At 41.2% G+C, this 60956-nt stretch overlaps 1 protein-coding gene across 1 annotated transcript; it reads right to left on the bottom strand.

Moving 5' to 3' along the window:
- Nucleotides 1-5617: 5617 nt before the first annotated feature.
- On the bottom strand, nt 5618-43427 carry LOC146978109 (voltage-dependent calcium channel gamma-7 subunit-like). Its single transcript, XM_085790832.1, has 6 exons — nt 43263-43427; nt 26489-26684; nt 23174-23260; nt 20375-20515; nt 10379-10524; nt 5618-6208 (listed from the first exon to the last, which is right to left on the bottom strand). The coding sequence occupies exons 2-6, from the start codon at nt 26682-26684 to the stop codon at nt 5618-5620; spliced, it is 1161 nt and encodes a 386-aa protein (XP_085646958.1). The 5' UTR covers nt 43263-43427.
- Nucleotides 43428-60956: the final 17529 nt, after the last annotated feature.

The raw sequence follows: 60956 nt of genomic DNA, 5'->3' as shown, positions 1-60956 counted from the left end.
ACATATGTCTGGCCCATATACCCGCACATCTGAAGTGTGGCTGCTATCCTCCGGTATCAAGTGGTAGCCAGAAGATTTTCTGAGTGTGCAGATGTGGAAATAACATCTTTGCAAACATGCTGTATATGGGCCAGATATACAAAGTCAGAAAAAACAAGCATATGGCCAGATTTATTTAGGTCTTAGCTCCTAATATAGCTCTTTTAAATGAGCAAATAAACCAACCAAACAAAGAAGTGGCTGGAACCAGGCAAGCTTTATTGGTTTTAAACTTAACACACTGCTGCAGATAAAAATCTCACTCCTGGAAAACGGCATGTTTTCAGGAATGATGAAATCAGACTGTTTGTTTAAACTCACGTGTGTTATATGGTCGGTTTTTGACATTTATTGAGTCGGTTGAATGTCGTTTGACTCAAAACAAATATGACCATGTAAACTTTTGAATCTTCTCTACTTTTTCATAATGTAAACACATCTTGGGTAGACTGCATACAGCGTGTACAGTTGTGAATATTTACACCCATAGTCACAGTTTGAAGAAATGTCTGCATTAAACAAAAGGAAGTAAACATTTCAAAATGTGGTTCGCTGCAGCAGAGCTCTACTTCTCTGCTGTCAAGTCTGCAAAAAAGATAAAAAGGAAATAAAACAAAAACCTCCTCAGAAGTCAGCTACATAAATATATTTTTGTGTATGTCTGTTTGTGTGTCTGCGTTGGTTGTGTGTGTTTGTGTGTCTGCGTTGGTTGTGTGTGTGCTCACTAAACAGCATGAATGCTCAGCTTTGGCAAGTAAAATAAACATCTCAAAACATCAGCAGAAGCTCTCATACTCAGCTGCTAAATGATTTTTCTATTTCATTTTCACACAGCAAATATCCATAAAAGATGCTAACGCTGCAGTTTAATTTGCTACACAGTTTTTTTTGTTTGTTTTTTTTGTGAACAGTACCACAGGTTGTAAGCATTTCTCCCCCCTTAGGTCTAAAAAATGGCTACAAACAATGCCCTGTAGCGGGCACCATTGTTAATATGCTAAAAAACAAAAAAACAAAACAAAACAAGCAATCTTTAAGTTTGTCACTTGAAGTCACTGTGCGACATGAGAACTTCAACGGGGGGTCAAACTGAAAACCCAGTCTTGTTGTCACAGTTTTGTCCTTGGTATGCATGAAATAAATGTAACTGATGTGCACAAAAGCAAGTGGATACACTGTGGGCTTCCTTTCCTTTTAGTAAAGTTGGAACCACAAACTCTGCTACATGATTTTCCGACACCGTATATGCAGAAACATGGCTGATGATTGTGAATGTTTGCTTGATGGTGAGGAACAAAGATTAATGGGCTGGATTGTAACTGTTTCTTATTCATAAGCAGTGACCCTAAACGACTAAACTATAAAACCTTTGCTCATTGTTCTTGTGCTCACCTGAACTTTGCTAATTCTGTGCTCTGCTTGTCAAAATACTTTGCTTCATCCTCGTCTACTGATGCCAGCTTGGATCACTACTCAGTCTGCTGGTCTGCATTTGCATTTTGGGCTTCTGGTATAACAGTTTTTCCTTTTACATTAAAACCTGATCCATTAAGATCGGGTGGTGTTAGAAGTACTTCCCTGCACCTGAACAAACCATTTGGAATGAACCTGAATGCGAGCCAGGTCTTAGCAGACATTAAGTACAACCCAGCAGTGGCCTCTGATGCTCCTTCACAGGTGTTTATAACTTTGGAAATTGAAAGTATTTTGTTGCAATGATCATGGGGGGAAACAGTAGAAAAACTCAATTCATGTTACATCCTGCCATATATCAGTCTCTTTGCAGATGATGCCGCACTGTATTTTGGCAAATGTTGCACTAGATTCAACTTCTGTCACTTCTGTATGTTTGTATATGTGCTACACCAGTGGACTAAGTTTTTCACAAAGGGCTACATTACTGCTACATTCCTATTGGACCTCACTAATGCACTTAATGCACTGGTTTAATGAGTTGTACTCATGGTCTTCACAAACAACTGGGAAGTGTGGACAGTCCATGGTTTTGGAGTAATGGTTTGGTGTAATGTTAAGGATCTACATAGTGCAAATATGCAGATAAAGTAAAAATAAAGCATGATGGATACTAAACAGAACCTGATGTTGTTATTGAAACTCTGACCAGTTTGGATCTGGATTGAAACACTTTCTTGTCATCGTTTTAAAGAATTAATATTTGAAAGAACTAAAATGTCTGCATGCAAAAAAGATTGTGGAAAAATGCAGTCGTGGCATCGTACTTCAATGAGCTGATGGCATTAATAATAGATTAAAACAGGAGGTAAATTGGAATGCAAAGCCATCTGTTACAGTGCACCTGGGTTTTCAGTTTGCTCCCCGTGCGCGCTCGTGTTCATCAAAGTGCCAAGTCTTTACTCTTTATCTATAAAGTTTCTATTCCTTCATATAAATCCAGGAAGAGTTGGATTCCATTTCAATTCTATCAATTCAGGAAGCACATAGGAATATATAACAGAACAAAAATAAACTTTTCTTTTTTTTTTTAAATTCTGAGTTAACCTTCAAACGACCTTCTCCCACCATTGGGTTTCATTCATTATCTGAATTGAGTGGATTCAAATGGAACCCAACAAGAATCTGGCTTTAAGAGGTCTGGTTTATCACATCTTCATATATTATTATGTACACCGCTAAATAAAGGTTAAATTCTCAGTTCCAGGGCGACGGCGCCAAAAGTCCAAAGGCATCCATTTCGATTGTACCACAGGCGATTACCGGGGGAAACTGACAGTCTCTCCATCTGTGCTTGACGCTTTTAAAAAGTCTCTCATTCAAGTCCTTGGTGTCATTTCACCAAAAATGTTGAACATTCATTCCCCAGATCTTCCCTCTCAAAATACAAACAGCTTAGAAAATTCGATGGCTAAAACACCTAAAACGTACTGTGATATTTACAACCCGCCATGGACGAACAGGATTCAGTTTGAACAACTTTTCTTTCTGCCAGGATGTCAGAGAGAGGGAAGGATAGTTTCTATACAGTTGGAGTATAAATCTCTATATGCATATACAGTTTACCTGTGGGTGTGTACATAATAGTTGTTGTGGTGTTAGGTCATGGTACATGGGCAAAAGTTGTAAGCAATACCGATAATTAATAACAATAATAATATAGATATTCTTTATTTTGTGGTATTTCTTATTTTTTCTTTTTCAAATGCAGATTTCCATGAACAAGGTTGGGAAACAATGCAACATACCAGTGTTGAGTGCAAAAAAAAACATATAATAAGTGTTGATTAATAAGAATTATTCTTGTGTTGAGTTAATACTTGCCGTATATGTACCGTTTTGATTCAGGCTGAGCAATAAGATCTTTGTCTTTTCTTGTAGGTTAATTAGGAGGTCAGCTTTTATTGGCTTTTGCACATTCACTCCTATAGTGGTGGTAAGCTACAGTGGGCAGACTGACAGAAGCGTCTGTGAGTAAGATGTCTTGAGGACATTATGAACCACCAATCCTCTAGTTCATGGACGACCCACTCTACCTCCTGAGCCACTGTCGATAAACAAAAGTTCATGATACCTCCATGTTGTGTGGAGTGTTAATGCACTTTATGAACAATGAAGCCTGAACACAATCAACAGAAAAAAGCTATGAATACATAAGAAAATCCCACCACGGTTACACGATTTTAGCATCAGCACCACTAAAGCTCTAAACTGTAGTTTGATTTCATGTCTTCAAAAGCCTCCTTCCTCTCACAGAAGTATGAACAAAATGAGGCTGCAAAAGTAGATTGGTGTTTTGTGTTCACTACAACCTCTGTAGTCTCATTTAGACACATGCTAGCAACTGTCCTTATTTATGAAAATGTTAAAACTTCTATAAAAACACCACTGGGATATTTTCTGATTTAGTTTTTAGAATAAATGAACCTTATTACTATTCAGATGTTGATATGGCATAATGATGATGGTGGCGTCACCTTCCCAACCTTGTCCATAGAATCATAAAAAACATGATAATGATGATTTTCTTTTCTTAAAAATCTTATCCTTGTTTGATGACAGGATAATACAATAATAATCCGATATATTATTTGGTTTTTTTTTTCCACGTTTTTTTGTTTTCGTTTGTCTTTTTGTGAATGGACTGATATGATTCAGCTTCCTGTTTCCTGTGCTGCTTCACACTGTTGCCTGTGTATCACGGCCCTGATGATGAATGTACCCGTCAGAAAACCTACAAACGTCTTGTTGCTACTAATTATCATATCTCTTTGCTCCTCCTTTGTTCCCTCCCAGCGCGTTAAAAGTTTTTGTCGAGTGTCTGTCTTTGTCTCGGGCGGGTGAGTCATCCCTCCGCCCACCTGCCTCTCCTCTCCTCTGCTCTCCTCCTCTCTCCTCTTTTTTTTCCCTCCATCTCCGTAAATCTCCTTCCTGCTGCATCTCCCTCCTCCCACACGCTCAGAAGGTACAAGATTTGTGGGTAACACTTTACTTGAATAGGTATTCATAAGATTGATATAAAACTGTCATAACCATGACATAACAGCTGTCATAAACATCAATGAATACTTATGACAGCTGTCGTTAAGTTTCATTCGGTAAGTTATGTCACTTTTGATGCAAAGTTGACATTGTTTGAGATGTCCTTGTTATCAGTGGTTCTCAACTGGTGGGTCGGGACCCAAAAGTGGGTCACGGACCCGTTCTGGATGGGTCGCGGACAGCTGGTCAAAAAAGTGAATAATATTTAATGCACATCTGATGTTGGACATGTCTTTTATTTTGAAAAATAACTTATATTGAAAGGCACGCGTCACGTGAACACATGCAGTTGTAATGGTTCTCCTCAGTTTCTTATTATTTGCTCTGAATGCAAAGATATCAGTTTCTTATTAATGTGGCCTGAATGCAGTGAATCTTGTTTTGTTTTGTGGGTCTTTATTTTGTGCAATTTGATATTTATTCACTTTTGTGAACATGCTCTGAATGCAGAGATGCATTAGAAGTCAAATATATCATTTTGTTGGTCTCCATTTTGTGCTGTTTTATATTTTTTTATTCACTTCGTACATGCAGTTGTCATGGTCCTCCTCAGTTTCATTCATGTGCCCTGAAATGCACTTTGCTCAATAAAGAGCAAAATGAGTTTTTAAAGGCTTTAAAAAAAAATTCTATAAAATTGGGTCGTGACTTAATGACCATGGGAAAATGTTGGTCCCAGAGTGAGACTAGTTGAGAACCCCTGCTTGTTATGAGAACTTGACATCATTTTTAAAGTTTGGCAATTAGGTCTGCTATGACAGTTTATTTTCTTTATGTCAAGTTGTCAGAACAAAAACATCTCAAATAATGTCAACTTTGCATTAAAAGTAACATAATAACTTACCGAATGACACTTAACGACAGCTGTCATAAGTATTCATTGATGTTTATGACAGCTGTTATGCCATGGTTATGACAGTGTTATGTCAATATTATGAATACCTATTCAAGTAAAGTGTTACCGATTTGTGTTTGTGTGTGTGTTTTCTTGTGATGTATAAGAGCTGTGACAGAGCTGATCTAACACCCCTCCCCCCCCTTTCCCCTGCGTATGTACAGTAGCCTAGCATGGCGAGGCGCTCATTCGCATGTGTGTGTGATAGCGGGGAGGAGGAACGGCGGACGGCGGCGCCGCCATGGGCAGGGACTGAGGTGGAGGCCCGCTCGGGTGGGGGTGGGGGTGGGGGTTGTGGTGGGACTGAGGGTGACCGTGACCGTGGGTGTGGGCGTGGGCGTGGGCGTGGGAGCCCCTGGGTAGGGTGGAGGTGGCGGCCGGGTGCAGGGGGTGTGGGTAGGAGGAGGAGGTGGAGGAGGAGGAGGCCGGCTGCAGCTGGTAGCTGGCGGCCGACGACGGCCCCGAGGAGGAGGGGGTCGGCTGGGAGCTGCTGCCCCCCTTGTTGCCCCCCTGCTGCTGCTGCTGCTGCTGCTGCTGCTGGGGGGGCGGGGTCTGGTTGAGCTGGATGGAGATGTCGGAGGAGACGTCGGAGGCGCTGCGGCCGCGCTGAGGCGGAGGCCAGGAGTCCGGGTGGAGGAACTGGCCGCTGTAGTCGCTGCAGTCGGACATGCGGGGGCGGTAGAGGGCGGGGTGGGGCCGGTAGAGCTCCTCCTCGGCGTAGCGCTTCATGAAGAGGTAGACCGACATCACTCCTGCACCCTGGGGTGGAGACACACACAGATCACACTTTTATACACCAGGCAAGGCAAGGCAAGGCAAGGCAATTTTATTTGTATAGCCCGTTTTTACAAACAGTTTGTCTCAAAGGGCTTTACATGGCATCATAACAACATCCTCTGCCCTTAGACCCTCACATCGACTGAGGAAAAACTCCATGGAAACCCTTTTAACAGGGAAAAAACCGAGAAACCTCAGGGTGAGCAACAGAGGAGGGATCCCTCACCCAGGACGGACAGACAAGCAATAGACGTTGTTACAGACAAGAAAACAATCTATAACAGAGAATGTGGGAAACATGGAAATGTTAACAACAGCTGAAGAAGGAACAGGTGAGTGAGGTCACAGCTACGACAAGCCACACCTGGCTGCACACAGATGTTATGCTGATGAGGAAGCTGCAGCAGAGGGAGAGGTAAAAGACACAGGAAGTAACTTCTGCTGTGCATTCAAAATAGTAACTTTATTTCATTTAATCTTATTAATGTGTTGTAAGCTTGTACTGTTTCAGATGCAAGCAAATGTTTCCTCAATGAGTTTTTGTAAATTGAATGTGTATTTCAAATTGAAATGTACGGTAAATTGTAATGTGAAATAAAGTTATGAAAAAAAAAAATCAAAACGGTAACAGAGGACCGTGTTTATGATGGAGTTTGCTGTTCTCATATTGGATTTCTTCCAACTTTCAGGACTTTTCCTCTCCAAAACAAAGTCACAACTGGATTAAACCCAATAGAAAGACAATCCAATGCTCAAAGCACTAAAGATGCACATGTCCAACATAAAAATCCTTTATCCAGTTAAAACGCAACGTTGAAAACCATCAAGTCTTAAAGAATTTAACTGAAAACAGCATCATGATTAAGGCGGGCCCATTATTAATTGGAAGCAACACGATCCACAGGCCAGTGGGTGTTAAAGGGGTTAAAATGAAATATTTCTGGGGCGGTGCGTGGCGCAGTGGTTAAAGCGGCCGCCCCATGTAGAGGCTACAGTCCTCAACGCAGGCATCCCCGGTTCAAATCCCGCATCGGGCGGACCTTTCCTGCATGTCGTTCCCCCTCTCTCTGCCTCCCCCTTTCCTCATCATCTCTACTGTCATCACTATCAAATAAAGGCAAAAAAGCTGAAAAATATACTTAAAAAAAGAAAAGAAATATTTCTCAAGTTTTGAGAAATGCTGGAAACATGTGTGATAATATAATCAATCAATCAATCAAATTTTATTTATATAGCACCTGTAAAAGCAAATAAATGCTGTTCAAAGTGCTTTACATTTTGATTGAAAAAGTATATATACTGTATATAAGAAGTGAAACAAGAAGAATGACATGGAGACTAATGCACGAAGATTAAAAACAACAATAAAATATAGCAATAGTAAAAAAATAGAATAAAATAAAAACCCAATAAAATATGATAAAATATAAAACAAAACAAAAAAAACACAATAAAATGTAATAAAATAGAATAAAATGCAGGATAGAAATATAGGACAAAATATAAAAACACTACATAAGACCACAACTTAAAACTCTAAATTGAAATCCAAGTGTCTGACTTTTTTGTGTCATATTATAATTTGAAAACCAGTGGAGGGCAGTAAAAACCTCTGAGGGTCTTATGTTGCTCTTTAACAATAAGAAGAAATAAAAACCTGTATGAGAATTTACATGAAGGATGAAGAAAAGCAACTCATAACGGTGCGGATCTGGATCCAAACAGCTTCAAACAAATAAATAAGTCGATAAACATTTCTAAACAAGAGGAGTGGAGCGTGAGGTCTGAGCTCCCCATGGGTGCTTTCTGCGTTTTATGACCGAGTTTATGAATTGAACGGATATTTGGCTTCATTCCTCTGGTGCTTTATGACTCACTCCTGTAGCTGCTTTACATTTAACAGACTCGCTTTTATTGTCATGCATCGATTTTATGTTCTCTATGTAAATGAGCGTGTTGACATCGCACTGGGAAGCAGCATCAACCCCCAAACACACACACGCACACACACACAAGGCGTCTTCTTAACATTCAGATTATTAGTTATTGGGCCTATTTTGCTCCTGTTATAGCTCCTGATAGACACTGTCACGTCAGTCATGTCATGAAAGCTGAACATCAGAGTAACGGCACGAATCAAAATGAGAGTTTTCAGCAAATTCCCTGATGCACAGAGCTTTTATGAAACACCAGAATCAGCATCATCCCTCTCTGTGAGAGAGAGGGAGAAAAAAAACTCAATAAATTCATGATAATTTTGCAGAGAGTTGACAAAAAGGCTCAGCGCGCCTCGGCGGAACGAACCATTATCAAAAATGTATTCATGTTTTTCACCCGCGCATCCGCCGAGAATTCACAGCTCATTCACTATTCATCCGCAACATCATCGCTACAACAGCCCTGAAACTTAGAATGCAGATGTGTGTGTGTGTGTGTTTAGGAGAAAGAAGCAGTGTGTTTTAAATGTTTGTGAAAAATCCTGTGTTTTGCAGCAGAGTAGAGAGAGAAGAATAAGAAGAAGGTAAGAGAGTGAAGGAGATAAAAAACCCAGTGTGAAGGAAGACAGGAGGTAGAATAAATGAAAGGATGAGACAGAACAGAGGTGACAAAAGAGAAAGAAGACAAATAAATTATGAAAATCTGTTATTTTATTTTGACAGAGCCACAGCTTTTTAAAATAAAATATATAAGATAAATCATAAAGTAGCCTAGAAGTGTCCATTTTCATCCTGAGGAAGAAAATGAAAAGAAAGAAAGAAAGAAAGAAAGAAAGAGATCAAAAATGGGATGACAGCGGACTGGAGAAGGAAACCTGGAAGAACAAGAAGAAAAAAGAGAGATAGAGAAAGAAATGAGAGAACAATAACGATGAGAGAAGATGAGGAGAAGAGAAAAAACAAGAAAAAGAGAAGAGCAATGTATGAAAAGATGAAGAGAAGGGAACGGAGAAGAAGCTGGCAAGAGAAGAAGAAGACCAGAGGAGGTGGAGGAGAAAAGAGGGAAAGTGGGATTATATATTAGAAGATAAAAGACAAGAAGAGGAGGAAGAGAGGGAAAAGTGGGCTTGATCGAGGCGGAGGAGAGGAGAGGAGAGGAGGAAGACGATGATAAAGTGGGAGAGGAGGGAAAGACAAAAGAGGAGATGAGATGAAAGGGAAGGAGGCGAGAGGAGGAGGAGGAGGAATAGGAGGAGGAGAGCGGAGGAGATAAGAGAAGAGGAGAAGGAGAGAGGGGAGGGGATTAAAGAGCTGCAGATAAAAGAGGAGGAAGAGACCAGATAAAAGTGGAGGACAGAGAGAGAGAGAGAGGGATGATGAGGAGGAGGAAAGTGATGGAGAGGAAGATAGAGGAGGAGCAGGAGAACCCCCTCTCTCCCCCTCCTCCCTCATCCCCCCTTCCTCCCCCAGTGAGGAGGAATATTCAGATGCACATGAAGCTGCTGCTGCTGCTGCTGCTGCCCTCAAGTATTCAAGCTATTAACATTTATGAATATTGATGCAGGCAGGATGACGGCTCCTACGCAGCCACTGTGTAAACGTGTGTGTGTGTGTGTGTGCGTGTGTGTGTGTGTGTGTGTGTGCGTGTGTGTGTGTGTGTGTGTGTGAATAGGTCTGCATTTCAGTTAGCTACAAGCAGTTTGTGTGTTTTCGTGTGTTTTTTCTTAGTGCACATGGTTGAATGTGTTTAGCTAAATGGCTGTTGGTCGACGTCCAAGACAGATTTTTTCAAAGCCAAACATGTGTGTTGTTGTGCACGCATGTGTGTGTGTGTATGTGTGTGTGTGTGTTTGTGTGTGTGTCTGTGCACATTAAATCCTTTATCAGTTACGTAGCATCAGTAAATGTTAAGCATCAGGACGCATTAGTGTCACTGTGCAACTGCTCAGTGTGTATTGTTGTGTTTACTTGGGTGCATCATCTGCAGTGTGTGTGTGTGTGTGTGTGTGTGTGTGTGTGTGTGTGTTGTCCACATGCATATCCATAGTGATCACTTGTATGCATGCTCCTGCTGTCTGTCTGTGTGCATTACAACTCGCTGCTTAAGCACATGCAGGTTCCCCACATGTTCATGCATGGTTACCTACTGTACTGTATGTGTGCTACAGTAGTGTGTGTGTGTGTGTGTGTGTGTGTGTGTGTGTGTGTAGTTCACCTCTTTGAGCAGGAAGGAGGAGGCTGCGAAGGCGAAGGACCAGCCGTAGCGGTAGTGGAAGAACTGCTCCGGTTCTCTGGGTCGGTTCATCACCTCGTCGTTAATACTGGAGATGTACAAGACCAGACCCACCACCAGACTGAGACCTGTGGGCGCGCACACACACACACACACACACACACACACACACACACACACATGCACACACATACATACACACACACAGAGAGAAATCGTACCTGTTAGTCTCCATAAACCATGTCTCATGAATTCAATCACATGATAAATCTGACACCAGCTCCCCCAGCGTCAACATGAATGCTAACGCTTGAGTCTTTCTGCCATGACACTTGGTCGCTATGGAAACCATCCAACCTACTGTGTTTGTAAAACCTCCTTTGGGGTGAGGAGGACTCTTGGATACTAAAAAAACAAACAAACAAAAGAACTATTGGATACTAAAAGATCTTGGTAAGATGATGTTTTACACTAAATCACCAACTCTTTCTGGTGCAACCAGGGGATAAAGAGCAGATACAGATGTTTCTATCAAGAAGTAAAGTGGTTGTGGCTAGATGGAGAACATGATCCGCAGGAAGTGACGTTGAACCTCACCAAAAATCGTCAAGAACTCCCGACTGGTTAAGTTTAATAAATCTGACATGTACAGGCTGACAGGTGTAAAATAGGGGAAAAAAACTAAAAGTAAGTGAATCCATTGGTTAAGTTTAGGCACAGATAAGTAGCCTAAAGTTAGCATGTTGTCTATGACGTCACTTCCTTCAGATCATATATACTCCATCTAGCAACAACCAGGTAAAGCGTCAGGCTGGAGATGAACGCCTGCTAAAGACCAACGAAGACGAAGACACTGAGGCCTCAGTCGACTGACGAGCAGCAGAGTCTAACCCTGTAATACTAATCCCATCTGAATGGGCCTGTACTCTATTTGTATGTTAGTGTGTGTGTGTGTGTGTGTGTGTGTGTGTGTGTGTGTAGCTGTAATAGCTAATGATAACGTGTCCTGGTTGTACTGTAAATAGGCTGAGAAAGTCCCAACAACAGGCTGCGCTGTGGTAAAGAGATAAACAAGGACGCACACACACACACACACACACACACACGGAGTGAATCCTCATTAAGAGTGTGTCAGTGCCTCCTCCCTGTTGACAGACTAACCACTGCAGCTGACCTCCAAAATCCTCCAGCACTGAGGCGGTGACACACTAAAACACAGCAGAGATGTTTGAAAGCACCAATGATATTACAACACACACACACACACACACACACACACACACACACACACACAACAACGACACAAATACATAAACAGTGGCCGGGCCGACACACACACACACACGGACGGACTTCTACAAAACGTGTTGAGCTGGTTTAAGCCTCTGCGTCAGGCTGCAGCAGAAGCTCCATGTCGCTCTGCAAAGCTGATGTTGCTCCTCCTTAGAAATGTAGCAACATGTCTGGGTCACTGAGATACGACCATGGAGACCACAAGGACTTGCTGCGTTCAAAACAACTCGGAAGTCCGAAAAAAACAAACGAGCTCCGAGTTGTCAAAAACAAATGGAACGGAGTCGAACTCGGAAATTACAGGTCGGAAACTCGGGTATCATTTCAGAGCTCAGACTTTCCGACTTGACGTCACAACAACATCAAAACATGGTGGACCTCGTCTTAAACGGTTAGAATTTAGAAATGTATTTGTAGTGTAGTGAAGTTTTAATGCATATTTTTTGAAATTGTTCCGCCGGTCAGTGCAAATGACGAGAGATTTGCACTGACACAGGAAGAGCAGTGAACCGAGACACCGGGAGCTTCCGCTACAAACAAGCTTAAAACATACTCTGAAAATTCTCACAGCTCTTAGTTGACAAGAGGATGGGTAGATAATGAGTGAAATTTGAATTTGGGGTGAACTATCCCTTTATGGAAGAAAAATAGCCCAAAATCTCAAAATTGATCAGTGCATGAAAAAACAGTGTTTTTGCCTGTAGTGTCTTGCCTTAAAGCAGAAGTAAGTGATATATTTGTGTTAATATAAGTCTTAAATAGTTATATCTTCCGACAGCAATCACTTACATAGAGTGTTTGGTCTGAAACACGGGTCTCTCAGTCCCTCTGCTCTGCTCTGAGCCGAGGAGAAAACATTTATCGTATCCTACAGTTTTTATCCAATGAGGAGAGAGAACGGCATGCAGGGCTGTGTGTGCAGCCAAGGGACGCCGTGAATGTGGTGACGTAGGGACGAGGACTGTTATGGTGCGTTCAAGGAAACTCGTATTTTTCCGACCGTGAAGTTGTACCAGTTCGATCTGGTACGAGTTCACCGGTCGGAAGTTACGAGTGGCCGTTATAGTGACTTTCACCGGTAAAACAGGTCGGAGAAACACGAGTGGGTTGCCTGGAACGCTACAAAGTCGTAAGTTGTGACTTGAAGCTGTAATTTACGATTTCAAAAGCCTGCCTGGAACGCAGCATTAGCGAAAACGACCGGACCACTTAGGCTACTTCTGCTTTAAGGTCCACATTGTAGGTGATGTTAAACTATAGGCGAAGAAATTCTAACATGCTAGACCTTCCATTGGGAGGTCGTGGAGCGTCGTGGAGCATCGTAGAGCGTATAGAGGCAAAAATTGCACATTCATGTTCGGGCCCGACACTGGAAATCCGATGGCAATGACAAAATCGTGTGAAGATCGGCCTGAATGTGTGTAGTCTGATCCAGCCTTTAGTTGGTCTGGATGTGACTGTGGTTCCTCTCAGACCAGATCGGCTGTCGGTTCAGGGTCTAGCTGCATCCTTCTCCTAGAAGAAGGACGTGGTTGAATCCAGAATGAGACGATGTGACCACAGAGGAGTTTCACTTTGCGCCCCCCTCCAGCTGTTCCTGCCTCTACCACTCCAGCTCCTGTTGCCTAGCAACCTTTGACCAAAACTTTAAGGCCTGTGGTTTTAACACTCGCTGTCACACTGAGCTGCACTGCAACCCAGTCCTCAGGTTCTCTGTCAGCGCTTGTTTTTTGTTCCGCAGGAGCACAACGAATCTCTCAGGATATATCGGGTCACAGAGGGCCCACCTGTCGGACTCTTGGGTTTCCCAGGATGCATTTCTAGAATATGAATCTTTTTTTTTTACCTCACTGCTGCTGCTGCCGCTGCTGTTGTTGTTCTGTATTCTGAGCTGAATGTAAACACGGTAACTAAACGACTCCCTGGCAATTATCTCCACTCTCGATAGCTGGTGGTGCAGCGGTGACGGCCATGGTTGCTGCTGTTGTTTTCTATGACAATCAGGTAAATCATGTTTTTAAGAACTGTCGCTGTATTGAAGGTATGTAGATATGGACGTTGTGAAGGAGGCTGCAGGAAGAAGGTGGATTTGACAGGTCAGGAACAAGCCTGGTGTTGTAATGGGGGGCAATTATCAATGGATAAACATTCAGCAGCAAACAATGCATTGATTTCTAGGGTATTGCATTTATGACAGGAGCTAGAACATCTTCAAGAAAGTTGCAATGATGCAGCAAATCATGAGGAACAGATCACTGGACAACTACCAACATTTAGGAGTTCAACACCAGATGAAATGATACAGGCTTTAAAGTGGGTTATATACCGTTTTATCACCTAACCCAAGCAGCCCTTCCTCATAGAGATGCACAAATCTACAGTAGTCTTCCAACCTTCAGTGGTCGTATTTCAGCACAGTGCACATGAATTGTGAGGGAAGGTTATGGGTTTCTGAGCCCCATGGTGTTGAACCACCAGTAAACTGAGTGAACATTTCATAAAGCTTTACACTCGAAAAGTTTATTCCAAACATACGGAAATGTCTGCAGACATGATCGACATAAAAACTTGTAGGAAGACGATCTGATTCCTGTTTTATTTTTTTAGAGGCTTCGTCTGAAAACAGATTTTTAGCAGAGCACCATCTGGTCCTGATTGGAAAATACCTGTTCAGCAGTGAGATGGTTTTTGGTGTGACAGCTGTGCAGAATGGGACTAATCAAAGCAGGAGAGGCGTGGTCCTTCAGGAAACTCACTGCAGCAGAGCCAAGGGTTGGTTTTTTTTTCTTTTTCTTTTTTTTGTTTGTTTGAAATGATGGCACAGACATTTTCCTGTGAGCTCAGTGCTTTTGTTTACCTCCAGTTTTGATGTACAGCTGCAGTTTACACAATCTCACTGTTTTATGCGGAAGCTGAAAAATTGTTTTCGATGTAAAATGTGTTTTTGATGTGGCCTGCCTTTATTTGACTTGACAGGAAAATGGCTGGACAACACAAAGAGTGAGAGAAACCTCTGGTTCCTGGTTTCTCTGTTTGTATCAAGTCACATTCAATTATATATCAATTATTTACATTGAACATACATGGAAAAAGGGCAGTGGAAATAATGAAAGGTTGCACACAGAAAAACAACATGAGGAATAAGTGAAATGTAAATTATTTAGGTATAAACAGAAAAATCGGAAAGGTGTAATTCCAGTGTTTGACCATGAGATGGCAGTGTTGTGACTGGATGCTCAGCTCGGTGGCAGCAGCCTCCTAGCCATGTTGTGTATGAACACACACACAACCACACACACACACACAGAAAGAGAGAGAGAGAGAGAGAGAGAGAGAGGGAGAAAAAGAGAGAGAACGAGTGGAGAGAGATGACTGGAGGAAGGACAGACAGGAGGAAACAGCTGGTCCACAGCCACCATGTTATAACCTCGGGGCGCGCTCTGACGGGCAGTTTTCATGACAAAAATATACACAAAGGCCGAGTGAGACGGGCAGTGCAGTTCAGTTCCTGCTGCAAAAAAAAAAAAAAAAAATCATGTGTCATGATTTTGAAGCTGCAGCAACAAATTCCTGTGTTTTCCACCGACTCCCCTGCTGCGGGAGAAATAATTGCCTTTGAAAGACAAACAACGCTTTTTAAAATACAATATTGGAATAAACATCATTGTTGTCATTTATGTAGTTATCTCAGAGGTGAAAATGAAGTCCATCGATTTCTGTGCTCAGTGAACTGTCAGACAGAAATATCTCATTCTGTCTGACGGAGAAGAGGTTTTTATTTTCATCTCAGGAGGCGCTGAGCGATTACTGGTGCTGAAGTTACTTCAAAAGACATGACAGAAAAAAGCCATGTAGGTAAAGGCTACTGTTTGATTCTCTCAGTGTTTCCTTAAAAACAAACAATAAAACAATAATGCTCTCATTCCAATCATTCATATATTGTAAAATCTGTGCAATTTCTAAATAGACTATACAAGCCTTTAAAATGTGAATCATTTAAAAAAAAAACTCCTACCGTTACATTTTTATATCTGAAAAGATCATTTTCCTATTTAATGTTATGTGTTAAGAATGTCCCATAAACACATCTGATTGCATGAAATCCATATTTTGGAACATGTCCTAAATGTTTTGCACTGAACTATATAGGCTATTTTATACATTTAATGAACAATATTGATAATATCATGGCTACATAGGCTACATAATTGCACATTAATAACATAGCACTGACACAAAAATTACATTAATTGAAATATAGTTAATTAACATCTAATTTGATAGTGTGTGTGTTCATGTGTATTTTTAGGCTTTGTAAATGTGCAGATCTGTATGTAGCCTACACGTGTCTCTGTGTGCATGTGCATGTGCATGTGCATGTGTGTGTGCATGTGTTCATCTCCACCTTGGCTCTGACATCCCTATGACATCACGTTTGTCACGACCGTCCAAGTGTCCAGTCAGCACTCCACCATGCTAAGCTAGCATCTGTGAGGTAAAGCTTCCTCATGCAGAAAAAGAGGAGGATGATGTCATCCTGTCTGCTCGGAGACAGAGAGGGAGACTAACACAGCATCCCAAAAAAAAAAAAAAAAAAAAATCCCAACGACTCCTTTCATCAGCCCGAACGCTCGACCCTGCGCTCGAGGTAACGGTCCGGAAACGTCGCCCAGCTGTCTCGCAGCGATACGAGGAGGTGACGCCACCCTGTTGGCGGCGGCGGCGGTGGCGATGACTCTGCTTTCCAACACAACTCTGATACAAATGAGACACTAGGGTTTCACAGCTTTGGCTCAGCGACAGGCGGCAGTTTGTTTATTCATTCACCATGACTGAAGTGAGAAGGTGTCCATGTTTGACCGCCTGCAGGTCTAGCAGCCTACGCTACTGTAGCCTAGCTAGGCCTACTAAGCAGATCAATGGCGCCATGGGTTGGACAGGTTGTGATACCCACTTTAAATTAAATCAAATAATCACTTTCTGTGGTTTTTGAAATGTCAAAAACATCATCAATACCCAATAGCTACCCCTGCAAATGTTATCACTGCTGCAGCAAAACTACTGTAGATTCTCATAGGCTACACATCTCCAATTAAGCTACATGCACTGTTTCTGTTAAAATACATTAAATAGAAACAGCACAGTCATGACATTGTTATCTCCCTGTGAGCACAGAGTTATATCCTCAGGAAAAACTATAGAAGCTACAGCAAATTGGAAAATTAACAATGTGGCCCTGAGGTTTCTTTCCACGACAACTCTGGGAGCTAAGTAAATAGCCTTAGCTAATGTTAAAATTCAATAGCAAAACGCACAGCTCCTTTAAGACATGTTTGGCCTTTCATTTACGTTTCAATTTTAAGAAATACAAAACTTTATCTGTTCTAGTGGTGGTGAAAGTGATAGCCACCTTAAATTAAATTAAAATAAACACTTCCTGTAGTTTTCAAAATGTCAATCATCAAACAAGGACACTTCTGAAGGGTCAACGCTGCAGCAAAACTAGCTTCTCAAGCGCATCAATCAAGCTACATGCTTTGTTTCTGTCAAAATGTAGGAATACGTAGCACAACGGGGACAATAATGATGTTGCTAACAATAGGTTATAGCCTAATTCTCCCTGTAAGCAGAGTTACATCCTCAGGAAAGACATCATAACATCATGGCCTGAAGCTAGCTGGTTAGCATGCTAAGAGTTGCTTTCCAACTCTGGAGAAAACTCTAGACTGATGGGATGGCTGCTGCTGGCGATAGCAAAACGTCGCCCTAAAGCTCCTGTAAGACTTTTTCTGGCCTTTCGTTTACACTCACAACTCTTCAGTTTGAGAGTTATAGTATTTTAACCTTTAAGAAATATAAAACTTTATCTGTTGGTTTAGCCTATATATTATAGTTTCTTTTTTTCCCCTCAGCTACACTGGGACTTGACCGACCGGCTGCTGTTTGTGAGGAGAAAATTATTTGGATGGATGTGCAGCTGAAGAAGAAGAACCTCTCTCTCTCTTTGTTTAATAGACTCCCATGTGAGTAGCGTTTCCACTCAGCACTTGAGGCTCTCAGCTACGTGGCTGGAATAGAGTTTGACTGCGCTGAAGGTTCACGTCCAGTCCGTTTACTGCAGTGAAATTATGGGAGATTTCTTCATATATTTTGGCTTGGTTTCAACCTGCAGAAAAACCAACCTCCTCATTAAAGACTTTATGATTGAAATGTCAAACTATGACAAAGTCTGCACTGTTTAGTTTAAGTTTTACGTCTTTTTTTTAAACCTGCAGTGGAATATATCACCGGTACCCTGCGGCTTCCTCGGCAAAGAGCAATTATTCAGAATTAAATCCCATTCATTGTTCAGCCACCAGCAAGAAGAACAAGGTAAGGTCTGACGAGCTGTCAGGCGGGAAAAGGAGAGAAGAGGTGCAGAGTCTGAGTTTTATCATTAACCTTGAGGAATGTTGACTTTTATCAACTTCTCTTCTGCTCGGCTGCTTTTTAACGCCTTATTTAAGCCGACAGGAGTTTGATCCTCGTACTGTACCTCACTCTAACAGCCTAGCTGTGTCTGTAGTGCTGATGAATCAGAGGCTGTGGTTTTTTCTCAAGGTTTGCACAGAGATGGTCCTTAAAGCAGCAGAGAGGGTTCATCACTGTGACGGACAGGACTCAACCCAGTTTAAGATCCACATTTCTAAACCAGTCCAATTTACCCTATAGAATACACTTACACACAGCCTGAATGCCAGTGTTGCTTGCACTGGTACAGATTTTGCAAGTTATTGTTTGATTTATCTTCCTTATAGATGAAATAATTGTATTACTAATGTTTTTTCTGGGATTTACATGCCTTTATTTGATAGGACAGTAAAGGCAGAGTCTGGGGGGAATGGCATGCGGCAAAGATCGTCTCAGTCGGGAGTTGAGCCAGCGATTACTGCTTCGGACTGTACCACCAACATGGGATGTGCTCCAACCACTCGACCACCGATCACATCAGTTTCTAATTTATTTTTTGACAGAAAATAAACGCTGTATCCACAGCTGCAAAAAGGACAAATTTCTAGTTCCCATGATAAGAGAGACGCTCATCTCATACAGGCAGTGCGGCTGCTCAAACTCGTTACAAACATGTGAAAACCAAGACGTCCCGCAGCCTCCACACTCACTGGACTCATCCAGTATGTTCCCAGCCTTAGGGGGAGAAACATAATTTCTGCCTGACAAAGTGTGACTCTCTATACTGCACTGAAGTGATAAAGAGGATGTTGGACTGGATGGTTGCACAGACCACAGACCACAGTTTGTTAGGTTTAGGTTACGGAAACAAAGGCTGAATAAGTCAAAGAGTCTAATCTCAATCTCATCTCATCTCTCAGTTTAGCACATCCATGAAATCGAGTAACAAGTTATCTGCATAAAACGGGAAATTTACGTTGTTTATTTTCAGTAGAGCTGTTGAACCAGTCTTTCATGAACCATCTTGCTTTGGTTTGCAGGTGTTGCTGTGAAATACATTAACAGATGACAATAATTTGACTTTTTGAACTTATCTTCTCTCCATCTTGATGTGTTTTTGACTTTTAATGTTTACTGGGACTTCTAATGTTGTCAGATATGGACATTCACACTTTGCATTGATTAAATTTCATTTAACTTTAATATTGTGAGATAACTTCAGCTCCTGAGTCTGCAACGTCTTGCAAACTCATCCTTGCAGACACACACACATTTATATGGTAATGTATCACGTGGCTTTGATGTTATTTGATTCTCAAGGACGACACACACAAAGAAGCTGAATCGCACCAAACTGCTGCTGCTGCTGCTGATGTGGAGCGTATAAAAGAAAAATCAGTAGCAACAAGAGTTTAAGGACAATAAGGTGAAAATGGAAGAGCAGAAACTGGAACCTCAGCAGTTCTCACCCCTCTGATGTGACGACTTCCTAAAGCCTCTTTTTTTTTTTTTTATCTGGAAAAGTTGGAACGAGTTTTAAGCCTTCGCCATCGTCACGCCATCAAACTGTTAAGCTTGCAATTTAAAATGCAACGAATCTGACCTGAGAGCAGCCCGGGAGAGTTCACGGCCGGGTCTAATCACTTGATCATAAACTTTTGCAGGATGTCCGGCCAAAAGGCAGAAAAGTATTCTACAGAGGTGGAGCATCTGTCCTGTTAGCTGGCTGCAGCTCATTTGATTTGACTTTTTTTTTTTTTGCATAAATTCACAGCCTGTCTCACATTTAGTTTTGCTATAATGTGTGTGTGTGTGTGTTTTTTTTTCTTCTTTATTCTCAGCGTACCCTCCTTCAGCAGATTTTTTGACAGCTGTGCACCGAGACTCGTCTCCCGGGCTGCTTTGCAATGACTACAAGACACAGGAGAATAATTGGAAAATACGGAAACAAACCGTGACAGGAGGAGCCCGGAGTGTGCGCTTGTTCTACAAGAGTATAAAATTAGTGTTCTGCTAGTTTTTGATTTGTTTGCAAACCTCGTTTTTCGTGCACAACACTGAAGGCCTGTGTGAGCCGAGTGCTGTCACACCTCAGGAAGAACAGATACTGTGCAGCGGAGGTCGTCTTTTACTGTACGACTTTCACTGAGCTGGTAAAAAAGCCCCGCACACTCACAGTACTCACTGTATATCTGTGGTGTGTGTGTAGTGTGTGTGTTTGTATCAGCGCCTCACCTGACAGGATGAAGAATATCCCGGAGACGAAGGCGAGGATGGTGCGCTGCGGCCGGATGTGTCCGATGTTGCTGATGACGAAGGCGGTGAAGACGAAGAGCAGGGAGATCATGGGGAAGGGAGTGGCTGTTCGGACCATTTCTACGTAAAGAACGGGGCGGACGATGAGACAGAGAGACAACAGACATGATTATTAGCTTCAGGAAAATATGGATGAATGTAAACAGGGATATGGAAACTGTTTCAACAATTCAATTGACAGGATTAAAGAGTCGTCTTTGGTCCTTTACCACCAATGATCTGCCATCTTTGCACTAGTGATGTATTTCCATTCCACTCCACGACCTGGAACTGGTTGGAGTTATACAGTTTTCACATGCTTTTTACATTTTTATATTTACTTTGTTGTTTTTTTTGTAATAAGTGTAGCTTTTTTTTTTGGTGGGGGGGGGTTCAGAGTTATTTCTAGTGTTGCAATACTTTCAAGGTTTCCTATCCTTTATTTGAAATACTGATCCATCAGAGGATGCATATACATATGCATATAAGATATGACAAAGAATATATAAAATATACAGTTTATAAAACGGAAAGGTGAGCAGTGACTTTAACCTGAAAAAAAAAAAGCTGAGGAAAAGACGACCGTTTCCTAAAAGCATTAGGTTGAATGTGTTGTTGTCCTCCTGGGTCAAGGAAGGAAGGACGAAGGGAAAGATGGGAGGAAAGAAGGAAGGGAAAAATGAAGGAAAGATAGATGGAGGGAGGGAACAGATTGGGTCAATTGGGTCAAAAAGGAAGGAAGAAATAAGGACGAATGTAAAGAAGGAAGGGGGGGAGGAAGGGAGGAAGGAAGGAAGGAAGGAAAGAAGGAAGGAAGGAAGGAAGGAAGGAAGGAAGGAAGGAAGGAAGGGAAAAATGATTGTGGAAAGAAGAAAGGGAGAAAGGAAAGAAAGAAAGATGGAGGAAGGGAATAGATTGGTTCAAGGAAGGAAGGAAGAGAAAAATGATTGTGGAAAGAAGGAAGGGAGAAAGGAGGGAAAGAGGGAAAGAGGAAAGCAAGGGAGCAGATGAAGGACAACAGGAGGGTTAAATTCCTCTCTGAGACCCTGAAACATCCTGAGCCTGTTTCACCTTTTAAAGGAACCAGTAAGTGTACAGTAGTTAGTTGTGTTACGATAAATAAATCAACAACAGGAATGCAAACGCACCCAGGTGTCGTTCGTCCAACGCTCGGCTGCGTACTCGAACCCAGAGGTGGTGCAGCTCAGCTCACTCCGGGTTGTGTTGTGTCGAGCGCAGCAGCAGCAGCAGAGTGTGTGTGATTTACTCAGTAATCTCTCCCACCGCGCACAACACTGTGTTATGATTTGTGCATCTACCTGAGGACATTTGTCTTGCATGAAATGGACCAAATGTCCCCCCCCCGCCCCCGTCTCCGACATGAGTCTGAGCCTTACTTCAAAGAGACAGAACAAAGTGTGGAGGTGGAGGTGGTGCGGGTAAGTTAGTGTGTCTGTGTGTGTGTGTGTGTGTGTGTGTGTGTGTGTGTGCACTTTGAAGCCAGTGTCAACATCTTAAATCATTAAAACGGCTCAAAGACGAAGAAGCTCCGCGGGGAAATCCAGCGTGTTCGCCTCGTTCATTTACTGTTCGACGGAGAAAAAAACCAAATACACTCCTAAAAGATAAATAAATACAGTTCTGTTGCCACGGCTGCTCCTGGTAACACTGCACATCATTTACCTTTATGTATTTTATTACTGTATTTATTTACATTTCAAAAAGTCAGTATATGTGTTTCTGCATGTGGAGAGTTCATTGACCTGACGACACCCGATCGTGTTTGTCACTTATAGATGACACAGAAGTTGATTTGTTGCTTTTTAAAGAATAATTTGTGCTTTTTTTTGTTCCAGGTTGTTGCTTTAGGCTCCAGCTTAGCTTGTATATTTCAGTAAAATTACAGCGTAGGCTAGCCAATCAAAAGTTTACAATCTGCGAGGAGAAGAAAACCAAAAACTGAAGTGGGAAACTTGCTTTGGTCTGTTTGGACTCTGTTTCCAAAACAAACAAACCCTGGGGTTTTAATGATGCGTGCACAAATGAAATGTGTCCAAAACGAGGTTTCCGAAGATAACCAAGATTTTATTGTTGAAAACTAAACAAAAATCTGACTTTTTTGCAAAAAGAAGCGTCCAATTGGAATATAAAACAATACATTCACGTAAACACAGCAAGTTTGAACATCTCTTACACTGCCTTACACACCTTTACACTCACCTGCACATGTATCAGACAAATAAAATAAACTCAATAAAAAATAATCAAATAATCCCTTACTGTAGGTGGCAAAACATTCATACTATGGATCAAAACCAGTATGAAGATGTTGAAGAGTGAATGTTAAACTTTGGCTCATTATCAACACATTTTAATACAAAAACATTTTAACTTTGTTCAGTACACATTTCATCAAGTGTCTTAATAAGTTACTAACTTGTATTTTCTTGTATTGTTTCATAAAGCCTGCCCAGGGACAAAGACGCCTTATATATCGTCACATGTTCCATATTATCTGTGGCAAAACTAAATAAATATAGTCTGGAAAAAATGAAGCTGGTGGAGGTTAAATTACGTGACAAGTTTGCTCATTCATGATCAGAGGCACGTTTTTTTTCCCAAACGAATTATATAAAATATAATCCTCTTTTTACAAGAGAGAAAATGACTTTATTCTAAAAAGTCGAGGTGAAATATTTCCATTGTCTTGTAAACATGTTTTTGTGTATGTGAACTTACTGAGTATGTTGGCTGTGTTCTCCGTCGTGATCTCTATCTCCGGCTCTGTGAAATATTCTGACGCCACACACCTGCCCTTCTCTGGTCCTGGGAGAGACAGAGAGAGAGAGAGAGAAAAGGTGAAAAGAGTAAGAAAGAAAAAATGGAAGAGATGATTGTTGGAAGCGACTCCGGGTCACAAACAATAAAAAAAAGGGGGGGAATAGATGCATATGGAAATAAAGGAGAGTAAATAAAAAACAGCAATAAACCAAGGTTAAGAAAGAAAGAGAGCGACAGGGGAGACAAACAGAAAGATTCAGAGAAAGGACGAATGATAAGAGAGGTGAAAGAGGTGAGAGAGAAGGTGGAGGAAGAAGAAAAACAGGAAAGCAGAGAAATGGAAGAGTGGAAAGTGAATTAGAGGAAGAGACGGACGGAGGGCAGGAGGTTGAGGAGGAAACAAGGAGCTGAATACAGACACAAACATTAACCCCACACACACAAAACTAAAACATCTATATATGCATGAAAGTATCTCAACTGGACGACGGTGCGTTCAGGGACAGACAAACATGTCCGTCTCTCTCTCCATCCTCTGGACGTCGGACATTCAAATTCGAGCAGTGACCCGAGGACCGAACCCTCAAAGCTTTTTTTTTTTAAAAAAAAAAACACCCCGAGCTGTGTTTCCTGCAGCCGTTGTGTCAGTTTATACCTCAGGCTACAACTCTAGTGGTGTCACATAGGCTACCTCAGGGGATCGGGGTTCGATTCCCGGTGAATTCAAACGCCCTTGAACATCCAAAGGTTCAACACTGCAAAAACTCAAAATCTTACCAAGAATATTTGTCTTATTTCTCGTCAAAATGTTTCATTTCTAGTCAAAACTAATCTAATTCTACTGAAAATAAAACTCATCACATTAAAACGTAGCTTGTTTTTAGACAAATTTGCTTCTTCTAAGCATATTTTCACTTAAAATAAGTAGAAAATCTGATAGTGGAGCAAGTTTTTCTTTCTTATTACAAGCACAAAAAACTTGCTTTCACTGGCAGATTTTTCTACTTATTTCAATTGAAAATTAGTTTAAAACAAGTGAAAATTATCCGAAAACAAGTTAATTTTTATGTGATGAGTCTTATTTTAAGTAAAAAGAGATTAGTTTTGACTAGAAATGAGACATTTTGACAAGAAATAAGACAAATATTCTTGGAAAGATTTTGAGTTTCTGCAGTGAAGGAACTGAAAACAGCTCATGCAAGAACTTGACCTGAGGTTTGAGAAACTTTTTTTTTTTTAAACTCCCGGCCGGCACCAAAAGTGAAGATGGAAAAAGTGCCCGGAGGTGAAGCTCCCTCCTCCTCACCCTCGACCCCTCCTGCCCCCCCCACAGAGACGGAGGCGGCGGGAAGGAGAAAGGGAGGAGGAGGAAGAGGAGGAGGAGGAGGAGGAGGAGGAGGAGGGAGGTTACGTCACAGAGAGCCGAGAGTGGATGACATTACACTGCAGCATGAAGGACAGTTTTCAGAGAAGCCTGCATGTGTGTGATTTTACTATATGTAGTAACGCTGCTGCACTGTGTGTCTCTGCAGAGGCTGGTTGACACACACACACACACACACACACACACACAAACATACACACACATAGACACAGACACACAAAGTCGCTCCAAATGCCACCAGCGTTTCCCTCCTCTGACCTTTTGTACCGGGCGTCCGACAACAGGGAAACACAAATATGGCCGCCTCCCCAGAGCAACACCATCATGACCCGAAACACACAGAGGCAGCTACTGCAATAAGGACAGTTATTTGTATCCGTGGTGTCCACCCCAGTGTGTGTGTGTGTGTGTGTGTGTGTGTGTGTTTGTGTGTGTGCATGAATGAACAGTTGTTGGAGAACCGGGATCTTACGAGGCAAAATCCAGCAGGATGTGACTCACTCCTCATGATTCATAAACTCTTATTTGAAAAAATCATGTTAATTAAATCATATTAATCCAACATTAGATGTGATGGTGAGTTTTTTTCTTTTTCTTTTTTGTCTCTCTGGGCTTCCGTAGTGCCCTGAGAGAATCAAACATGGAGCAGCGGCTCAGCATAGCTAACGGCTGTTTAGCACTTTCTTGCAACAGAGAAGAGACGAGTGAAACGATTTTGTGTTGATTAATAAATCGCTGCTTTACAGACGACAGACGACGCGTCTCCTCCGTGGTGGTGGACATGTAATGATGAAGCGCCTCGTCGTCTCTCGCGCTCTCAGTTGTTTAATGGACAGCAAGTTAATGCAAGTGGACATATTTGTACTTCATGATGGCTCGCAGCGAGTCCATGTCCAGGACAGAGACGTTAACAAACCGGACACAGCTGATGTAACAGCCTCTGTTTATTTCACATGTTGCAGCTGGTGGAGCGAGCAGCGAGAGAGGATGGCACTAATTTGGACTTTAAATAAAGTGTCAGATCTGAAGTTTCATATGTGCAATTTCTCTTTTTTTTTTTCTTCTGTGCAGCTAAATGCATGTGCTGAATTCTTATCTCCACAACAACCACAGTTTGACAAGACATGCACTTAAAGGGATAGTTCGATAGGCAAATTGGCCCATTGCCATAATCCCTATAGTCATAGCAGTAGGTTTGTTACCTTCAATTGTCGGTGCAAGCCATTTTTAGAACGGCGGAGCAGAGCCGCAAGCTGCTCAGAGTTACACTACGGAGGCTCATGGGATTTCTTGGTTTCCCTCATCAAACTCATCAAATACACAATCCAACAACTCCACAACGCTCTGGTGGACAAGTTGTGACCTGCACATTCACCACACTATGAGATAATAACAGACAGAGTTGTTTTTAGAGGTAAAGTTCACGTCGGGGGCAGTTTTTTCAGCAAGCAGTCTCTGCATTTACCTCGGAAACGACTCCGTCTCGTAACGTTCTGTTATTATCTCATAGCGTGGTGAATGTGCAGGTCAAAACTTGTCCACCATTGATTTGTTTGATGAGGGAAACCAAGAAATACCATCAGCCTCCGTAGCGTAGCTCTGAGCAGCTCGCCGCTCTGCTCCGCCATTCTAAAAATAGCTTGCACCGACAATTAAAGGTAACGAACCTACTGCTATGACTATAACTGTAGCTTGACTTAAAAGACGTTCAATCACCCTCAAATACAAATAAAACTCACACCTTGTCTCTGAGGCTTTTTATAAAATCCTTTTCACAACATAAATTTACATCAAATTTTGATAAATCAACACCAAATGACTCTAAATGTCACTAAAGGTGAAGCTTCATGATAACATCATGATGACATCACCATGACAGCGAGACCGACCTGCGACGAAGCAGACCCGCCACAGGCCCGAGTGCAGCGCCATCTTGACCTCGGTGGTCTGGTTCTGCTGCAGGACGATCCCCTCCTCCATCAGCAGCCAGTAGTCCGTCGACACGGCGACGCCCACCAGCAGCAAACCGCAGGCCCCGAACACCGACGAGAGCAGCGTCAGGGCCCTGGTGCTGAACGAACTCATCTGTGGAGAGGAGGAGGAGGAGAAGAAGATGAAGAAGAGGACAAGTAAACACTTCAATAATTTCTGTTTAAATGAATAAACCAAAGAGGTGCACTGCAAAAAATCAAATATCTTACCAAGAATATTTGTCTTATTTTTAGTCAAAATGTCTCATTTCTAGTCAAAAGAAATCTCATTCTACTTAAAATAAGACTCCTCACATAAAAAGAAGCTTCTTTTTATGTGAGGAGTCTTATTATATACACTTTTTTACTTCTTTCAAGCATATTTTCACTTGAAATAAGTAGAAAAATCTGATAGTGGAGCAGGTTTTTCTTCCTTATTACAAGCACAAAAAACTTGCTTTCACTGGCAGATTTTTCTACTTATTTCAAGTGAAAATATGCTTGAAAGAAGTAAAAAAAAAAAAGGGTCTAAAAACAAGCTTCTTTTTATGTGAGGAGTCTTATTTTAAGTAGAATGAGATTTCTTTTGACTAGAAATTAGACATTTTGACAAGAAATAAGACAAATATTCTTGGAAAGATTTTGAGTTTTTGCAGTGTGGGAGCAGAGGACAGCTTCAGTTCATTATTTAAAGATTAGAGAGGCGAATAAATTAGAAAACAAGAAATATTTAAAAAAAAAATGAAAACAGAAAGGTGACCCCAGGATAGAAGAATTGATTTAATTTTTCATTTTAAAATTTTTTTTAAAGTACACACGCACAGAGCATGGAGGTATGGAAACGAGGGAGGGGAATCGGTGAGTTTAATCTCTCTTGACTTTCATTGACTGCAGCCGTTAAATATGGATGTGAAATTGGACAGTGGAGAGAAGATGGAGGGAGACGAGAGGCCAGAGGAGAGGAAGAGAGGAGGAGAGGAGAGAGCAGAGCAGAAACAACCTTGGCTGAATTGAACCGTTTTCATTTTCAGTTCAGAATCAGCAGCAGCAACACAAACACACCAGCTCTCAGGTGCGAGGAGCCTCCAACGGCTTCTTCACACTCATATTTCACTGTGTTTCATCTTCACATGTCGAAGGACAATGACTGCAGTCAGAAGCTTTGAAGAAACTCAGACCACTCGAGAAAGAGTTGAAGAAGAAGAAGAAGAAGATGTAGAAATGGCCTCGAGTCAAACACAAACATGCAGCTTTAAATCTGTGAGGTCAAGACGTAAAAACTTCAAATAAAACCAGATAAGCTGAGTGACAACACACAAATACTTGGCCAATTGTTCACTTTATGTGAATCTGAAAGTTTTTACTTCACGCTTTATAATGGAGGAAAATACATGAGAGTGAAGACATCGACAAAAACCAACAAAAAAACACACTGTACAACAATAAACACAGCACAAAGTGTTTTGTGTCTTTAAAAAAAGTCATGCATTTAATCTGGCTTCAGGCATTTATCAATAATCAATCCTATAATTTGTCTGGGTTTTTTTTTTTTTGCCAAAAGCAGCGAGAATGTATGAAAATGACAAAAGCCTACTGTTTATAAACTATATATAGTTACATCAGAGAAACAGAGAAAACAAACTGTAACAAGAAAAAAAAATCAAAGTGAATGATTTTGAATTTGTGAGAAAAACATTGAAAATCAAAAGCTGGACTGTTTGTCTCTGGAAAAAGTCCAACAACAGATTTTTGTTTTTAAAGGTTAAATTATGAATGAAACAAGACATGTTTTCTATCCAATGTGCACTTGGCAATAAAAAGAATATTAAAAAACAAAACAAAAAGATGCTCACTCAAAAAAAAAGAAAGAAAAAAAGATGAATGAAATATGATTTAGTATCTGTGTATTGTAAATAATAATAATCATCATAATATTGATCTTGATTTGGCCGATCGTCTGTGGTGATGAGCTCATCAGGTAACATGCAGTGCAGGTTAACACTCACTAGGTGGCAGAGATGCTGCCTCAGCTACAGTAAGCAACACACACACACGCACACACACAAACACACAATCACACATTCATCCATCCAGTCAAAATGGAGGTCACAGTCACCATTGTGTGGTTGGTGTTGGAGAAGCATCGTGTTGATGTTCACACACACACACACACACACACACACACACACTGGGGCTTAAGAGCAAGACCAACATCTGGGTCCAAAATCTCCTCTCAGATCATGATCTCTACGTTTTGTCGACTTCTACTGAACCACATGAACTTCACGTCTTCTGCAGCCACAGAGAAAAACCTGCACTGAAATCTGAGCTTGATCCCTGCTAGTATACACTTCAAAATAACTAATGATCATTTATAAAATGCATTTTCTATTTGTCTGACAGTAATCCAGATGTGCAGAGACACTGACGAGTGAAGTATTGACGAGCTCTGACACATGACACAGCAGAAAGTGTCAAAATAAAACACAAGACATTGATTTTCAAAGCTGGGCTCTCTGAGCTGAGATATTTAGGTTTGAGGGAAATAGCAGGTCAACATAAAGACATAATGATATCATAAGAAGACCATTTCGAATTAACTTTATTGTAAGTTGTAATAGCCAAGTGACAGTCTTTTCTTGTGGTTTTAGAGGTTTCACTGTCTCTATTTCTGTCAAAGATGACCTTATACTCTATCTTAATGTGTTTAACTTCCAATTTTTAAATCAAATCATTAGCTAATCCTTGCTTTTTGTACATACTATGATCATTTTGCATGAAATATAGTTATAGAAAGCCACTTGAATTTCATTATTATTATCATAGCGGTCAGAAACATAAAAACACAATGTTGTACCGTTGCAAAAGTGTTTCTTTATCCTCTAACCTCCAGGCAGACACACTTTTTTTATTGTCTTACATCATCTAACTTGCTGCCAGTTTGTTGCAACAAGAAAACAGTGAAGTGATTAATTTGATTTTGTTAAAACTTCCAGACGGAGCACAGAGGGCGACTTGTTGACTTGAAGTGAACTCAGTGGGGAGAAGTGATGATGAACCTGGACAAACTCCAGAGGCCCAGTGGCTTCAGGTCGTTATATATGAGTTCACTGTGCATTCACGATGAATACGCAAAGAAAGGAAGGAAGGTTTCTCTAAAAAGAGGGATATTTAGAGTATCCCTGATCATAAATGACATTCAAAACAGGATGTTGAAGGCGGTTCAGTGCCTCTTAAAATGTTGTTTACGAGGCCGAGAAGGAACGAGTCAAGATAAGTGAGCGGTGCAGAACAGAACGAACTCGGCCCGACAAGATCAGAGCTGAGCAGAGATAAGCAGCAGAGAGGAGGAGGAGGAGGAGGAGGAGTGACCTCATCACTGAGGCTCGTTCAGCAGCGTCGGAGAGGATTCGCTCACTCAGACATGAGTCACCTGTTACAAATATTTGATACGGTAAAACACTCGCTCACCTCGACTGAACCGCCACTCGCTGCTGCCGGGTGAACCAATCAGATAATCCCCCTGCAGAGACGGTGGCAGGCAGGCATGCAGGTGTGTGGCACAGTGTGGAAGAGTGTGTGTGTGCAAACTGGGTGGATAGATGAACAAAACACACAAAAATACACGCATAAATAGTGTAGGCCTTTTTGTGCATGCACACACACACATACTGAGCTTCATTTCAGCTTTAAGTTCATTGAAACAGTTGATCTTGCTCCTATGACCGACCACAACAATTCTTAAATCCTTGAGCTTGTGCATAAATTTTTGAAATCCCATAACAGAAAATTACACTTTTATTGTTTTTTTGAGCCACACATGCATTTTAAAACTCCCTATTTTCCACTTTAATTTATTATTCCACTATATTTATGGTGTTAAAAATCAAAAACCATCTCAATGTAGTTTTACATCTCCTTTCTAGGGATTTTCTGTGTAGCTCAGGTCGTTATCAGCCGATCAGAAGAGAGACCAAATCCTGCAAGTGTTTGATGGTGCGTCCAAGTTGTGGGCGGGGCTTGGTTGACTGCTTTGTTGTGACATCACAAAGTGACAGGCAGTCCTGAGGGCTGGTTTTAAAGGCTCAGTTTCTGAATACAGGCTGTGTGCATTTCTCTGTGGACTGAGGCTTTGATACTTTCACAGTATTAATATAGAACCTAGAGCTGCTTTATAATCACACTACACATGGACATCTACCTTTATACTGTATGGAGCTTTAACACAAATGTTTACCTTTATACTGTATGGAGCTTTAATGCAAACATCTACCTCTACTGTCTACCCTGTACAGCAGGGTTTGACTTTATACTACTGTATGTCAAGACTGCAGCAGTGCACGGAGTCAGAGTGTTATCACATGTAAAAGTTTACAAAGACTTCCTTCTGTCTCCTGAGTCAAACACAGAGACGTCACTACACTAAAAAACGGCGTCCAGCGCTTTAGTAAAAATCAGTGTCTCAGAAAGTCACATCGCCTGAATGAGACGAAGGTGATTTGTGCTTGGCTCGTGTAAATAAGCATCAGTCTTAGTGATGGAAATGTCAGGCCACACAACACGAGCGGCAGTCAGATGCTCGGCACTGCTGAGTCAAAACACACAAAATCCATCCACTTAGAGCAGAGCGGAGGGAGCCGAGGACCTGCAGGGTGCAGATAACTGTCTCACCCCGGCTTCATTCATGCAGTTTTTACGTTTTGTCGACTAAAAAAAACATACATAATGTGAAGATTTTCCAGACTTGAGGCAGCGAGCTGGGGATGAAGCCGGTTGTTTTGGTTTTGTTTGGTTTGGTAATTTCGTGAGATCTGAGAGTTTGCTCATGTAGCTGCTGTAGCTCTTTGAAAAGCACAAACTGTACCGTCCTAAAGGCAAAGAGCAGTATTTACAGAAGGAGCAAAAAAATAAAAAAATAAAAAAGGAAAGGGTTTAAAACTTTCAAGCTGACTGGAGCTGGAACTGTGCAGCACACACAGGCTGTAAGGGTTTCATTATAATGCCTTCTTTTCCCCCTGAACCTCAAACAAATCAATGCTACCTAATCCACATAATACCGGCATAAGCGCAGTTTGCTTATGGATTTTCAAGGAACACAAGAAAAACAAAACTCAAAATCTGGTTCATCTGCGTCTTTACTGATTCTTACTTTAATATTCTTAATCAAATCTGCCATATATCTGCATTTAGCAAAGCTTTAGCAATGCTAGGATACATTAGATATAGAACCTGCATCAGAATTAGCTGGTTTAGCTGTGACTGAAATTTAATTGGTTTTAATACACATTTCGAGCAAATTATTGACTTTTGTGTTAATGCTTTCTGTTTCATTGTGTTGTGCATAAGGTTATACATTTAAAAATGCTTTTATTTTAAAAATGTGTGCACTGAAATCACACAGGCAGCAAAAAGGGAAAGATTTAAGAGTTATTGAGTATTATATGCTGATGTCTTCATCCTCAAAAAGTGATTTGAACACAGCTTTTCTATGTGTTTAAAGGTGCAGCGTGTCAGATTTAATGACACCTAATGGTGAGGATGGAGATTGCAACTAAATAAATAATCATTCACTTCCACATATGGAAGTGGACTCTATGTTTTATTCTACTGCATTTCTGCAAATTGATTCAGCTAAATTTTGCTTTAAAATAATATTTTTTAAATTTACTTCCACTGCCATATTGGCGGACGCTATCGGTTTCTTTCAGAGACCTTCTAACGTTTCTTTTCAGCATTTATGGTCTGATTTAGTGTTTTGTCACTTTGCTGTTGCCTCGGTATTTTCTACATGTGAGGAACTTTGTTAACTGTAAACAAAGTCGACGGATGTTTGGGCTTCTGGTTTATCTGCACTGAACTCTGCACACAGATTTTTTTTTTCTTTAACTGTGACTTTAAAACTGCAGAGAGACCAAAGCCTGGAGAAAATGTGGGTTTACAGGACAAGAACTGTAGTGATGGGTCAGTGCACCAAGTATTTCAGATAGCTCTCTCCCTCTCTCACACACACACAGACACAGACACGTGCACACACACACAAATGAAACCAGGCCTGTGTTTGCTGAGATAGCTGACAACAAATGGGCTGGGATCAGGTTGTCTTTGTAGTTTAAGCCCTGAGAATATAACCACAATTCCCAGGTTGCACCAGCCACTAACTAACTCTGTGTGTGTGCATGGGGGGAAAACCCAGGAGCAGAGGCGCTGTAATGAATTCCAGATGAATGGAGCAGCCGTGCTTCGGAGCAAACAGTCAGAGGTAATGATACGGGGAGGAAGGAGTGAGAGAAGGTGAAAGAAAGAAGAAAGGAAAAGGAGAAAGGAGGAATGGAGTAAAGGGAGAGAAGGTTGGATGCTTATGAGGAAGAAGGAAAGGGGTGAGGGAAGGAGAAAGTGAAGGAGCAGAAGGAATGAAGGGGAAACTGAATGAAATGAAGATAAAGAAAGTTATAGAAAAGGGGGGAAGAGAAGCTACATAAGAAGAAGACGATGGGAAGGTCAACAGAAGGAGAATAGAGAATGAAAAGGTGAATGGAGGTTATAATACAGAGGGTTAGAGGAATGAAGACATGATTACGGACTGATTAAAGCGAACTCTGAGGGAGATAATTACTTCATTTCAGTGCTGACAGATTGAAATGGAAGTTTCTTTCCAGCAAATCAAAAAGAAACGTGTTCCCATCAGTGACTGTTGTGCAAATATCTCACCATAATAAAAAAAAACTGATGCAGCTAACTTTCTGTCTGATGCAGCATGTTTTAGTTTGGTACTGTAGATCGTCTTTTTTCAGGAGGCGCAAAAGGTAAATGGAGCAAGCAGGTGTTGCTAAAGATATATATTTCTTTACTTAGTCGTCTCCATACATACAGGATGGATGCATCGTGTAATGTTTATTTAACAGTGTGTAACCGTGTGAACGCAGGAACTTTTGTCTCTGGTCCAGCAGTGAGCAGCAGACCGAGGAGCTGTCCACCGCCGTGGTGCTGAAATCCTCACTACAGTCGACTGCACTGATTCCCCTCCTCCCTCCCTCTCTTCGCTCATTCGCTTCTTTTCTCTTTCTTTCTCTCCAGACTCGATTTTGTCTCTGTTATAAATCAGAAAGCCTTTTACTGAGGATTTTGCTCTTAATAGCAACAAAAATGATGAAACCGCAATGGAGAGAGAATGGGTAAAAAAGAAAGGACTTTACCACAGTTAATACGACCGATTTCTCTTTCCCTGCTTTAGTCATGTCATTGTTTTTTTATCTATAATGACCTTTATGTGTAATGTAAGCTTATTTGTTTCAAGTTATTAAATGTAATAGTGATGAATGTGCTAATTTATAACCAGTAGAAGTGGTATGACACTGGATAACACACTTCTTATGACAATTTATAAGGTATGTTGTTATTAATAGTGGAAAATAAACACATCTTAGGATTGGGAACAGATGTAAAACATGTTATGAATGAAAATTCATGTTACGAGCTTTCACATACCCTCTCTCTTTGGTTCCTAGATTCAGACACTGCTTTTTGAACCAACGCCACTTAGAGAAGAAATGGAGGTTGGTAATTTAACATTGAATAAACACAGGTTTATTTCCACTACAGCTCTCAGTCTCAACCACATGACTACAGAGATTTATTTCTGTGATATTTTCTCTCTTTCAGAAAGAAAGTGAGTTTCCAATAAGGAGGGAGGCTGCAGAGAGCTCAGAGCTCAGAGGTCAAAGGTCAGCTGCTTCTCTTGCTCAGGGGCACTTCAAGAGTCTCTGATTTCATTCGTTCTTGTCATGCCGTTGTATCGCATCTGAGTATTTGTCTCTTTTTTTTTCTTTTTATATCTCCGTTAGCCGACTATGTAAAGTCATTCAGTTTGCCATTTTATAGTCACAGACCTGAGGCGCTGTGAGCCAGTCAGCTGTGGCCCCTCAGCACAGGCTCCAAAAGTAGAAAAAAAAAAGAAAAAGAACATTGCAGTGGGTTTCACTTTATCCACGGGCGAACTTCTTCATTACAAAGCAGCGGCAGCAGCAGGCGCCGCTCTGTACTCCCCAGCACGATTTAAATTTTTGCTCCGATTCATTATTAATTCTGTTTAATTTTATTGGAGGCTTAGAAGCATCCTCAATGAAGTCCAACTTAATGAATGAGTGTGCCTTGCTAATTAAGGCATTAAAGCAGGGTTGTCAGTGTAGGAGTGATAATAACTTCCCTTAATCAGGAGCTTTGTACATATGAATTAATTTCCCGGAAATAGGCAATTTACTTAATAAAGAGCCCATTGTGCCGTAGAGTCCGTAGTAGAGATGGTTTTTATCTACTTATCAACAAGCCTCTTTACCGGTGATTATTGTGTTGTGTTTGTGTTGGTAATTGTGCGTCTACAGTCTAACTTAATGAGTAAAGTCTCAGTTTGAGGCACAAAAGAAGATAAACCTGTAATCAGATGAAAATGGACTGATAATGAGGCTTTAATAAGAGATACAAAGAAGTAGGACTCATTAAAAAGTGGTGAGTGAGTCACCGTAAGAGACGGATCGATGATGTTAAAGACAAAACTTTCATGTCTTAAAGGCCGAGGAAACTTCCTAATTCAGCTTCAGTGATGAGTTCCTGCAATAAAATCCTGCAAAAAAAAATTCAAAACACTCACTGTCACATTTAAACTGTGAACCACCAATCAGGATTTTTAGCTACTGAATGAGAATCTGATGAGTGTCAGTGGATTGTTTGGTCACTGTCAGTCACCTCTGATCAAAACACACCCACACAGTCCAGATGAAGCAAATTAACTTCTGAGCTTTTGAAGGTTCAAAACTTCAAAACACTGTTTTTATTTTAATTCTAATTTCACTAAAGCTAACAGAAAGATGAAGAAGAAACCACATAGACCGAGGTCATGTCTGAAGTTCTGGGAATTTTGATGGTTTTACATCATGAGGAGATTTTTGAAACATACTGTAAACATTGACATGTATGGTTTTTAAAGCCTGTATTTGAATATCATAGGCTACAGCTTCCCAAAACAACAAATAAGCCAATACTAAAAAAAAATAGGGGATAAAATAACAATAAATGACTAAATAAAGATGAAACTATTAAAATAAGAAAAACATCTTTAGGTTAGTCATATTTTTCCTGGATTGCTGTAGTTGCATCAATCCATATTCAACTAATAATGTCAATATTACCAAAATACTAAACCAGACAAGCATCATGACTTTAACGGATGTACTGTAAATACTCTCTTTGGAAAAAGCAATACTTCTTTAAAACCACAAAGCCGAAGTGACATTGATATGAATCACATCTCTGTCTCTGAGCTCTTCAGGACTCTGAGACGCTATTTGAGGACTGACGACGCTCCTGGCTCCAAAAATTAAGAAATGGAGAAGAAACAAAAGAGAAAAAAAAAAAAAGGGAATCAGCTGGAGCCGAGATGAAAGACGCTGCAGCATCGACGGGGTCAGTGTGGAGCAACTGCTGAGCATCGCCAAACTACATGTCCCATGGTGCCGGGCGGGACTCCACAGATGGCGTTCCCAGGTTAGCTTCGTTATAGCCTATATACCGTCGGAGGAGGAGGTAGTGGAGGGGGAGAGGGGTGGAGGAGGGGAGTGGGGTGGAGGGGGGGAGTGGGGTGGAGGGGCTGTTTTCTGTTGAGAAGGCAATATGTCCCTCTGTCAGCAGTGAGAGGCTCGAGCCAACTGGCAGGAGAAGAGATGGATATTTAAGGATGGGAAGAGTGCAAGACAAGACGGGGAGAGGGAGGGAGAGGTGAAGGAAGGAAGGAAGGAAGGAAGGACTGAGGGTGGAGGAGTGGAGGGGGAGTGGGGGGTGAGAGGAAGAGGAAGAAGGAGGAAGTAAGTGCTCATCAAAGAGAAGAACATTTGCTAACTAAAGTACGGTGGCCCTGAGGTGCAAATCACAACAGCAAATCAGAAAACACAACACAAAAAGAGAAAACACAAAAAGAGAAAATACAACGGCAAAAGTGAAAACACACAACGAAAGAGAAAACACAACACAAAAAGAGAAAAAGCAATGGCAAATCAGAAAACACAACGACAAATAGTAATTTGTCATTGTATTTTCTCTTTTTGCCGTCGTGTTTTTTCTTTTTGCCGTTGTGTTTTCTCTTTTTGTGTTGTGTTTACTCTTTTTCTGTTGTGCTTTCTCTTTCCGTTGTGCTTTCTCTTTTCCGTTGTGTTTTCTCTTTGCCATTGTGTTTTCTCTTTTGTTGTTATGTTTTCTGATTTGTTGTTGTGATTTGAACCTCGGGGCCACCGTACTAAAATGCCAAAAACAAACAAACAAACAAACAAACAAAAAAAACTGCTTCAAAATTTCTAGGAACGACTCTGAAACTTGGTTCACGTCTCCGGTGACGTGAACGCGGTGAAGACTCTCATTTCTCAAAGCGGTACTTAAGACGATGAAAGCTTTGGGAAACAAACCCCTCGTCTTGTAGTCTGTAGAACGACTGCTGGACTGATAAAGATAATTAGCTTATGCGGCGGGTAAGAAAACACACACACACACACACACACACACAGAGAAGATGAAGCAGGGCCTGAGAGAGACTGTTAATGTGGCGAGGAGGAGAGGTAGATAAAGAAGAGGGGGAGAGATAACGGAGAGATACGGTGAGAAAGAGAGAGAGAGAAAGAGAATAACGAGGGAGAAGGAAAGACGGCAGGAAAAGACCTTGGCCCAAAAAACTGAGGAAAGTCCTTGTTACCACACACACACACACACACACACAGTCTTTACGTCACACCCACACATATGCACCAGGGCTGGCAGGCAGGCAGCGTTAAGTGTGACACATCCTACATGCCAGTGCCTGTGTGTGTGCAGTCACACACAAACGAGAGAGACACACACACACACACACACATCTCCATTCACCTTCACTCAGTTTGAACGTTGTGTAATTTGAATATGAGGTCACATTGGGCTTTGACTGACCTGAAGGGGAATTGACCTTAACTGTGCCTGATCCAAACACTGAGGATGTATCTGATGGGTGGAAAAGCTGCATCTCCCTCTGTTTTCCTCTTCACTGCTATGATGCGTGTATGTGTGTGTGTGTGTGTGTGTGTGTGTGTGTGTGTTCTTGTACATGCTACGTTGTGAGGACTGGAACGAGTTTTTAACCAACAGAGTGAGGACATTTTTGGGAAGTGAGGACATTTTGGGCTTTTTCAGGGCTAAGACTTGGGTTAAGACATTAGGTTATAATTAGGTTTAGAGTAATGGTTAAGTTTAGGCATTTGTTTTGCATGGTTAAGGTTAGGGTAAGGGGGTAGGGAATACATTATTTCAATGATATGTCCTCACAAAGATAGATTTACAAGGATGTGTGTGTGTGTGTCTCTGTGTGGTTGTGTGGGTTCTGATTTTCAGCTTGAACATGAACGGACCTGACCCAGTGGCTGAATCTGGGCCAGGTTGCATAAAAGAGAACAGAACAGGTCGATCCCATAAACAAACCCACTTCACCAGGTGAGCAAAAGCAAAAGACACCATGTCACATTTAATCTTTTTTCTTTTTTTTTTTTTTTGGTCCTTACTTCAGTTGTTGTCTCTGCTCTGCTCTGCTCACACAGCTCCTTTTCCTTTCATCAGTTCCTGTTCCACAGTGAATCCCGTGGAGGACACAGTGTATGAAAGCTTCTTCCCCTTATCCCCATTTGTTGGATTAATTGTGTCGAGACAACAAAGACGCAAGAGACACAGCACTTGGAGGAGGGAGATTGGAAAAGCAGCAGAGTGGTGCAGGCAGAGGAGAGGAGAGGATTTCTGCCTTTGGCCTTCAACCATGGCTTCTCATAATGAAAAAAAAAGAAAAGAAAGAAAAAACACTTTTGTTTTTCACTGTCATTGGAGGACATGGACTACTGCATCGTACTGAAACTTAAACTGCAGCAACTTCTTTAACAATCCCTATGCATTTTCAGATTCTGCAGTAGTTCTGGTTGGATGACATTGTCGGTCAGTTCCAGCTCTTGTAGGAAACATTCACTGACACAATCTCTACACCCTCTATAGATCAGGTTTGGTTAAATGAAGGCAACTACAGCTACTTGGTCAATGGGAAGGAAAGATCACGGTCGAATTCAGAAGAAACCAGCGTCACAGGTTGAGGGGTCAGGGTCAGATAGATTATGGCCGTACACTCCCGTCTACTCCTTAAAACTGCTTTATGCTACTTCTGCCTTTGCTATATCTGTGCAACCACAAGAGGAGGAAATAACATAAGTTGCTTTAAGTATTTCAATTCTTTTGTTTCTCCAAGGAGAACAGTGTCACAAATTAGCAAACACGCTCTGGATGATTAAAGACCAAACAACATGCAACAGCAAGCTAACAGCAGGAGCACCTGGCTCCAAGGTCGTCCCTTTCTCCTTTATACTGGGACCTCAACTCACTATGAGCTGCTGTTACCACGTTTCATTTGCTGGTCACTAGGTGATGTGGATTGTCTCAACAGGTACATCTGATCAGGATTTAGTGAAAAAACTCCAAACTAATCAGTCCTGTCAAACTCCCAAAGGTCTGGATAAATCAGGAAGTCAGGAAAGTCTGACCAACACCAACGAAAAAACCAAATGAAGGTGCTGTTACCTTCAATTGTCGGTGCAAGCTGTTTTTAGAACGGCGGAGCAGAGCCGCGAGCTGCTCAGAGCTACGCTAAGGAGGCTAATGGGATTTCTTGGTTTCCCTCATCAAACTCATCAAATACACAATCCAACAACTCCAAAACGCTCTGGTGGACAAGTTGTGACCTGCACATTCACCACGCTATGAGATAATAACAGAACGTTACCAGACAGAGTTGTTTTAGAGGGAAATTCATGCAAACCGCTGATGTGCTCATCGAGGGCAGTTTTTTGGCAAGCAGTCTCTGCATTTGCCTCTAAAACAACTCTGTCTTGTTATTATCTCATAGCGTGGTGAATGTGCAGGTCACAACTTGTCCACCAGAGCGTTTTGGAGTTGTTGGATTATGTATTTGATGAGGGAAACCAAGAAATCCCATTAGCATCCGTAGCGTAGCTCTGAGCAGCTCACGGCTCTGCTCCGCCGTTCTAAAAATAGCTTGCACCGACAATTAAAGGTAACAAACCTACTCCTAAAACTAAAGGGATTATGGCAATGGGCCAATTTGCCAAAATGTTGAACTATCCCTTTAAGCTCCTTGACCTTGACAAGACCCAGTGCAGATCCAGGTGTTTTATAACCTCAATGGTTCCACCAGTTTGTCACAACTACCAGCTGATCTCTGTAGAGAAGCTGTTACATGTAGTTGACCATAAAACACTGAGTATCACTCCATCTGACATCCTGCAGTGTTGATATGGCAGCGGCGCTGTGTTGTTATTGCTGTGCCGGACAAATGTCTTTGAAACACTTGGAGTGAGTGACCCCCGGTGGGAGAAAATGAAGCACTGACCGCGCCATCGTCAGTGACTCACGCCATTAATCAACCGTTTAAACAACTTAAGTTCACGTGTGATTCATTTCCCCGTGACCTGAAGAGAGCAGTCCAGCCAACTGACGACAATGACACTTCATATTTCATACAACCACTGACTGCACAGCTGCACAAGGCTCTGCTCACGTCCCTGCAGGTAAAATGTATTGTGTGTATTGTGTAGTGGACATTCTTACACAGTGTTCAGTCCATTATAGCTCGAATCAATTCACTAATACCCACTCATACTTTCAAGAGCAACTTGTGCTTTGATGCCATTTATATTCCACAACTGAAGGGTGAACTACAGTATGCATTACGTAAATTCTCAAATAAAAGCAGAGTCTCAAACAGACGTAGGTCCCCTATACTGGACGGATTGGGCCGGTCGCAATCAGAAACCGGGTCTATTTTCCGTGCAAGTTCTTGTGAATGTACAAAATCTCTCAAAAGTCGACTAGATTGCCTGTGTGAGCAGTTTCTAAGCTGCTTAATTCATGCAGACAATAGTTAGACAGTGCTGCTTAAACAGCTCTTTTTCCATAGGTTTACTATGGAACAACTTTAGCCAACATGGACCCGCAACACATCGTTAGATTGCTTCGCCACTATTCAGTCGTTCAGTTCAGTGTAAAGAAACAAACTGGTCCTTTTCTGAAGACCATCTACTTTCGGTGAAGTCCAAATAACGTCCTGTTCATTTAGAAGTTTAATCGACTAGCGGTCTCCGGCTCTTTCCTTGGGTCAGTCGGTTAAAGTGGCACCAACGGCCAAAACACTACAGAAGTAATATTCATACTCTTTTTAAACAATCGATTTGACTGTATTTTTCAATCTCTGCTGAGCAAAAGATTTGTGCAAAATGAATTAAAAGCCTGTCTTCTATTAGAGAATTTACATTAATTATACTTCAGTCTTCTTCTTTTTCTTTGCCTTTCAACTGTTCCCTTCAGGGGTCGCCACAGTGAAACGTCTCGGCTTCCTCTTCTCTCACACCAACTAACTTCATGTAGTAGCAATGGCTTTGCCAAAGCTAATGGAGATCCAAATAAATGACAAATGACAAATGTCCTCTACTTTATGGTTTTACTACATGTCACAAAATGTACTTTTTGTGCATTTAGTTATTCTGTTGCAAGAGTTTTTTTGCAGGATTGTATGAAGTACGAAGACCAACACCTTCCCTGATATTTATTGTTACCTTGTGTTTTACGGTTAAAGGTTAGGAGGAGATTTTTTTGCTGTGATGCCAACCATCATGTTCAACAACAGCTTTTAACAACTTCAACTCACAATTGGCTGTAAGCACCTTCACCAAAGGTCACAAAGCAGCAGGGTCCTCCTCTGAGCCGGCCAGGTTTTTAAATGTGGGATGACGGCCCTTAAAATGAGACCCGGAAAAAAAAAAAAAAGGTCTAGAAAATCCTTAATGTAGTCGGATTCAAAAAATATATATATATTCAAATCACTGTGCAGCACCAGAGGAGGAGGAGGAGAAGGAGAAGGAGCTATTCATGCTGCATTGTCAATGTCATGTGGAAGTTATCGAACCTGCACACACCTTAATGATCACTCAGAACCCAAACAGTTATCTACTCTAACCTGCACACAAGTCCAATTACAACTGGGGAATCTTGCCTCAGTGCAAATGTGTTTTAAAAGCCTGGATTCCTCCTTCAGCTTAAGTCCAACACACACTCGACGCATCTAATGCACCACAGCAAACTGAACTCATTTACTGACACACAACACTGTCAATGCACACAATCTTTCATGTGTCTGCATGACTTGAACTGTGTTGCAATTTGTGACCATGGACATTTTTTCCCCCCGTCCCCACATGAATGCAGCATTAGGAAGCAGTAAATGGTCCAACTGGTTAAAAGGTTAAATCAATACTGGAGACTTCCTTTTTTATAAATGTGTTTCACTTTATCTGTGTAAAAAAAAACAAACAGAGTATAACTGAGTTGTGAAGCAGAAACTGTCCCGTCGTTATGCACCGCACTGATGTTTTCCAGGAGAAACAGACTCGTCCTGTCTTTAACACAGTAGTAGATTCACTTTAATTACCATAAGGATGCAGAGTGGGAAAACAAGAGACTCCCCCTTTGCCTCTCACTCTTTCTTACAACACACACATTATGCACATCTATGTGAGGGAAGGGGGGTGGGGGGATGGACCCAATAAGAAGTGCTGCAGTCTGCTGGAACCGTATCACAGGATGGGTTCCCCAAGAAGGAGCCAAGAGGTTTTTTTCTGCACATACACACATATACACACATTCGCCTTATTCCAGTTTCTCCTCCCCATCTCTTCCTCTCTCTCTCTCTCTCTCTAACACACACACACACACACACACTGTAGTGACACAATCACATCATCCTCACACACGTTGCCTCACCCCACCACCACCACCACTCCTCCTCCTCCCTCCCTCTCCCTCTCCCTCTCTCTCCTCCACGCCGCCGCCGGGGGAGCGGAGCGGCTTCACCGTGCTCCTCTCCTCTCCCCTCCTCTCCTCTCCTCTCCTCTCCTCTCCTCTCTCCTCCTCTCCAGACTGTAACTCTGACTCTGACTGTACATAGCTACTGTGTGTGTTATACCGGGCGCTCCTTCTTTCCTTCCTTCCTTCCTTCCTCCAAATGCGCCACACCGCGATCATTGCACAGCACATTCCTCCGCTAACAGGCGAGGAAAACCGCCGTGCAGCAGACACACACACACACACACACATCATCAACACACACACCACCAGCAGCAGCAGCAGCAGCAGCAGCAGCACACATCTGTCTCTCCCTCCTCAGCCCCGAGGTGAGCGGCGGAAAGACTCCGGGCTCCTTTCTTATTATACAACATCTTCTCTCTCTTTCTTTCTTTTTCTCTTTTTTCTTTAGAGGAGAACCGGCGGGGAGGCTACAATTATCATCATGTCAACACACACACAGCTACAGTCACACAACCATGCAATGATGAGCAGCAGCAGCATCAGCTCTCATCTCCTCCGCAGCCGAAACTAGAGAGAGTCCTGACGTGCGCCACCAGCAGAGTGGCCTTAAGAAGAAGAAATAAAAAAAACAAAAAAAACACAGAGAGCAAGAGAGGCGAGGGAGCTGTGATGGAGAGAAGGTGAGAAGATGAAGTGGAAGGAGGAAAGATGAGGTGGAAGGAAGGGGAAGGGAGGATGAGGCGGCAGCAGCAGCAGCAGCAGCTTCACTCACCCTGCAGAGCGGAGAGCGAGTCGGACGGTGCAGCCGAGGAGAGTCTGTGCGTACTGGGGAGCTGGACACCAAATTTGCAGTTTTCCTCTTATCTCTCTCTCTCTCCTCCTCTCTCTCCCTCCCTCTCGCCTCTCTCTCTCACACACACACACACGCACACACACGCTCTTACTCCTGTTTTCTCTCCCCCCCTCTCCTCACACTCCTTCTTCTTTACTTCACTCTGCTCTTTCAGCACTGCGGAGAATCGGTTGAATGGGCTTCACTGTAGTTTGGGTGTAGGGAGGTGGGACTCGTGTGTGTGAAGGAAAGAGTGTGTGTGTGCGATGTAGGCTAGAAGAAGAAGAAGACACACACTCTTGCACACGGAGGCAGCAGGCACTAGGCATGGCACCAGAGCGTGCTGCTGCTGGCTGTAATTGAGGACACATCACGCGGGGATGACAGCACGACTGATTCAAACACACAGCAACAATTAGCATCGTGTAAGTCGTTAATGAACAAAACAACCAAACATGGATCATCATCATCATCATGTGTGGAGCTGATGGTGCGTTCAGGCTCTCCATAGGATGAACCAGGGAGTCAGAGCTTGTCATAATGTTAGAAAATGTCTCTGTAAACTGTCTTTATTATTGTTGGGGCCAACAGAATTAGGTTACGCTATTGCCATGACAACAATGTATTGTTTGTCAGATGAGATAATTGTTAAGTTATTGAGGATATTTAATTTAACTTAATTAAAATGGAAATCAGCCGGAGCAGTCACACTTGTCAGTCTCCATCACACCAACATAATTAAAAAGGTATAGAAGCAAAATTGGTGTCATTTAATTAACTAATGAATAATCAAAACATCTCAATATAGTTTCACGTCGCTCAGCTGCTGTTGCTAAGAGAGTTGACAGTGAAGTGTATATACAGTAAGAACAACAAAATGAGCAGAAGTTGTTCTCACTCCTGTCTGGATTGTGTTTCCTCCGGCTTCCTCCCACAGTCCTGACAAGGTTTGGTTATAGCAGCTGGTCTCTCGGTCTCTCAGGGCAGCAGCAGAAAAACATAAAGTCCAGACAACTTCATGGTCCTGAGCTATGTGTAGATGTAGAGGGAACTGGATGCTAACTATTAAGCACTATAGCATGCAGCAGATGCAAATCAGAAACAGTGATGTGGCTTATTTAGGTTTAAAGGGTCAAGATTTTGGCAAATTGGCCCATTGCCATAATCCCTATAGTCATAGCAGTAGGTTTGTTCCCTTTAATTGTCAGTGCAAGCTATTTTTAGAACGGCGAAGCAGAGCCGCGAGCTGCTCAGAGCTACGCCATGGAGGCTGATGGGATTTCTTGGTTTCCCTCATCAAACTCATCAAATACACAATCCAACAACTCCAAAACACTCTGGTGGACAAGTTGTGACCTGCACATTCACCACGCTATGAGATAATAACAGAACGTTACCAGACAGAGTTGTTTTAGAGGTAAATACAGAGACTGAGAGCAAAGTAAAAAGCGAAAGCATTTTCCAAGAATGTTTTCACTAATCAAGAATGAAAGTCAGAGGTTTGAAGATGATCAGATACCGTTGTAGTTCCGACCATAAACGATGCCAACTCGCGATCCGGTGGCGTTATTCCCATGGGCGAGTCGACCACTAAATAATATCAGAATAACTATAAAGACAAAACAATATATTCATCTAAAATGGACCCATTAACAAGTGTGGGTAATGTAGATTCATCCACATTAATATGAGACTCTTTTATAACCAAAAGCAAACTCCTCGGGGTCTCTTTAATGGTCTATTCATCCATTATATTCTCACAGAAGTCTTTATTGATTGACATGTGTAATTAGCTGAGGTTCCTCTGTGTCGTACTTTTAAAAATTAAAATTTTCTTGAGGAAAATAATGAAAAAATTAAAGTCTAATTGTGGGCCTAAGAGGGTGAAGGGTCCTCAGATTCACTTAATATTATTTCATATCATTAAAAAGTTACTATCCAGGCGTCATCACACGCCAGCTCATGTGGAGAAAGTGACTAATGAGGGGAAAGGGATGAAAGCGAGGGAGCAGGTACTCTAATCTGTATTTCCAACCGTGCTCGGTGGGTAACGGCCCCCGCGGCCCCCAGGGCCCTCAACATGTGGCAATTAGTGATTAATTGCAAATTTGCCCAGTGATACGGTGCAAAAAACTAAAGCAAGAGACAAACAGTCGTAAGAGGATTTGAAATGTAGGATCGTTGTTATGCAGCAGGTTCAGGCTGCGTGGATGCACATGGATTAAGACAGGAAGACCAGGATACAGCTCCTGCATCCCTGATGAAAACTGAAACACTAAAAAAAAAATTAAAAAAAGATGAAATTTTGTGTTTTTTTGTTATATTATTATAGAAGTGAGAACAGATTCAGTCCATTTCAATACTGACTCAGTGCTGTTATCTCTCCCTGCCTCTGCCCTGCTGCTCTGAGGTACCTCAGCTTAACAATGAAAACGATGGTCATGCTTCAGTCGGCAGGAGCGGACGCTGTTGGGAAAGATGCAGCGACTTGAAGTTGTTTTTTTTCTTTTTTTTCTTTGTGCGCTGAATCAAAAATCTGTGATTCTGCGAAAACCGCACAAGCTTAAACTTTAGTGAGGCCGTGAAGATACAATCTGTAAAACACACACGGGACACAGCGAGAGAACAGGATGTCACATATTTACTCATGTTTGTGTGTCTCCCTGTGCTTATGCATGTGATATCATGTGCATAAGTGTGTGCGTGTGTGTGTGTGTGCATGTGTGTGCAAGTGTGTGTGTGTGTGTGTGTTGTGCCTGTTAAGCCTCCGTACCCTCTTTCACAGTTGAGTGGCCCCATCAGCCCCTGGCGACCCACAGACTGATACAGTAGGCTGCGTTGCCCTGTGACTCACTCACTCCATGTGTGTGTGTGTGTGTGTGTGTGTGTGTGTGTGTTTGTGCATGTGTGTGTGTGTCTGTGCACATGCATGGGTACATGTGTGGGCATCAAAGGAATTCATCCCACCTGCCAACACTAACACACACACACACACTGTGTTTGGGCCCAGTATGTGTGTTGTGTTTGTTTTTGCCACTTTTAGCTGCTTCCTGTGACAACAGCGATCAGCTGATTATGGAAAAACACAATAACGATGCTCTATATTATATTATTATTATTATTCAATCACACCATTTAAAATACATAATGTCAAATTCATCCATTGTTGTAACATGAGCGTAATCTTTAACTGCTCATAAAAGTAGGGAGATTTTACATAGTGACATAATGAGCCGCATGGAGTGAGTGATGCTGTTATTTCCTTATGGTTAAATAGTTTCTAGTATGTAGTAGTAGTAATTAGTGTGACTGCTGAAGCAGTCACACTATTGTTCTTCTGTTTGGCCATTTTCTTCCGCCTTTTTACGGTCTTCTTCTAGTCCTTCATACTTTGTGCTATTTCAACAATTCATATATAAAAACGTGCAGCTTCTTTTGAACTTTATCGGCATTACTTTTCTCTTTTTAACTATTTATACTTTTTCAAATATTTAACTTTTTCTGATTTTTTTCAGCTTTATAATGTGTGTGAATTGCGTCTACGAGCAGAGCCAGAGTGGTGTCAGATGGAGAGAGGCAAAAAAACATTCTAGAGTTTTTCTGGCTAAACTGTCAGCATGGCCACAAATTAAACTCTAGACAAATTATTTTTCTCCATTTTTTGGTAGCACACACTTGTCTTCTGGCTAAAATTCTGGTCAAAAATGCAAAGAGACTTAGATAATAATTTTAAATATTTTTTAAATGCAGCCGCAGGAGCTCTCTGCTCTCATTAAGCTCAATGCATTATTTTTCACATCAGCAGGAGAAGGAGCTCAACTTTGTAACTTGCTGTTAAGTGCTTTTTAATTCATTTAATTCACCAAAAAATAGTCACAAGGTCACAAAAAAGTCCACTTCTTACTTGGTGTGGCTAATTTATATTAATTTATTTTTGTTTTAAGCATCATGTGAAAAATTCACACATGTCATCAAAGTCTCACCTCTCTTCTTCACGACTCCACTGTAGTGTAGGGGTTAGGGTAACTGCCTGCCAACCCTAAGGTCACTGGTTCGAAGTCCAAGGGAAGAATTCTTTTTATATTATGTTGAATTCTCGGCGCTCCTCCCCCGCCTTCAATTGGTTACAGGTGTTTGTGATCGCCTTGATTACTACACCAGTTTGCAGCACATCATCACATTACAATGAATGACAACAGTCTTGAAAGCTGTGTGCTTCTCTGTAGACGAGTGCAGAGAGAGTAAAGGTTTAGTGATCATATGGTCACGGGTTTTCGATTCCTGCCTCAGTCATTTCACATCATTGCTTGACTTTTGATTCCAATTATTCAGCTGTTAAAAAAAGAAATTGGACAGTCTTGATGTTTGACAGTGTGCAGATCAGTAACACAGACAACATCTCTGCAACTGTGTGTGCTCCGTGCCTAGAGCAGAGTGGAAGTCTAATGACCATGAGGTTGTGGGTTCAATTCCGACCTTGGTCAAAAATTGTATGGTGATCACTGCTTGCACTATTTGCTAATTCTGCAACAGCATTCAGTTGCTATCAGCAGTCAAACAACCATTTCCATTCTTGAAATGCTTTTTTCTAGTTTTATTATAAATTACTGGCTACTATAAATAGCATAGTAGTAGTATTAGTAAAAGTACAAACATACGTAATTATGACCAAATCTGGGAACAGAAAACAAAACATGGCTCACAAATATTAAACCCATGAGATGTCACAACATTCTGCCAAATGTATAGAATAATAATAAAAATGGTGATAACAATATGCCAATGTTTGACCACAGATGTAAATTGTAGATTGTGTCTTCACACATAAAGAGAGGTACAAAAAAGGCCAATATTGAAAATAGAAGTTTTAACTACTTTTGATTTGAATTAGACACACACAGCTGACTTTAGAGAATAAGAAACATAGATTTACCGACTTACAGCCATGTTCCTTTTCAGTGCAACTGCCTCTACACTTGATATTTCAGCCCAAGAGGAACGTTTTACCTGCAGGACTGGTGCAGCATTGGGAGCAGCTTGAAGGGACTCTGCAATGACATATGGTGCAATAACCATGAGGAAAGATCTATAAGCATCTTAAATGAATATACTGCACATGCCTGGGTCCATACATTCATCATCCTTTCAACTGCAAACCATGAGCCCTGATGTGATCTGACACGTGCCAGGTGGTCTCTATAGGGGCAGAGTCAATGGTATAGTCACATCCCTTCACACAGCCCCCCCACCCATACCCCCCACCCCTCCAAGCCTACATCCCTCACACACGTTTAAATACTGTCTGTCGTCAGAGGGAAATGATTCACTCCGCCTTCAAAAAATGGGTCATCCCCACTTCAGGTGGGCTCTCATTCCTCTGCAATCGCAGGACGAGCAATCTGCTTCCATTAGTCCCGTTCCCAGGGGAAAAGGCTAAAGACATTCCTAATCCACAGCTGAAAAAGTGTGTGAGCTGGTGGGAAGATGGTTTCATTATCTGCACAGCTCAGAACTGTATGGACTGTTTGCTTCTATTGTACATGACGTGTTGTATTTTCTTTTGGCCAATGATTTTGTTGGCATTTTTAGACTCTGGAAATTAAATCAACCTTGAAAAACTCACAATCACTCTTATTTTTTTAATGTTGCATGGCCAATCAAATAGAAGAAAGGTTTGACAATGAGCACCACAGGATCTATTTGAGGCCCCATTTAATTCTATATTACACAGCGAGATCTTGTTTTTCAAACAATTCTGATGATACTCATTGGGAAAAACAATGTTTGTCTGCAATTACATTTGTTGTTAGGCGAGCATCTAGTGTTGTAGCTGTACTAGCCTATAATAAGATTATCTTCTCTTTTTTTGTATGGTAAAATATTTACATATAATATTCATGCATATTTTTTGCATAGTTTTTTTCTTTTCTTTTTTTTATGTCTCTGCTCTGTGAAACACTTTGGATGACCATTACAGGTCTTTTTAAATTGGTGCTATACAAATAAAAATTGAAACTTGAACTTTGATTGATCAAAACTCTTTTATGGTGAACCATCTCTAGAGTGGCTTGACATCAGTGGGCGAAGTTGTCTGAAATTGGTCTGATTTTTTTTCTCAGTTTTTTCTCTCTACAAAACGCTCCCACGACCACAAATTACACATTATTATTTTCCCACAGTTGTAAGATCCAGCTTGTCCTCTCTCAATCACAATGTCCTTAAAAAGCTGTGAACTCACAGAATTTGAACTGTGAGCCTCTGAGTGCAGCCAGATTCCCTCTGGCTGCCCATTGACTCCAATACAAAGATTTTCGGAGACAACCACGAAGGAAGTCGTGTTTTTATAGCCCCTGAAGGTTTCTAAATTTTATTCTAGAAAAAAACAAGAAATATATCTAATTGTTGGGGAAGTCCTCTGGATCGACACAGTCTTGTTTCTTTTCTTCGATTGGAGCTACGGTTTCGTTGCAATAAAGCCCAAATTGAGACCAAGGTGCCCGTGGCAGACAGATCACCCAGGGAGCCAAAGCTTTTTATAAACCTCAGCAAGCTCCTGTGCGAGGACATTTTTCTAGTTACATTTTTGTTGTCAGGTGACACCTAGTGGCTGTAGACATCTAATTCTATTTTTGTTTTTAATTATACTTAAGCATAATGAATAGATTAACTTCTCTTTTATGGGTCAATGACGTAGATAAGGATTTTCAACATGCCATTTTTAAAAAACAAAAAAAAAAAAGAATATTTCTTTTGCAACTGTTCAAACAACAAGGATGTCGAGTATACAAAAAATAACGTTACATTTTTTAAATTTAGCAATTTTAGTGTTTTTTCATATAGAGGAATTAGCCCGTGGCATTAAAAAAATGTCATGTGGGGTGCAACCATAAATTTATCTGAAAATTAATAAACTTCTTCTTAAAGGGTTAGTTCAAGACAAAATTGGCAAATTGGCAACATTTGCCAAAATCGCTATAGGCATAGCAGTAGGTTTCATTACCTTAAATGTTTATTGTAGGTAAGCTATTTTTCATGGTAGGAGGGGGAGCGCAGCAGCTGGCTGCTCAGAGCTACGCTAAGAGGCTAACGGATTTTCTTGGTTTTCCTCTCTCATTAAACTCTATGATTTGGGATTCAACATCGAAAACGCCACAGAGATTTGTGTAGACAATGTTGTATTGACCTGCACAACCATCCGTGTTAACACGCTTTATGAGATATAACAGAACGATACGAAACGGAGAGCCGTTTTATCGGAGGTAAATACAGGTTAGTACGGAGACTGCTTCTGAAAAACTGTCCCTAACACAACGCGCATGATCACGTTTTCGTGGTATAATGACTTTTACCACCTCGAAAAACGGCTCCGTTTTCGAGGAGATCGTTCCGTCCTTTATCGCATAGCGTGGTGTTGTGCAGGTCCACAAATTGTCTACAAAAGCGCTGTGGGAGTTTTTGGGATGTTGAATTTGATAGAGTTTAATGAGGGAAACCAAGAAATTCCCTTAGCCTCCATAAGTAGCTCTGACAGCCACTGCTGCGCTCCGCTGTACTGAAAATAGCGTTACACCTACAATTAAAGGTAACGAACCTACTGCTATGACTATAGCAATTATGGCAATGGGCCAATTTGCCAAAATGTTGAACTATCCCTTTAACATACTTAATATTTTTTTTTATAATAAGTCAGTAATATTCCCAAAGTACATAGAAACAAATGTTTGCATTTTCATTTGAATTTTTGCAAATACTACTCTCATATTTTAGCTCTATAATGTCACAGTCCCGCTATATTAATTGAGTTTGACCGACTAATTTTTTTTCTTTAAAGTGCATAATACTGAGTCACAAATGTTTTAAAAATACTTTCAGTTTAAGCATATTGTATCAGTTATTAATGTTTAAGTTATAGAAATTAGTTATTTTAGTTTGTATTTTATTTAGGTATTGTTATTCTTGGTCGCACCACATGATGTTTGGTCGCTGCCAAATGACACTATAGACATTGTTATCATTCAAAAATCTATTTAAAGCTACCAATAAATAATTACTTCAAGCAAATTCATATTGAAACCATATTTTATTAACCTTCAAACATGAAAACAAACATTTCACATTTTTTGACAAAACACTAACCGTGACTGTGCGCATGTGTGGTGCGAGGCCCAGTCTTTTTGAACTTTGCCCAATTCTTGGCCCAGTCCCCTTTGATCAGTCTTCGCGTGAACAACATGATTACAAACATTTCATTTCATAAACATTTTTTGACTTATTGATTAAAATCTAAAACCGTGTGTTTGTTGTGTGTGTGTGTGCGTATGTGCCTATGTGCCGCTAACCCCAGGCCTTTTTGAGCTTTGCCCAAGCTCGCATGGAACAACGCAAACATTTCTTTTCTTTTCATTAAAGCAGAAGTAAGTGGATATATTTGTGTTAATATCAGTCTTAATTAGTTGTATCTTCCGAACAGCAATCACTTCTATAGAGTGTTTGAACCGAAACACGGGTCTGTCAGTCCCCTCTGCTCTGCTCTGAGCCCAGGAGAAAACTTTTCTCGTATCCTACAGTTTTTATCAAATGAGGAGAGAGAACGGCAATTCAGAGGCTGTGTGTGCAGCCAAGGACGCGCCGTGCATTGTGACGTAGGGACGAGGACTCCTGTTATGGGTGCGTTCAAGGCAACTCGTAACTGCGAGTTTTTTCCGACCTGTGAAGTGGTACCAGTTCGATCTGGTAACGAGTCACGGTCAAAGTTACGAGTGGCCGTTATAGTGACTTTCACAGGTAAAACAGGTCGGAGTAATCACGAGTGGGAGTTGCCTGGAAACGCTACAAAGTCGTAAGTTGTGACCTGAAGCCTGTAAATTACGATTTCAAAAGCCTGCCTGGAACGCAGCATTAGCTAAAACGACCGATTCGCTTTACTTCCCTTTAACATTTTTTGATTTCATGATAAAATCTAAACTGTGTGTGTGAGTGTCACTGCTCAGAGCTAACGCTACGGAGGCTCATGGGATTTCTTGGTTTCCCTCATCAAACTCATCAAATACACAATCCCAACAACTCCAAAACGCTCTGGTGACAAGTTGTGACCTGCACATTCACCACGCTATGAGATAATAACACACACGTTACCAAGACAGAGTTGGGTAGAGGGGAAATTGTCCACGACAGGAACGTGCATCAGCGGTTTTGCTGAATTTTCCCTCTAAAACAACTTTGTGTGGTAACGTTGTGTTATTATCTCATAGTGTGTGTGAATGTGCAGGCCACAACTTGTCCACCAGAGCGTTGTGGAGTTGTTTGGATTGTGGTGAATTTGATGAGTTTGATGAGGGAAACCAAGAAATCCCATGAGCCTCCGTAGCGTAGCTCTGAGCAGCTCACGCTCAGCTCCGCCGTTCCTAAATTCTAAAAATAGCTTGCCCCAACAAATAAAGGTAACAAACCTACTGCTATGACTATAGGATTATGACAATGGGCCAATTTGTTGAACTATCCCTTATAACACATCTTTCGCTCTCCTCCTGGCAAGTACTCTTCTCGTGCTGTGGGGTCAGAGTAGACACGCTGCCTGTGGCGAGCGGCCTTTAGCTTCGCTTGGCAGTGGCATCTGTCAAAAAAATTAATTAAAATGATTTAAATAGGTATAAAATTTATATTTTTGCTAAGAACTGCATAAATACCCAAGTGAAATGGCACGCTTTTTTAATATTTTTTTTTCTTATATTTTACTAACATGAACTAACCATTATTTCTGCAATATTAGCAAAATAACTCATGAAATATCAAAAAAATATTCAAAATAATACTAAAAATTAAGTACGTCTTAATGTTTATATCAATCATCAATTCAATAGAAAAAAGCACAAAAACTGCCAATCTAGGTCATATATCTATGATGGAAAACAATCTCAGCAGCGTCGCACCACTTGATAATTGGTCGCACCAATCAGACATTTTCAAGTTCGGTCAATATTACCTAAAACAAGATGAGCAACATAAACATAGCTAGCTAGCTTTTCACACAAAAGGACACTATGGAATTTATAATTAAAATAGATATTTGTGGAAAAAAACCTTAAAAATTAATTGTTTTTTTGAGGTCATACCACATGAGATTCCAAATGTGCAACAACATTACAGCCGTAAAAAGGTTCTATTTTTTTTTTAAATGAGAGAGCCACAAACCTTCTTTCTGCTTCCATAGCTCTATGACAAAATGGTGGATGATAAAACTCCCTGTCCATGATAGATTGCAACATAAAAGTTCCAATAGTGGTCATTTCTTGATGGTCGCGCCACATGATAGTTAATGAAATGGATATGAGCGGACAAAGTTTTATTTGTAACTATTATGAAAGAAATATAACTGCAAAAGCTTTTGCAATTTTGTACAGGAATACAAAACACTTTGTAAATTATGCCAAATAGGGCAGAAAAATAAATTGTAATAGATTTACAATAATTTCAAATAAGTTTTCAAAACCGGGAGTTAGTCCCCCCCCAGGGCTGGACGTCGCACCACATGATATTTTGACACTTTAAATTACAAAAAAATTTAGAAAGAACTCCCTGATTTTGAAAAGTTGAAGTGACTACATATATGGGAGACATACTACTTATAGATTAGTATATTTTTGTACATTTAAACCTTTTTTTAACTTAAAAAAATACAGACGGACAGAATATTTAGGCGTCACGTCATTGACCCTTATATGTTAAAATAGGCCCATTGCTTTCAACATTTGTGTTGTGCATCTTTAAAAATTTTAAGATGCTTTAAAAACAAAACTTCACGCTCCGTCAGTCCCCAAAATTCTGGGCATCAGATAAACACAGTTTTCTGCATGGTGGTTTATTTTCTGCTCCACCACATTGGAAACCTCAGACACACTTGAAATGTGAAGTGAAAGTCGGCTTCCTCGTGAAAACACTTCTAATGAGGCCCAGAAGAGCAGAGGGTTAAGGAACCTCCTGCCATTTATGGAGTAATGTGTGACTCATAATCACAAACATAGTAATAGCGAGGGAGCACATGGCCTATTTAGCTGGTTATTCCCGAGTCAGGCCAACTGGTCCTCAGTCAAATTGCCTTCTGCCGCTGCACAGATCGGGGGGGAAAAAATAACTTCTGATGCAGCCGTCAGACACTTTTACTGTTTCACAGCTGCTCTAAAACCAAAGAAAATTCCACGGCAGCATTAAAAGTGTATAATGACAATGAGTCAAACTTAAAAACAAGTGGAGCTTTACACAAAAAGGTCAAGTTAACTGTCTATTTTGCGCATCAAAATCACCATTAAGTGTAAGTAAATTATTAAATATATTGCGACTTTTAGCAAACTGATATTAATAGACAGCAGTGATGTTTGTTCTTGTAAGACTTGAGCTGGTAGAGGATGCTGAGCTTGCATGGATGGCAAAGTTTGTATCTAGCATTATGCAGTGTGTTTGCATACCTCTGCATTATTGGTGCATTATTGGTGCAGTTTCAGTTGTCTCACATCCCTCAGTGGAAAACATTACAACATCACCTGTTAGCGTTTACTTCTTTTCTGTTTCAACACAGGAGCCGAAGCCTGCGTTAATGTATTACTTTCTATTACAGTTAGGATTCTGCTGAGAGCGACGGTAAATATCACTGAGTCAATACTAATACTCCTTCAGAGAGGCAGGAGTCTATTTTAAAAGACAAAACGATTAATCAATAATTATACAAAAGGGTAGAGTTCAGAAGAGGCACTGTATTGGCTCAGGGGAAACATTAAAATGACCCATTCATAATCAATATGATATGTTAATTGATCCAATCCCAATATATGAGAAAAGTTACATCAGCATTTAAAGAACTATAGTTTCCGGGAAGAAACTGCACAACACATAACTTGGACGATTATTATGTGTAAAAATTCTTTAAAAAATATATATATAAAAGATACATTTTGACCATTTACTTGCATTAAATTTGCAACCATTTACTTTCATACTTTCAAATCTAACTTTACACATTACGGGGAAGTAGTTGGAGGCTGTGTTGCTATATTTCATGGTTCACTAGAACATGGCGAAAACATTTAATCGAGACCTCCTGAATACCATCAATTTCCAAATTAAGTCAATTTCAACTGAGATATGATATGTTAAGATAGGATTCAATAAGATACGATACAGTGCGGTATGGTACGATAAGCTTTATTGATCCCAAGAAAAACTAAAAATGAGAGAAAGGATAGAATAAAAATATATACATGTAAGAAAATGTATGTAAATGTATACAATGTAAGAAAAGAAAACGAATAAGGAATACTATGTACAAATGGATAATCGAAGACAAATGTTAACAATTACACAGTTGCAGCCTGAGTCCTGACTTCTCTTTAGCTCTAATAAAACACTTCATCTCAAAGAGACGCTGTAAGAGACGACTACAACGGCTCCTGAATTGCAATGAGCCTGATGTTCAGATGTCTAACGTGACGCTGAATGGCTGTGACTGCCTCTGTGCAGCAGCAGCAGCAGCAGCAGCTCTGAAACAGAAGCTTCTGCTTAGCGCAGCTCGTAAAAAAAAAAGAAAAAAAAAGAAAAAGAAACTCCCAGTGGACATGGAAACCTACTACTTCAGCCTGAGGCGTCTTTTAAAAGCTCCACCTTTGTGCCAAACTCCCTCTGCACTGAGGTGCTAAAGGGATAAGTGGGCACTGATCCACAAGTGTAACACTGTCTTTTCTTTTTTTATTCTTCACAGCCCTGTCACACCACAATGCCATTAAGACTTTTTTTTTTTTTTTTTTGTATAAACATAAAAAAAAACACATCAATTTCAGAGAGTGGGGGAAATTGTAATGGTGAGTTTATTGCCAGTCACCTTGCAACAATAAAACTCAGTTGGGAGGAAAACCTGTAAAATGAGAGCTGCATGGTAAGAACAGCAAGCAAAGTATAGATCCTCCTCTTCTCTTCTCTCTCCTCCTCATCCTTTCATCCCTCTGTGTTTGTCTTATTCCTCAGGGGTTTCACAGGGGTCCCTCTCGCCCCCTTTTTTCCTCGCCCCTCGCTCTATTTTTAGCTCGCTGCCAGGGAAATCCAATACATGAGCAGCGCTATATATAGCCCGAGCTGTACATTGATCCACACATGTGAGCCGCTGCATTGAAATGAGGGATTTCTACATCAATGGGCTGCAGAGACTGGTGGTGTTTTAATGAGGGCCACTTTACTGGAAGGTCCTCGCTCTGCAGTTTATTGGCACGGAGTTGGTGCATCGGTGTAAACACAGCAGTGGAGCTTTGTTTTATGTTTTTTTGAAATATAAAATGAGCTGGTTTAGTCTGTCGGGGGGGTTTTATGGCCTTTGTTTGTCTTCTCTTTAATAATCTTTAAACAGAAAGACAAAAGGTGTTTACACATTTTTGTTTTCTGTGGAGGATTCACAAAAGAGTTCGACCTCTTAGTTTGTTCTCTCAGGCTTTGTTAGTTAGTCTGCACCTTCATTTATTTAATCTAATATTGTTTTATCGCCTTAATCGTGATGAAAATATGCACGACTGGACTGACAGATTATTTCCAGTGGAGTGAAAAACACAAAGAATAAGAAACACACTGCACATACAAATGTCCAACATTAAGATGCAACAGCAGCTCCACAACATTTGTGTTTATATTTGCATGACTCTTATGCATGTGTGTGTTCAGCTTGTGTACATACACACATGCTGCTCTCATGTGTGCAGTAGTTTTACCTTCATGTGTGTGTGTGTCTTTGACTTGGCTGCCTTCACGTGGCATTTACATGCACCCTGGGTGATCCCACTGTGTTCATGTGGAAGGAAATGTATTAAATCCTTATGTTAAACCACCCGGCCTTGATTTTTTTTTTCTTTTTTCATACCTCTGTTAAATGTCAGACGTTTCCCAGAATGCTGTTTGAAAAGTGTAAATAGAAAAACAGCCTTCATCTGGTTTTCTGTGATGCTGCCTTGCTGAGGTTTTTCCTTTTAAAAGGGAAGGAGAAAGCCAAAACATTCCCACAAATCCCACCCTGTGTTGTCGCTGCAATGCATTCTGGTCTATTGTGGTTTTTGTTGGTGAAGAATGATGATGATTTCCTATCTGTTGATGCACAGAGACAGTTGATTTAAGAAGATGTTAACAACAGATCAAATGACCGGTAATTCTAATATTATTATCAGATATCCCTGTTTAAACATTTCACGCTAATTGTTTGATGTTTTCAGCTAAAAAGCTCAGAGAAATCCTCTGTATGCAAACTGCACATATCGGACCAAACAGCAGCAGACTGAGGCGATTAACAAGGAGCTGGTAAAGAAAGTGCAAAATCTAGTTTCTTCATTGCAGCCAGAACATAATCAAAATCTAATTTAACAAATGTATGCAAATGGAAATTGGTTTATTAATGTTCAAACATGAGTCTGTGGCCCACAGTCACATATTCCTATTTTATATAACCTTTAATTATTAAATTCAACTGATTTACTGAACTGACTGAACATCTGACCTGCACACACAGTGAAATACAGAGCTGATGGCACCATATGTAATGGACTTTTAAATTGTTATGGTTACCATAATAAAGACTATCATCACAGCCACATTACTATGTGTTTGTTTTTTACTCACTGACTTGTCTCTCTAACAGAATCTGTTAAAGGTTTTTCAGAATAAAAGCTTGTAATACAGTAGCTTGAAATAAGCCGCAGTTGCTCGTGCACTTCTATTAGTTACTTTGCAGGTTTCTGCTGCTGACTCCACTATTCACTCTCAGTGTGGTTAAATTTAAGTGTCAGGTGAGGACAGATTCTCTATTTGGACATTTTAGCAAAATAGGCTATTAGACTTGATGGTGTAAAGTAAGAAAAAAACATGTGGTGGGTCAGTTGTTGATAAAGTGATGATCAAGTCTGTACAGTATATGTAATATTTGTCCCTGAAAAGAAGAGTTAACACTTAAAGGTCCAGTGCGTAATAATAATTGTCAAGGAAAATCTGAATATACTACCCATGAATATATTTGTATAATCGCTATAAAATAAAATTAGTTTGGTTCCGTAACCTTAATTATTCTTTTATTCTTGCTTAAGAGAGTGTCACCATCTTGCACCGCCATGTTTGTACAGCAGCCCGAACGGATTAATCCAACCAACTAGAGAGCGAGTTTCAGTCGTGGTAAACAAGTTTTTTCGTCCTCGGAGGCCACCGTCACTTTGCCGACAGAGGGGTGAGCGCTGCAAACTAGAATCTGAACGCTGGATTATCACGGTTTTACCTCCATTTTACACACTGGACCTTTCAGAACAACAGTCTTACTCAGACTCTGACAAACTGTCGGCTACAAGGAAAATCCAGAAATGATAAAAACATTGTCATGTTACATCTATTTTGTTCTTAAATCAAAAACATAAAAATTCCTCTTGTGTGCGATGACAGTGATTTACTGCAGAACAGTAGTAAACCTGGTTGGAAACTATACCTTCTTCTGCTTGTTTTGAAAACTTTCATCATCTCGTTGCTGTGACAACAGCGATTTCAGAGAAATTCCTCCAGGAAAATAAGACGTGGTGCGGAAAGGGGATGAAGGATGGAGGGAAGGAAGGAAGCGGTGAGGGAGAGATTATAAAAATGTGTTTAAATCAGAGGGGAGGTCTGACAGTGAGGAAACGAGGTGTTGATGTGATTAGGGGAAGAGAGGGAGGAGGATAGAGAAGGGGAGTGTGGGATGAAGGGAGGGAGATAAGAAAAGAAGGGGGAGGAAAAAGGCAGATGAGGGGATGGAAAAGAGGAGGGTTGGATAAAGAAGGAAGGAGGGAACAACAGGGAGGTCAGGAGGAGGTAGAGGAGGAAAGGAAGGGAGGAGGAGGAGGAGGTAGAAAGTGAATAAATGAACAATGAAAGAAAATTGGGTTGAAGTGAGGACAAGAGGAGGCTGATGAGGAGCAGAGAGAAGAGCAGCGGGAGGGGAGGAGGAGGAAAAATGTTCAAAAAACGGAGATGAAAACATGATTCGAATGCAAACACGCAAATGAATTATGTTTATTAGACATGAGTCAGGGAGTGAGACAGACAGAGAGAGAGAAGGAGAGAGAGAACAGCTCTGAAAATATGAATGAAGTCATTTGTCTGACCGTGTTTTGATGATGAGGAACGCATCGTCACAGGTTTCCTCTCGTCACGGCGCCTCACCTCTTTAGCATCTACAAAAAAACAAAAACGTTAACGACCCTTATTAATAATCAGCACAAACAAACAAGAACACTTGAGTAAATGAACGGCCCCTGGCAGCGTCTGAATCCCGGGTCTCATTTGAATGAGGGGGAAATCTGCTGAGTTACCACAAAAAAACAAAAAAAAACAAAGATGGTTTGTGATGAACCAGAGGAGAGGAGAGGAGAGCCGAGCGCTAAAATGATTCGCTGGCTGGTTTTAGGGGATTAATTACCACTAAACCTTCGAGCTGCAGCTTCTACTAATGGGCCTCACACACAATATTCACTAAACGCCCTGTTGGCCAAACAAGGAAGGGATGCAGGAGAACCTCCTCTCCTCTCCTCTCCTTTTTCCTTTCCTTTCCTTTCCTTTCCTCTCCTCTCCTCTCCTCTACCCTCCCCTCCTCCTCTCCTTTCCCTTCCTTTCCTCTCTCATCCTCTCCTTTCCTCTCTTCTCCTTTTTCCTCTCCTCTCTTCTCCCTTTTCCTCTCCTCTGCTCTTCTTTTTCCTCTCCTCCCCTCCTGTCCTCTCCTCCCCTTCTTCCTCTCCTATTTCCTTTCCTCCCCTCTCCTCCTTTTTCCTCTCCTCTTCTCTCCTCTCCCCTCCCCTCCTTTCCCTTCCTTTCCTCTCTCATCCTCTTCTTTTTCCTCTCCTCTCTTCTCCCTTTTCCTCTCCTCTGCTCTCCTTTTCCCTCTCATCTCCTCTCCTCTTTCCTCCTCTCCTCCTCTCATCTCCTTTCCTTTCCTCTCTCCTCTTTCCTCTCCTCTCATTTTACCTCTTTCCTCTCCTCTCTCCTTTTTCCTCTCCTCTCATTTTACCTCTCTCCTCCCCTCCCCTCCTCTTTTTCCTCTCTCCTCCCCTCTCTCCTTTTTCCTCTCCGCTCCTCTTTCCTCTCCTCTCCTCTTCTCCCTCTTGACATTTGCGACCGATCAAATATGACAAATGACGACTCGTAATCGTTACAGAAACCTAAAGAGTTTTCAAATCTTCGTGGGACTGAAGACAGATTGCCCCCCCCCCCTAGTGGAGACGTCCTCTCTTGAATTGGAGGTGGATTTACAAGGTGTCGGTCCTGTAACATGTCCGCCGGGCAGAGTTTAGGGAAGGACGACGTGAGTTATTACAAACGACCGATTCACAGTTGTATCGTCATCTCCGAACCAGTCTGTTCTCCAGGAAGTGGAAAACTTCCAACAATCTCTACACAGCACGAAATAAGGAGCAGTTAATAAAAACTTCATTTTTCTCTCAGCTTTCTCTCCTTTTTCTCCTTTTACTGGGTACAACCAGAGGTTCACTGTCGGGATATGGGCCAATGGGAGGACAGTGGCCCCTGATGGCCCCTCATTGGAAACTACGATGAAACCACCCAAATCCAACTAAGTGGGCCCTAATGTGGCATTTAGGGGAC

Source organism: Trachurus japonicus, chromosome 11, assembly GCF_045865225.1.
Source record: "Trachurus japonicus isolate A0001 chromosome 11, Traja_1.0".
In the NCBI taxonomy this organism is placed as follows: domain Eukaryota; kingdom Metazoa; phylum Chordata; class Actinopteri; order Carangiformes; family Carangidae; genus Trachurus; species Trachurus japonicus.
The sequence above is the reverse complement of the archived record's forward strand: the minus strand, read 5'-3'. Positions and strand labels throughout refer to the sequence as shown.

What these genes read in the sequence shown, in the direction of transcription:
- LOC146978109 (XM_085790832.1), bottom strand. Translation starts at nt 26,684, where the DNA reads ATGAGTTCGTTCAGCACCAGGGCCCTGACGCTGCTCTCGTCGGTGTTC. An exon ending in GATATTCTTCATCCTGTCAG is followed by an intron (nt 10,525 to 20,374) that starts GTGAGGCGCTGA and finishes GCGCGCCCACAG; the next exon opens with GTCTCAGTCTGGTGGTGGGT. An exon ending in CCTCCTTCCTGCTCAAAGAG is followed by an intron (nt 6,209 to 10,378) that starts GTGAACTACACA and finishes TCTCCACCCCAG; the next exon opens with GGTGCAGGAGTGATGTCGGT.